Raw genomic sequence first — 63,952 nt, 5'->3', positions numbered from 1 at the left:
AACCAGTTCTAGTAAACAAGATGAGAAGTCCAGATCCAGAGAACAGTCCCTTTTGGAGTAGGCTACAGCTTCTGAGTGATCTTAGCCTGATCACATGGACATCTACAGTACAAAGAGATAATAAAAAGAAGCGCAGCTCCATAGCATAATAGTGTATGCTAATTTATTGTAAAAGAGAGAGTTGGTCGCCAGGACATGCACTCACATGGTGAGTTAAAGACACTCATTGGAGAGAAAGCTGTAAACAAATGTCACCAGCTGGAGAACGGGTCTGATGGTAGTATACAGAGGATGAATGCCAATTCCGCCTGAAATAGCCTCAAGGTGAACTCATCTGGGATGGCGAAGGTCCACCGGCATCGCATATGCGCCGCGGCTTGCTTCGGGGATAGATACACCTTGCTCCGTTCATCCATGCTGAGTGTCATGACGTGACAACGTGTTTCGTCACGTGAGTGACTTCCTCAGGGGATGATTGGCTCACAGTATGAATGGGTTTAAATAGTCTTTGTTGCCATGCAAGTGGAAACAACAATTGCAAAAATTAGCTGTGGACAATCTGTGGGATTGAGAAACTCAGGGAGTCTCATGTATTGCAAATCTCACAGGGATCATACCCTAGGTCAGTGGTTCCCAACCTTTTTTTGGTTAAAGAACCACATGTGAAATTCTGAGGAACCCCAAACACTCTCTAATAGCGAGTCTGAGATCAGATGCATTGTAAGGAACCCCAACCCTATAATAGCACGTCTGAGATCAGATGCATTGTAAGGAACCCCAACCCTCTAATAGCGTGTCTGAGATCAGATGCATTGTAAGGAACCCCAACCCTCTAATAGCACGTCTGAGACCAGATGCATTGTAAGGAACCTCAACCCTATCCAATAGTGTGTCTGAGATTAGATGCTTTTTAAATTCTTCTTTATTTGGAAAAAAATTCAAATTACCTGAAAATTGCACGGAACCCTTTGGGGATGTAGAGAATGCAAAGGAGTAGGGAAGCTAAGAAAGAAAAGGCTCAAGAAATGAAATTTGTTAAGGCACAAACTGTGTTCTTTTCTCAAAATAAACCAGTTAACAAAAGTAGAGGATATGACAGGACCCAAGAGGGGTCACAAGATAGTAATAAATGAAGGGACAGAAAGTGTTATATACTGTATGTAGAAAGTAAGGACATTTTGCCAGAAATGGCAGAGCCCCTAAGAGAGATAACCACAGAAACCAATGTCACAGTCCATCGGTTCCCCCATTATTCTCAACAGATTATTTTTGTCTAAACCAAGACTGGTCTTCCCCACCGGGATTGAGAATCTCAGGTTTTCTCAGGTATTGCAAATCTCTGTGGGGAACACGCCTTATGCATAAGTTCAAGGTAGGGAAATTCGTTTTTTTCCCAAAAATGTTTTATTAGATTGTCAGATACAGATATAAATATCTTAAAAGGGTTGATTGTTTGAGTAATCTCTGTGTGTCTGTGGTAATAACCTTATCCTTTCCCCACATCAATAAGTGGCTATGAGTCAGGTTCTGATACAGAAGTAGTCTAGGTGCCGTCAATTAATTGCTGTGCCCTTGACAAGAGCAGTAAAAACGAACCTGAACACCCTAAATAAATCCTACCTGTGTGCATGTCTTGTGTGAGAATTGAATAATGGGAACGTCGACTTATTATATAGCCTGCATTGGACAGTGGGAAAAGCTCAATTTTAATCTCTGAGCTACTCAATATTTCAATTTTTTTTCTGCTCTGAACAAAGGATCCAATTTAAATGTTGATGATAGAGGCATTGTATGTTGTGGAGTGAAATGTATGACATGTCACTCTATGGTATAAAATATTTATATGTATACTAGCTGATATACCCGGTGTTGCCCAGGATTGAATGGTCCCGCTCCCCCTCTCTGTCCACTCACCCTCTATCTCCGCTCCCCATTGCCCTCTCTATGTAGGTGGGTGGGTTAGTGACTTTAAGTTAGTGAGTGGGTGGGTGAGTTAGTGACTGAGTGAGTTAGTGACTGGGTGAGTTAGTGACTGGGCGGGTGAGTTAGTGAGTTAGTGACTGAGCGGGTGAGTTAGTGAGCGGGCGGGTGCGTTAGTGAGCAGGCGGGTGAGTTAGTGAGCGGCCGGAATTGAGCGGGCAAGTTAGTGACTGGGCGGGTGAGTGACTGGGCGGGTGAGTGACTGGGCGGGTGGGTGAGTGACTGGGCGGGTGGGAGACTGGGTGGGTGGGTGAGTGACTGGGTGGGTGGGTGAGTGACTGGGTGGGTGGTGGGTGAGTGACTGGGCGGGTGAGTGACTGGGCGGGTGAGTGACTGGGTGGGTGAGTGACTGGGTGGGTGAGTGACTGGGTGGGTGGGTGAGTGACTGGGCAGGTGGGTGAGTGACTGGGCGGGTGAGTGACTGGGTGAGTTAGTGACTGGGTGAGTTAGTGACTGGGCGGGTGAGTTAGTGAGTTAGCAACTGGATGGGTGAGTTAGTGAGCGGGCGGGTGAGTTAGTGAGGAGGCGGGTGAGTTAGTGAGCGGCCAGAATTGAGCGGGCGAGTTAGTGACAGGGCGGGTGAGTGACTGGGCAGGTGGGTGAGTGACTGGGCGGGTGGATGAGTGACTGGGTGGGTGGGTGAGTGACTGGGCAGGTGGGTGAGTGACTGGGCAGGTGGGTGAGTGACTGGGTGGGTGAGTGACTGGGCGGGTGAGTGAGTGACTTGGTGGGTGAGTGACTGGGCAGGTGAGTGACTGGGCAGCTGAGTGACTGGGTGGGTGAGTGACTGGGCAGGTGAGTGACTGGGCGGGTGAGTGACTGGGCGGGTGAATGACTGGGCGGGTGGGAGACTGGGTGGGTGGGTGACTGGGTGGGTGGGTGAGTGACCTTTGAGTGACTGGGCGGGTGAGTGACTGGGTGGGTGAGTGACTGGGCGGGTGAGTGACTGGGTGGGTGAGTGACTGGGTGGGTGAGTGACTGGGCGGGTGGGTGAGTGACTGGGCAGGTGGGTGAGTGACTGGGTGAGTTAGTGACTGGGCGGGTGAGTTAGTGAGTTAGTGACTGGACGGGTGAGTTAGTGAGCAGGTGGGTGAGATAGTGAGCAGGCGGGTGAGTTAGTGAGCGGCCGGAATTGAGCGGGCGAGTTAGTGACTGGGCGGGTGGGTGAGTGACTGGGCAGGTGGGTGAGTGACTGGGTGGGTGAGTGACTGGTCGGGTGAGTGAGCGACTGGGTGGGTGAGTGACTGGGCAGGTGAGTGACTGGGCAGGTGAGTGACTGGGTGGGTGAGTGACTGGGCGGGTGAGTGACTGGGTGGGTGAGTGACTGGGCGGGTGAGTGACTGGGCAGGTGGGTGAGTGACTGGGCAGGTGAGTGAGTGACTGGGCAGGTGAGTGAGTGACTGGGTGGGTGAGTGAGTGACTGGGTGAGTGACTGGGTAGGTGGGTGAGTGAGTGACTGGGTGGGTGAGTGACTGGGTGTGTGAGTGTGTGACTGGGTGGGCGAGTGAGTGACTGGGTGAGTGAGTAGTGAGTGACTGGGTGGGTGAGGAGTGAGTGACTGGGTGGGTGAGGAGTGAGTGACTGGGTGGAAGAGGAGTGAGTGACTGGGTGGGTGAGAAGTGAGTGACTGGGTGGGTGAGGAGTGAGTGACTGGGTGAAATTTCTCCCTCCCCCACCATAGCAGAGGCGGCGGCCTGAAGATAGCGGGCGGGCCGGCATTCCCCCCGCACCCGCCATACCTCACGTGGCAGCGGCATGCAAATAGTTAGCGTCCCGGCATCCCCCACACCTCAGGTGGAGAGGAACCTTTGGGGAGGCGGCAGGGTGTGTGGGAGGCACTGGGGGAAATGACGACAGTCAGCCCCGCTGCGGCCGCCACTGCTCTGCTCCCCCGCCGGCATGTTAAGGGCGCGGCGAGGGTGAAGTGCGCGCCGAGGTGTGTACCTCACATGGAGAGGAACCTTTGGGGAGGCGGCAGGGTGTGTGGGAGGCACCGGGGGGGGAGTGACGACAGTCAGCCCCGCTGCGGCCGCCACTGCTCTGCTCCCCCCCGCCGGCATGTTAAGGGCGCGGCGAGGGTGAAGTGCACGCGTTTCAGGCGGGCCTGAGGGCGTTAAGGAGACGGGAGAGGGTGGTGCGGCTGTGGCGTCCCTGAGGTCTGTGAGGTGAAGGGAGCAGTGGCGGCGCCCAGTGGATGGGAATGTTGCAGGCTGTGAGGAGGGAGGGAAGGAGGCGGGAGAGGGTGGTGCGGCTGCGGCGTCGCCACTGAGGGTTGTGAGGTGATGGGAGCAGCAGCTCAGGGAGGTGAGCTGGGGGGGTGATGGGTGGGGGGGCTTAGGGTGGGGTGGTGAGCTGGGTGAAGAGGACAGTGGCCGGGTGCTTGTGCATGTGTGTGTGTGTGTGTGTGTGTGTGTGTGTGTGTGTGTGTGTGTGTGTGTGGCAGTTGGGTGAGGAGGAGAAGATAGTGGCAGTTGGGTGACGTCAGAGCCATAGAGCCAAGCAGGCCAATGAGAGTCGCGGGTGGGCGGGCAGACCCACGGACGAATCTGATTGGCCACATCTACAATCCCACAAACTTCAGATTTATATATTAAGATAATGTGTAGGATTGCATTGTAGTATAAGAGCTTAACACACAAATGTCAGGATATATAATATTAAAACATACTGGACACCTAACAAGCTCCTATTGAACCCCCAAAATAACCACAACATATATATAAGCATATGAGTGTCACAGAGGAGTGCTACTGAGCATGGCAATATATATTTAAAATCAGAGACAGAACATAAAACACAGACAGAGCTCAGTTTTTAGCACATCCAGTGAAACTCATACACGGTACAGTGCCTAAATATATACGTATAAATATCAAGTAAAATGGTCTTTTAGTTTAACATTTTTGGCCAAAATTGTTGTAAGCCCCTGAGCCAACTGCACGGCAGACCACAATTCAGTGGTCCCTAACGCTAATATAAATTCTTAATAACCTGTGTAGTAACAGGAAGAATGATTTATAGTGAATCTGTCAATATTAGTTGCAAAGTTGTAAGTCTGATTGAAGCTTTTAATAACCTGTACATTACCAAGAAAAGCACTCTGTATTAGAGTTGTCACAACCATACTGCAAGCCAGCAAGTTCCCCTGAGTGGAAGATGCTATGGAGTGAGCCCTTAACCATTTAAATGTGGGAGGGGGTGAGCTACAATAAGGTAGGAGGTTGCCACCCTCCAATCAGCCAAGAATAGCTGAACAACAATTGTAAAACATACTGGACACCTAACAAGCTCCTATTGAACCCCCAAAATAACCACAACATATATATAAGCGTACTAATATTGACAGATTTACTATAAATCATTCTTCCTGTTACTACACAGGTTATTAAGAATTTATATTAGCGTTAGGGACCCCTGAATTGTGGTCTGCCGTGCAGTTGGCTCAGGGGCTTACAACAATTTTGGCCAAAAATGTTAAACTAAAATACCATTTTACTTGATATTTATACATATATATTTAGGCACTGTACCGTGTATGAGTTTCACTGGATGTGCTAAAAACTGAGCTCTGTCTGTGTTTATGTTCTGTCTCTGATTTTAAATATATAATATTAAATCAAGTATTTGTTTTTGCTGTTATAAACCAGCAATTAATATTTGGAATACTGAAAAGTCTTTATGTGTCTTGCCCATGTACATTTGGCGGAACGCCCAGAACTGTCACAGGTTCCGATACTATTTTAGTAATTAAAAATAAGTAATACTGAGTATGTATGTCTTTATTTGTATAGCGCCAGGAGTGTGCTCAGTGCTTCACAAAGAATACTGTATACGGAATTAGTGTGGAGTCCAATACGGATCATTTTTCTACTGTAAAGTTAATTAAATATGTGATATATTTTATAACTTTTGACCATTTATCTCTCCAAAGGTGTCCCACCTTGAATCCCACGTCCATAACCTCTCATCTTAAAGAATGTATCTCTAAGCAATCCAGATTTTATTTTGTATTTTGATGGTTGCTGTCGGAGAGATGCTGTACAACGGATAATTTGGCATCAGATTATATTTGTGCCTAGCATTAGATTTTAATGCAAATCTCCTGCCCAAGGTTTCAGGGTTTTTTTTTACATCTGCAGGTGCCTGATTGCCAATTCCCAATATGTTAAAGCCCTACTACAGGCCTTAATTTTACCACAAGTGGTTGTTATTGTTATGGTTGCTGCACATACAAATCTCAAAGACCCTATTTCCCAGTGTAATTTTGCTGCAGATCAAGCAGCCAAGTGTGCATCTTAGCTGCTAATGTTTTAAATGCCATCATCCTTTGTCATACATTGTTCGCATGGAACATGGTGAACAAAAGAGGGGATAACTGATATTGTTTCCCGTGATTGGTGGGCCCCGGACTTCCTAAAGCAGCATTGGACTTATGTTCTGTAGTTTTTATGTGCATCCGTAGCACACCTATTCGCAAACGCATGCAACTAACAAACATTTTACAGTCTCCCCATGCACAGGTCAAAGCTGTACAGCCTACATTATAGAACCTGAAAGTGCACCTACTCAAGTCTGGAGACTGGGTGATGGTAAATCGTTTAAATGAAAACATGCATTGCAGCCCAGGTGGAAGGGCCCGTACCAAGTATTGCTTACAACAAATACAGCTGTCAAGGTTGCGGAGCTCACCTGGTGGTTCCATGTGACTCATTGTAAAGTGGTCTCCCACATAAAAGACATTTGCACAAGTTTTTGAAGAAACAAAAGAATAAGAACTTTAAATCTTCATACTATTGCTGAATTATTGTATATTACCCTTACATTTTTCCCCCTATTTTTAACATTTCAGATACTAACACCTGGCTCAGGACTCTGACCAGAAACTACCAAACAGATCAGTGGATCCTGGTTGGGTTACTATTAGGGGTTATTTGTGTTGTTATTTTTCTTTATCTGATAACTAAACTAAAGTGTAAAGAAAATGAAAGGGGTCCATATTCTGATATAGCTATGTGTGTTAGGACATTTTGGGATAGCAGAAGAAAGCATTTTGTTGCTAGATATAGCACATAGGGTGGTCCTCAGTATTAATGTTACATTTTGCTATGTCTGTGTACACATGCCTTTAAGTGAGTTATATACGCATACCTATAAACATTTAAGGCTATGTCAAGATTGAATGTGCTTACTACTATTTACATAGAAAAATTGACCAGGTAGAAAGGTTTTTCAATAGATTTTCACAAAATAGTCTCCTCTTAAGTTTATTGAGAAGATGTGTACACATATTCAAATCAAACAAAAGATCAGAGAGATAGAGGGCCTCATGCAGAGAGCATAGAATTTTAAAAATGGCGAATTTCATAAAAAGTAGCTTTTTTGGAGAGTTTTATTCTCCATATGCAGAAAAGTGCGAATTCTGCTATGTTTAACATGGATGCGTGTGGCGAGTTTAAATTGGCGAGATGCGCGCTTCAGAAACGTGTAAAAACAAATTCGCGCCTTTTTTTCCCCTTTACTATAGGCGGCGAGCGCCATCTTGCCATATTTTCGTGGCGCGGCAAAAATGCGAGAATCGCGCCTTTTTTTGGCGCGAACAGCCGCTACTTGCCGTTCGCACCTCTCTGCATTCGGAGAGTTTTAAAAATGGCGCGATGGAGGTTCTCGCCAGCCGCGAGGCGAGTTTTAAACATAGAAATAAAAAAATGGCGCGTTTTTCGCAACTCGCCATTTTATGCCGTTTTCTGAGGGAAATTGAACAAAAAATGGCGAGTTTTGAAATAACGATGCTCTCTGCATGAGGCCCAGAGTGTGTTATGATTACATTTTTCTGTTGAAGATTTCCGTGCATTTAGTAATGAAGAAGCATAGAAATATTATTATTGGACAATTACAGAATCTTTACAATAACTCAGGAGATTTTATTCCCAGTTCGGGAAAGGCGGGTTCCGTTACAGTAAAAACTAATATAACTATAGGAGCAGAAATGTTTGTGCTGTGGTGGTGTTGTACCTACTGTATGTACCTGACAATACGGCTAATATTACCCATGATGTACACTTAGGATAAAAGAAGAAATTACAAAGTTTGTAGACTCTTTGAAAATATCCTCTAGCTGGGACTTGGGACTAGGCACGTGGTTTGGGTCACTGGGAGCGAAACTGATTCTAGGTGTAACTGGTGCAAGGACTGATTCTAATTGTTGTTTATCTCTTCCCAATGTATGTCATTTTTGTGTCTTGTAAACTACTACTTGCCAAGTACCTCAGACCCAGCCCACAAGTAATGGCCCATCCAAGAAGAAGGAACAGAAGAAACCCCCTTGTATTAATCCTTGGATGGTATAGCCCTTGCGAACTATCACAATATCAACTGGAATAATAATGGATATCGGAATGAATATGATATATCCATGGCTAAGGATCTGGAGAAGTGTATACGAAAAGAAAAATCACTGATCCTCCATGGCTGATCTGGAATTTCAGAGACTAATCAATGTTACCAACTAATTTTGGGTTATACCTGTGAACTCTTGTTTCAAGTATAAACAGGGGAGACTGTGAAAGAATTATGGACAGGAGGGCTATACAAAAGAAAGAGAGTCTGGGGTTACTGGTCATCCATTTTGTCACTTCTGTTTATGTGGACGTGTAATACGGGTTTGTGGGTAAGGATGAGTTTCGCTGACAGTAGCGTTTCAAGGCTGTGCCTGCGGCTCAACGCCCAGAATTATAGCAATATAATTAATCAGTACCCTGACGTACTTTGTTATTGTACCATTTCTGTGTGAAAGAATGTATGAGTGGGCAAGGTTGGCTCTGAGACAATTACAGGACATCATGTGCTTCCTAAAGAAATTGAAACTTAACTTTTGGAAAAACAACTATTATGGGATGTAGGTATTTCATGCTAACCAAGCTCATATAAAGCTTATGTAGAGCTTTTTAGATTGTAATAGGGCAGTGCCACCTTATCTTCTGTAACCTATACCTAGGGACTGCCCCACCCCAGATCCCACTGAAGCTGCTTGCTGATGTGTCATCTCCTTGGGCACTCACAATAAAGATTCCTTGATTTGTTGATACTCACCGATACTCATTTAATACTCACCGACCCCGTCTGCAGTTCTTGGTGCCCCGGGGGTAACCCAGAAAAGGCTGCATTCACATAAGGAACCACAAACCTCTAATAGTGTGTCTAAAATCAGATGCATTGTAAGGAACCCCAACCTTCTCTAATAGCGCGTTTGAGATCAGATGCATTGTAAGGAACCCCAACCCTCTCTAATAGCGTGTCTGAGATCAGATGCATTGTAAGGAACACTGGCCTTCTCTAATAGCGCAATAGAAGAAAAAAATGTGTGATGCTCTCAAGACAATTGTGTAGTTTGAAAATTGTTATAATGAATTGGAAGACAACCTGTTGATATGTATATGTCCTATTGGATCAGGTAAACAGCTATCCCACAAGGCAATGAGGTAAGGATAGTTACCAGTTGATGATCCCTGGAAATTTGATTGAGGCAAAGCTGGAACGGACTCACTTGGGAAAACCGATTCCACGATGAAAAGAAAGTCCTTGTAGATGTCCAGCACCTCCAGGTTGAATGTGCCTCCGTTGTAGAAATCTTCACAGACAAGGAGAGGGAAAAAACGGAGCACTATCTCCAATGCTGTAAAAAACAGCCAATAAACCACAGGGTATGCGTTCCCAAAATAAAGCTATTTAATGGCTCAAAAATCAGTTACAAAACACACCAACGCGTTTCAGACCTTAGTGGTCCTTTATCAAGGTGAATTCACCTTTATTCACCTTGATAAAGGACCACTAAGGTCTGAAACGCGTTGGTGTGTTTTGTAACTGATTTTTGAGCCATTAAATAGCTTTATTTTGGGAACGCATACCCTGTGGTTTATTGGCTGTTTTTTACAGCATTGGAGATAGTGCTCCGTTTTTTCCCTCTCCTTCTCTAATAGCGCGTCTGAGATCAGATGCATTGTAAGGAACACTGACCCTCTCTAATAGCGCGTCTGAGATCAGATGCATTGTAAATTATTCTTTATTTGGTACAATTATCAAATTACCTGAAAATTGCATGGAACCCTTTGGGGATGCCAGGAAACCCCGTTGAAAAACACTGATCTATATTGTGCTCACAAGTGGTCATTTTGGGGGGTAGTATTTCACAAAGGAAAGGGTCCGATTCAGCATAAGATGGAAGCTTTACAGATTTTACCCCGACCCACTTCAATCACAGGATTGAGAAAATTTGTGGGGTTTAGTTAATTTTTCAAAGGAATTTATAGAAGGCTCTGCAGAAAAAACTAGACCTCTATAATCTTTTAAATGGAGATTCCCAGATTATATAGAAAGCATCTGATGGCTCTAGTAAGGTATGAAGCTGCTTTAATGTAATTTTTATTAATAGTGTGCGGGAGCAGGGGGTTTCCTCAGCTGAGCTGCTTTGATTTCAGCCTCGGGGACCCCCTGCTTCCCGGGACACAGGCGCCGTTATGGGGTGTCGGTTACTCCTATGCATGTAAATGTCCCGTGACAGTGGGATTTAAATGCATAAGAGATACCATGTCATAACGGGGCCTGTATCTCGGGAAGCAGGGGGTCCCCGGACCTCAAATCAATGCGGTTCTGCTCCGGAGACCCCCTGCTCATCAACACTATTAATGAAGTTTAAATTTAACAACTTTAATTTTCGGTGAGATTTGCGCAGAGAGAGATGGCACTCTCTCTCTGCAGCAGAAACAACTCACCGGGTGAGCCCTTTTCGGAGGGCCGATCATCTCGGCGCTGGCAACTCGCCATTTGTTGAAATGTTGCTATCACTGGTATTTGGGGGTTTCTGTATACCGTCATAGCAACGCTGTCAAAAATGGCGATTTAAAAACCCTGGCGATTTTTTCTATCGGACATTACTGCATGAGCCCGTGTCTGGATTGGTCCTAGTACACACGCCCGCTGGTTCCAGGTGGCCAATGGGGCTGTGTTAGGGTATTTAAATATTAGCACCGTTCTTAGTTAATTTACCCCTGATGAAGTAGGTTTACTCGTACGAAACATGTTGGATGCTGTTTATCGAGCACATTAATATCTGTATTATTTGCTTACCTCCCCTCTGTGGCTTTGTCAGCTGTTGGTCTCTATCTGTGCTGATTTTTAAGGCGTTTTCCTGGAAGTTTGTTACCGTGCGCTTTTCACGGTGCTTGAGATGACGTCACTGGTGACCTTCCTCTGCTTTACAGCTGAGCTCTGCTATGCTCTAAACACAGGAGGAGTACTGTTTTATCCATGCTTATGGTATCCTCTCTATGGGACTCTTTAGTGTTATACCAGCACTACTATTGACAGTTTATCAGGCTATAGGCTAAGTGTTGATCTGCTACCGTGTAGAATCATCTGTGCGGTCACCCTGTGCCGTGCTGATTTACTGCTGGTGATATCTGTACAGGCTAAGTGTAGAGCTGCTATTTGCCTCGCGGTTCCTGCCATGTACCGGTGAATCACTTGTGCGCTCACCCGCTGCAGTACTGATTTACTGTTATATTGCTGCTGAATGTAGCGACTTTACGTGATTTCTCAGCGGTGGCTACATACCATCTTCTGGATTCCCCTGACAATGATTTTATCCCTCACTGGCTGGAACCTGGACATCATTCCCCCACGAAGTGGCTGGAGAAGGAGATCAACTTATTGCTGTTCCAGTGGCTAAGGACAATCTTTATACGTGGGAGTTTGTGTTCGCTTGTGGTACCATGCTGGTTATTGCATGACGGGCTTATATATGTTAATCATCTTGTACGTGAGATACTCACCTTCACCATTTGTATAATATATTTTATTTTACATACTACGCTATGAGTTGGGCGCTTTTCTTGTTTTTTCTATTTCAGTGCCATGAGATGCTGAGCCATCTTTTTTGATTAACAGCCAACTCCCTAAATATTAATTTCCTGCACTCAGGTCATTTATTTATTTCATTCGTTATTAGTTTTTGTGTTTTACACTGCTCACAATTTATTGTCATTATTCCCAATCCTTGGTGCGCAATTTATTCACTTTTGTACACGTTACCCTCTATCTGCCAAACTGTAACAGGGAGACGTCTGTGTAATCAGAACGCTATACGATGTTGCAGGTTAACATTGCTGCGGCTGTCCTTGTGCTAGAACTACAATGAGGCTATTGTTCTCTGACATCACAATGTTACAGTGCATGTTCCAGGGAGGAATCCCTCCCCCGTCCCAAATATATCACACACATAGGTGCTGAATATCACTATGCAGTTTGGATACATTCTGTCTTTTTTTTCTGATAACTGGAATTATGTCGGAATGCATAATTAACCCATTTGCTGCCAGAGTTGTCCAGAAACATTTTGCAAAGTAAAACACTTGACTTACTGTGTATGTTACATACATTTTATTGTTCAAGGAAAGAGACACAGACAACATGCTTTTATGAACAGACACGATGATATTATTAGACATAAACATGCATGTATAACTGTTTTATATTCTGTTACTCTTACACATAATGAACAAAATATGTCTCCTTTTATTGCAAGAAACATATAAAGGATGTAATGTAGGGAGCCTTCAATTCATCACCCAACCCCTTCTGGCCAACATATGAAAGTTACTTTTAGGAAGATTTGTGATGATAATACGGGGGGATTTATAAACGTTCAATATCATTAGGAAGAGGAAATTATTTTTAAAGAGACAGCAGAAGAATGCTATCATTTTCAGATAAAAATCAGGAAGTCGCCCTCATAAGAAAGGGAGACATGATTTTCTACTGTATGCCCAAACCCATGGTGTGAATTGTGACTACAGTCCCATTGCATTCTGGGTATGAGTAGGGCTTATTCTTGACTGAAGAATCGAGCCGATGAGTGCTAGAAAGACAAATGGATACCTGCTCTCCCTCTAGAGCTGGGTCTTGGTAGGGTCTCTTTTTCTAGGTTGATGATGTCTTTGTAGAAAAGTGTGTGGGACAGTTAAAAAGTTTGGGATCTTTTGCTCAATATTAGAATTTCACATGTGTCAGGTATGGGAGAATTACCCCCATAAGAAGGAGCCGCTTGTCATACTGTGGCACGGATGTTCAGGGTGGTACTCGAAACATGACATCCCATTCTCTTAATATTCATCAGTAAATGGGTACTTGGGGTGGTCCTTCCAGCTGGGGAAACAATGATAAAGTATGGATAAGTAATTGATAGGGAGATGTCCTGCAGTAGGAGAGCTGTATTAGGATATTCGCCCATATTCAACATGGTTCTACAGCTAAATGGAAGTTAGCACATGCTGCCGTCCACTGATGACTTCACATTATACAACACAAATCCCTCTTTGCTCTGTACAATACAGATGCAGCCAGCAGTATTAGAACACTTACCTTGTAAATTCTGGGACAGTCTCACAGTAAATGCCTCAACATTTCTGTGAGATTCTTAATGGCCCATTGGATTAACACAGCTGTGGTTCCCTGCAGCCCCATTCAAACCCCTGCTGTGTTAATCCAATGGGCCATTAAGAATTTTACAGAAATGTTGAGGCATTTACTGTGAGACTGCCACAGAATTTCCCAAGCAAGAGTTCTAATACTTGTGGCCGCATCTGTACTTACATAGTTACATAAAAAGACATGCGCCCATCAAGTTCAACCTATGCTAAATATAGACAACAGATGCTTTATCCTATATCTATACTTACTTATTGATCCAGAGGAAGGCAAACAAAGAAACCCAGTGACATATCATCCAATGATGTCTCATAAAAGATTAATCTCTGGATCATCATCCTTCCGATGTTTACTTTTTTGGTATATCCCTTTATACCTTTCCTTTCTAAAAATATGTCCAACCTTTTTTTGAACAAATATATCACAGTCTCCATGGGTAATGAATTCTTCATTTTAACTGCCCTTACTGCCCTTACTGTAAAGAACCCTTTCTTTTGTTGCTGGTGAAATCTCCTTTCCTCTAACCTTAAGGGATGACCCGAGTCCTTTGTACTGCCCTTGGGATGAATAGTTATTTTGTAAGCTCCTTGTACTGTCCCCGAATATATTTGTATATAGTTATCATATCTCCTCTTAGACGCCTCTTTTCTAATGTAAATAAATGTAAATTAGCTAGCCTCTCATAAATTAGATTAATTTGGTGGCTCTTCTCTGCACTCTCTCTAGGTCCATAATGTATTTTCTAAGGAGTGGTGCCCCAAATTGTACTCCATATTCAAGGTGTGGTCTTACTAATACTTTGTAAAGGGGCATACTTATGTTTACTTCTCTTCCATCCATGGCCCGTTTAATGCAAGATAAGATCTTGTTTGCCTTTTCAGCTACTGCATGACTTTGAGCATGATTGCTAAGCCTGCTGTCTACAAGCACTCCTAAATCCTTCTCCTTCACGATTCCCCCAATTTATCCCCATTTAATTTGTAAGTCGCCTCTTTAGTTTTGCTTTCCAAATGCATAACCTTACATTTATCTGTATTATACCTCATCTGCCATTTACCTGCCCAAGTTTCCAGTCTCTCCAAGTCCTTCTGGAGAGAAATTACAACCTGCTCTGATTCTACTACCTTACACAATTTAGTATCATCAGCAAAGATGGAGACTTTGCTCTCGATGCCAACCTCAAGGTCATTAATAAACAAGTTAAAAAGCAGGGGTCCCAGTACCGATCCCTGAGGTACTCCACTCATGATCTTAGCCCAACCTGAAAAAGTTTCATTTATGACAACCCTCTGTTGTCTGTCCTTCAACCAGTTTTCATTTCAGGTGCATATATTTTTATGGAGTCCAATTTGCATTATTTAGTACACCAACCTTGTGTGGAACTGTATCAAAAGCCTTTGCAAAATCTAAATAGACCACATCAACTGCATTACCCTGGTCTAAATTCCTACTTACCTCCTCAAAGAAACAAATAAGGTTAGTTTGGCAAGATCTATCCTTCATAAATCCATGCTGACTATTACTAATAATTTTGTTTTCCATTAGGTATTCCTGAATATTATCCGAATTAAACCTTCATGTAATTTCCCCACTATTGAAGTCAGGCTTACAGGTCTGTAATTCCCCGGTTGTGATCTAGCTCCATTTTTAAATATAGGCACCACATCTGCTTTATGCCAGTATTGTGGTACCGAGCCTGTGGAAATGGAGTCCTTGAATATTAAATATAATGGTTTGACTATTACTGAACTTAACTCCATGAGAACCCTTGGATGTATGCCATCAGGGCCAGGTGCCATATTTACTTAAATTTTTACAAGCCGCCTATTAACTTCTTCCTCAGTTAACCAATTGTTCATTAATATGGAGGTTGTGTCTTCCTCCTATGGTACTACTATTGAAATTGATTCTTCTCTGCTGATCACATAGGCAGATAATTGGTTTAATACCTCTGCTTTTTCCTTATCTCCAACTAGCTGAGAGACCCGGCGTTAGTTTCCTATATTTTCTTTTTAATTTTTTTTGTTATTAAGGTACTTAAAGAACTTTTTAGGGTTGATCTTACTTTCTATTGCAATCCTTTTTTTATTATCTATTTTTGCTAATTTGATTGCCCTTTTGCAATTTTTGTTACATTCCTTACATTCTGATACGATGTCTCCGTCCCTTCTGACTTAAAGAATCTAAACCCCTGCCTCTTCTTGTCCATTTCCTCCCTTCCTATTTATTTAGCCACATTGGTTTAGACTTATTTCTTTTACACTTATTACCCAAGGGTATACACTGATAAGTGTGCTTTTCTAACAATGTTTTAAAGACTGCCCATTTATCTTCTAGTTTTTCCCTGCAATAACATCACCCCAATGAATTCCTTGTAGATTAGATCTCAGTTTATTAAAATCTGCCTTTCTAAAGTCTTTCTAAGGTCTTTGTTGAACCTATACTATAATACTGAAATACTACAGCTCATTATACAAACACAATGGATATTGGGAAGCACAGAGATCCAACATTACTTGTGTTATATTATTATTATAAATAATAATATAATAATAATCAATTAAATAAATATATTATGAATGTTATTGAAAGTGGAAAGCCAATGATATTACTTACTGACTGCTTTTCATATAGCGCATGTTTTGGTTGAGGGCATCAAGAGTTTTTGTGTCTTCATCACTTAGCTGGAAGTCAAAGACCTGAAGAAAAGACAGGTTCAGTCTTGGGACAGCAAGAATTACTGAGCAGGAAACGACAGAAGAGGCGCAAGATTCAAAGAGCAGGGAGTAAGGTCAGCGCACAACACAGAGTCATTTATCTGGGATACAGTATACATTAGGCAGACATACAAAGCCACACAATAGAATGTAATATGCATCATTTTTGCACAGGTTTACATAGGAGAGTTTTATTACTTTCCATCTTGAATCATCTCGCTGGTAAACAAGAGCAACATATGCAGGGCCGCCAACAGGAGGTGTCTGCTGCTGCTGCTGGTGTCCTGGGCCAAGTGATAAAGTCCAAAAGGTATGAGGTAGTTGTAGCCAGTTGGAGGGGAAATTCAGGCTGCTCTAAATAGGATGAACCACATCCAGTAGAACATAGAGGAAAGAAAAGAGGAGAAAACGCACGCCCCAGAGCGTAAAAAGATAACATTTATTGGATGGGAAGGGGGAAGGGGATAGGAATCGCACTCACAAGATTCAATAAAATATGAGCAGTTGTGAAATTGTATATCACCGCCAAGCAGATATATCCACAGCAGTCCAATTGCGTGATCCACAAGGAACGTCTTGGTCTGTACTTGCAATGGATGAAGGGCTGCTGGATGGCAGAGAATAACCCCTCAGCGAATAGACGGCAGCTCAGCTATGTGCTTCCCAGGACCCTGGATGTCACAAGGTCTGCATAAACTTCATGCGCGATCCGACATGATCGCGCACTTCCGTGATGACGTAATGTCGTAACGTGATGACGTAATAACGTCCCTGACGCATTTCGTCACACACAGCGACTTTCTCGAAGGGAAAACTTTTGGAATGCTGTATTTAACCCCCCCCCCCATGGCCATATTGAACCCCCCAAGTCCCATATTTAACCCCCCAGGCCCATATTTAACTCCCCCCATCACCCCAGGCCCATATTCCCCCAGCCCAGGCCCATATTTCCCCCCCCCCCCCAGGCCCATACTGAATCCCCCCCGGGCCTTTTGTCACATTGGATGTAGCAATGTGTATCTTTGTCTTTTGTTGAAAATATTAAAATAAACCGATTGCATTGTAATATTTTTTCCGTATTAACAATAACAAGAAAACAGATAAGTAAAAGTTGCGCACGATTTTTTTCCCCCCATGGTTGGTGCGCTATGGGTTGGGGGTGGGGGGACCTTCTCCTTTAATTTGTCCTTGGTCCATTGATTTCTGTTGGCGGCCCAGAATATATGTCTATGCAAAAATGAAAATGTTGGGTGTTTTTTTGCCATTCCATACCTAAATAAAAGCCCTGGCGTTGCTCTGTTTTAAAACACTTAATAGGACTATTGCATGTTTCCCTAGAATTATAAACCTCTTCCCCTCTGTCCTCTTATTACCTGGAAGTTTTCTTTGATCCGGGTTGGGTTGACGCTCTTTACAAGAACAACAATGCCACGCTGAAGCAGGTAGCGCATTGCCATCTGAGCGGGTGTCCGGCTGTGCTTTATAGCAATCGTGTTCAACACGGGATTCTTAAGGAGGACGGGATTATCTTGGTGTACCCTGGAAAAGAGGAGGTGTGATGTAGTACAGTGTTTCACCAGCTGGTGGATTTGGAGGGCTCAGTGACAGGAGGGAGGAGAGAGGAAAAAGGGAAAACCGTGAGAAAAATACAAAGAGAGGGGTTAAGGAAAAAGGACTATTGCTGTACTGGCCTAGCAGGTATTTCATGGTCAGTAAACATAAAGTCCAGTTCCAAGCTGCCTCTTACCACTTCTGACCTCTGCTGGATCCCAGCACGCAGAATCCCACCAGCACGATGTCCTGGGACTTGCAGAAAGCCAGCAGTTTGCTCTGATTCAGGTAGATGTGACATTCTACCTGCGGAGGGAATGGAACTGTTTAGGATTGAATGATTTACCACTCCAGCCGTGAAACATTGTGACAACCACAGCACACAAAGGGACAAATGAGAATCAGGCCACACCAGTTTCAAGATGTATATAATATGGATAGATAAGCTAAACAAGGTGTCTACATTTTCATCTGTGGAAACAGGAGTCTGCTAGCTCAGGTTTGGGGTGTCATTTATGAAAGATGCTGTAGTACATTGAGATTCATTGCTAATTTCTCTGAATCACGCTTTATGGAAGATCCCTAATTGTTCTCTTTCTCACCCCAGAGACTAAAATGCAACATGAATGGTCGGGAGAAGTTCTCAGCAGAAGTTATAGATAGATTAGTAATGAATCTCAATGCACGGCAGCCTCACCAACACCCCTACTGTCATAAATACCACAAATCAATAATGTCAACATTCTGCCTCAAGGGAAGAAAAAATATGCATATATTTTAATTATGTTTAACGCCTGCATTTAATTATTTTTAACGCCAGTGGCTTTACAAGCCTCAAGCGACAGAGAAGCCCAATGCTACATCCAATATGACAAAAATACACAGTAAAATACCTATATATTCTCTTGAAAGAGTTGTTAACTTATTTTCAGACATATTGGATGTAGTATTGGGCTTCTCTTTCGCTTGTTGTATACATTTGCCAAGCTCAATAGCTCTCCTTTTTGACACTTATATACATACTGTATATATTTTGTGGGGGCTCAGGGTTTCCTGAAAAGAGCTTGCTGGGGTTCTGTGTGTAATTTGTTAACTTATTTTCAGCTGTCTCAGCTGTTGGAGGTTTGTGACGCCTCCTTCCCAGGTTTTAAGCCCGACCCTCCCCACTTCCCAAGCCAGCAGCTTCCTTTCATTTTACTGGATATAGATCCAATGTTGGTCTTTCTCCCTCCTAATAGAGGTCAATTTGTTTTGTTAAGTTTGTTTTGGAGCTGCCCTACTGATGGTGGAAGAATGTCCCCAGATCAACATCCGACTCCAGGATCTCTCACAGACAATAAATAATTTCACTGAAGGGCATAAAAGCCTCTGAAGTGCCAGCTCTTGTGCACATCCCTGAACACCGCAGAGCGCTCATTGGTCTGACTTACACACATACACATGTGACATTGTTCCCCTGGGTACATACAGTATGCCGTTATAACCCAGAATATCACAGAGTTTTCATAGGGTTCACAGGCAGTGTCGGGCACTTTTTTTTAAATAATAAGCTACTATAGGCACTCCTATAGATACAAATAGTGTTTATTTCTCAGATGTATCGGTTCCCATTGGAACATTTCTCAGGAGAAAATTGATTGATATAAAAACTACAATAAATCAATTTTTAAACATGAAAATGTGCTGGAAAAAAAACACAGAACTCCCTCCCTGTCAGTAACTTGCAACGTTTCTGATAAATACTATGTAGCCATGGCTGGTTCTGGCTAACCTACTGCCCCCCTGTTATGGAAGTCCTTAGAGCTGCAGGCTATAACAGGCTGTAATCATGGGTTTATCCCCTCCTGCAGCAGGCACTACCAGGGACCCTGGGCACCCATGCGAGTTAAGGAAGGGTGTCCCCTCCCTGAAGACTCACCGGGGAGGAGGCGAGTCTAGACCCATGCCAAAGTGAATATATGTTGGAGCGTACCCCAAGGGAATTATACCAGGGAAAGTGTGCCCTTCATCTTGCCCTAAGTAGGGAAGGTTTTTTCAGTTGTAGCTGGGGACCCAGTGTACCTTTGCATTAAGTAATTGTGCTAGTTTGGGGCGCACCCTGGGGGAAATTGTCCAGGGAGCGGGTACCCTTCATCAAATATCAAAACAGTGGTTGGGGCACACCCTGATGGGAAATCCAGGGAGCGTGTACTCTTCTAGCTGCCACCATGAACTATACCTTGTTGGGGCATACTCTGAGAGGCCTATGCTCAGGGAGTGTGGTGCCCTTCATTCTGCTCAATATCCATTGATCTAAGGGATTGGGATTTTGGAGGAAGGGGAGGTTGGATTGAGGATGAGGATTCAGAGGGGAGATACCTTATGCAAGCAGTATACCTGTAGTTAAGTTCCCAGTATCCTTTAAATCATTTAGAGAGTCCTCTCTGTCTCAGCAGTCAAATGCCTCTGGAGTGTCCTCTCAGGTGGACACCAGATCTAGTAGCCCAAATCTAGAACATCAGTCCGGGGAACCCCTTAAGTGGTGGGACCCTATGTTTCAGGGCTACGCCGCCAATATGAATAGGACCTGGTTCCTTCTGGTGGATGGTCCTGTAGTGGATCATTGGTGGGAGGAAGGTCCATTTACCGCAGAGGACACAGCTGAAGCCATTTGTAAGAGGGTACACAATATTAAGCTGGGTTCATAACACCCAAGGGACCCGCCATACTGTACCAAGAGGTGGAGGCTAGGGAACCTAAATTCTTGGTTCTGCCGGGCCAAGGCACTGGCCAAAAATTGTTAAAGTTTAGCCGAGCTGACCGGCCTATAATACTCAGTTATCATCAGTCTCATAATTCCCTTATGTGCCTGAGCCTGTTATGGAGGAAATTGAAAACAACAGGTATGATTGGCTCAAAGCGGCTGTAACAGAGTATCTCCGGGCCAAAACTAGCCACAAAGAATTTATAACCGACTACAAAATCTGTTCAATTATGGGAGAGTGGTTAGTGGGACGATGTATCTTTCAAGATAGGGTGGTTCACCTAAGGTGTATTTTTTGTGGACCATGATGTTTGATGGCGGGTGGTAAAGAAACCCGATCCCAAGTTCTACAATTGGGATTCTTCTTGTAGGAAGAACATCTTTAGATCATCTCTGTAAGCAGTAGGTGATTCTGTAGTAATGTCTGATGTACTGTGCCAATGGTTAATGTCTATGCCAACTGATGTGTAACCTGTTATTGTAGTCTGAGCTCCAGATTGGCGGATGGCACCCAAACTCGGTCCCAGTGTGGACATGGGAATTTCCCCTAGGGGAGAGTGTATCCATGGTGGGTTCTGGCTATTCTGCTGCCCCCCTGTTATATAAGTCCTGATAGCTGCAGGCTATAACAGGCTGTCATCATGTTTTTCCCCTCCTCCAGCAGCCTCTCTGAGTGATAAGGAGTGGAGGTGGAACTGGGTCTGTGTACAGCCAATCATGGTGCAGGCCTAGTGCCCTCCCCTTTGTGTCTTAGAGAGGAAGCACCAAAAGTTAGTCAGTCCAAGTCTCCCCTTCAAGGGGTTGAGACATATCTCCAGCCCCGTTATGGGCTGGGGAAGAGCAAAGGCACCTGGCCAGGCCTCCAGCCTACCAGTGTGACCTAGGGCCATCCCAAGACCTGTATCCTGCAAAGTAACATCATGCATCCTCTGTAACAAGAACTGCAGTGGCTGTAATAAAGGATCCTATTTTATATACCCCTGCCTGAGTCTACAGTCTATTAGGCAGGGGTCTGATTGTGAAGACTGTCACAGGAGGGACTGTCTCCAGGACCCTGGAGCCTGCTGTGACTGGAGGCACAACACCAAGAGAAGAACTACTGCCTGAAACCACCTAAAGCCTGTCCTGTTTCCCCACAACATCACGGAAGCTCGACCTCTCCTAAACCAGACAGGTAGTTAGCACCACACAGACCTGTAGTGCAATAGATTTTAAGGGTTTTGTGGCGTTTACAGAGTCCCCACTTTAGTCACCACGAGGCCTCTGTAAACCCACTTACTAGGCTTTGGTGTACGTGTCTCCATGGCGATGGGCAACGTGGCATCAAATTACTATGCGGGTGACGTCACATGACCCCATGGCGTCAATTGATGCTGTATTCAAGGCAAGGAGGGGGCGCGAACCTAGGCGCAAAGCAGGCAAAGGGGCGCAGCCAAGGAAGTTTGCGCACCCCCGACCTAGTGTACAGCATGTATACATATTGGAGAATATGAAGAATGTAGTTGTAGTTACCTGGTTACAGACGGGCTTGTGCTTCAGTCCCGGTTTGTTGAGGATCAGTTCCAGCTGCCTGCGGTTAAAGTTGGAAACTCCAATGGACTTCACCAGCCCTGCGTCTTTACACGCCTCCAGAGCCTGGAAAAGCACTCGTGTGTTTAGAGTCAATGGGGGTTATTTATTATTTATAAAATATTTTACCAGAAAACAAAATACATAAAATGTTACCTCTCGTTTCCAAGTATGCCCTGGGCACAAAATAAAGTTGACAACATTATAATTTACAGTTAAAAACGTGTTTAAAATGAGAAACATCTGAACTCTTGAAGGAACTTAGACAGGAAGCAAATTTGAAGGACTCTGGTAAATTGTTCCAGAAGTGGGGTGATTGATACATGAAGGAAGTGTGACCAGATTATTTATTGAACCATGGGACTATAAGCACGGTTCTGGAGGCAGATTTAAGGAGATAAGTGCTGTGTACAGTAGGGGTGAGGGGGTCCCCTTGCATTTGGACTCAAGGGATAGCCAACCTTGTTCAGTTAACATAATACATAATCATTACTGGGTGTTGAAGTAACATAGTACGACAAAACGGCATATTGAGTGTCAAGTTTCCTCCCCATAGTCACTAATTTACATTAGCATCTGATGTGCAATGCGCTTTCTGACCAATGTGCTTAGGCAGGATTTATTTCTATAAAGTACCCCTAGTTTCGGTTAATTTTTGGATGTCAGTTTGTCAATATGCAAATCAAATGTGCAATGGGAGTCAAGCCACATACCCAAATATTTAAAGCTTGTAACTGAGGCAAGATTAAAGTCAGAGCCAGATATAATCAATAGCTTTGTCATGAGAAGCTTACGAAATGTAGCCTTAGTCCCAAACCCCATAGTTACTGTTTTGTCATTGTTTTTAAACAGTTTGTTTAGGGTGATCCAGTTTTCAGCCTTTGAAAAATCAGATTGCAAAACATATGCAAGGTCAAAGAGGCTGGGACTGGGTCCATATAGGATGGTATCATCAGCGCATACATGTGCAGAGAAGTTGTCTTACAAACTGTGGGCAGGTCAGCTATAAAGACAGACAAAAGTAAGGGACCCCAGAACAGAGCCTCGGGGACCCCCACAGGTAATTTCACAGCGGCTAGGGTTGGAGCCTGAGATAGACATATACTGGGATCTTCCTGATAAATTAGAGTTAAACCAGTTTAGAGCATGTGGTCCAATACCAGAGCACTTGAACTTGTTTATCATAACAGCGTGTTCAACAGTATCAAAAGACTTTGCAAAGTCTAGGATATTGCACCAGTCAACTGTCAATGTTCCATACCAGATTGGATCTCATTGCAAATTTTTAAGTGGGGCGTTACTGTGAAGTGATTTGGGTGGAAGCCAGATTAGAATTGACTAAGGAGATTCGACTTCTTATAAAAGTTGCTTAGTTTGGAATTAACTTTTTTTCCCATGACTTTGGACGACAGAGGTTAGAATAGAAATATGTCTGTAGTTTGAAACAATGTATTTGTCACCATTTTTGAAGACAGGGATAACTCTGGCGGTTTTCCGGGCCTTAGGGATTTGTCCAGAAGACAAAACTGAGTTGATTATGGAGGCAATTGGTTTAGCAATGACGGAGGCACCAAGACTTAGAAACTTAGATTGCAATTGGTCAGGCCCACATTGATTGTACGGGAGCTCCTAAAGCTAAACAATCTGTTTTTCAGATACTGGGCTACATTGAAATTCATGAGTACAGGGCAATAAACTGCAATAATGCCGATCTGTGCACTAATGGACGAAACTCATATTGACTTCAAATGGGCATTGTCATGCCATAGTGCTCCAATTGGCACTATGACAATTTAATTAAAAACACCCAAAGTCTACTAGTGATTCCCCCCCTTATCCCATACAAGGGTGAGTGTATACTCTATATACCAGAAGGGCAGGATAAGACTAACCAGCAGCCCACCTTTATCCTAACGTCTATGTAAACATCCACTCATATATAAATCACAGACAGAGCTTGTAGACTAAGTGTATTTAGTAGTACAGTATATCCCCAGGAGAACTACAACTCCCAGCATTCCTTCTCAGGGCTGCTGAGAGGGGGGACAGCTGGGGCTGGTGTCCCGGACCCGCTGGCTGGAGGGGGGGGGTGGCCCAGATGGCTGGCGCTGCAAATTTCCCCCGACCTCTGGCCAGACCCTGCGGCCGGTCGCGGTTCTCAGCTGCCTGCAGGACCTTTCCTCTCTCTGTCCCACACCGCCAAGCTTCCACTACCGGCATGCGATGGGGCTCTGATGTCAGCGCGCCGAAAGTAAGCTTGGCCCAGCTTCCTCAGCACCGCGCGCTGATGTCAGAGCCCTGGCACGCACCAGCCCTGGAAGCATGGTGGCATGGGACAGAGAGAGGAAAGGTCCAGCAGGCAGCTGAGCGTCAGGTTCCGGCCACGACCAGCAGCAGGGCCTTGCGAGAGGTCAGGCGAAATTTGCAGCGCCGGCCAGTCGGCCCTCCCTCCCTGCCAGCATACCCCACAGACACCGGACTGAAGGTAAGTCCGTATTTTTATATGTATTTGGGGGGCTTAAGGATATTTTTATATGTATTGGGGGGCTTGGGGGTATTCATGTGTATATATATATATATATAATGTATGTATGTATGTGAGGTTATATGTACAGTTTTTTTTTAATATGTATTCTTTTTTTTTATATGTATTGGGCAGGGGGGCTTTTTGTATGTATTTGTGGGGGAGGTTGAGATTTTTTTTGTATGTATTTGGTGGTTGGACGTTTTTTGCATTGGGGAGTGGGAAGTTTTTTTTTGGGTGGGGGGGCATCAAAACTGTAGTCCTGGACCCCAGGAAATCTATCTGCGGCCCTGTCCCTGCTGGTAAAAGAATATGAGATTGGTGCTACTGTTTGTGTCAATGAACTGGAACCACTGATCCAATAGACACATGGTCCGTGTTACTGGCTCCTGTGTGTACACTCCGTACCTCCCAGGTATCTCGAATATCTGTGTTGTGATAAATACTGCAGCCGTTTTCATCCACAGGAAAGAGGTCATCTCCAGGCTTAAAAAGAAATAATAATAATATATATTATAACATTTAGGGATTTATTCAGGCTATTTTTTTTTTATTTAAACTTAATTTTTATTAAAAAATTTTAGGGAGAGAGGAGGAATGAAGAAAATAAAAAATGGGGGGGAGGGAAGGTTACAGAAAATAGAGATGGGAGAAAGTTCACATTCATTTACAATTTTACCTAACAAGATTTCTTAAAATATTCTATCACACAGTTAATATAAATATCCTTTTTTTTTTTTTTTTTGTTACAACAAAATTAAGTGGGTATTAATTTCTGGTTGATTTTCACTCAGAATTCAAGGTAACCACACCTTCTGAAAATCTGTGTTGGTGTCGTTATTAAGACTACCCATTTTTTCCATGTAGCAAATCTGCCAGACTTTATTTTTAACTTTGGAAATTGAGGGAATAATTGTTTGTTTCCATACTGCCGCTAATTCGCGTCTTGCGGCTGAAGATATGTGGCACAGTAATTTATTTTCATGTCTCGTGAGGGGGTAATATGGTTTGTTTAAAAGAAATAACCAGGGATCCATTGGTAGGTCCAAACCGAAAAACCTTTGGGACCACATTTTGATTTCCAGCCAATAAGCTGCTATGAATGGGCACCCCCACCACATATGTATAAATGTGGCTTGTACTCCACATCCTTTCGGACATGTAGATAAGTACTCTGGGATGAATTTAGCTAGTCTCATGGGGGTTAAGTACCACCTCATCATAACTTTATAGGCATTTTCTCTGATTGTGATACACATTGATGATGTGGCAACTTTTTGAAAAATATCATTCCAGTCTTCCATGTCTAATACCTCCCCCAGGTCATCCTCCCATTGTAGCATATATTTCAGTTTTTGATTCATTTGTGGAGGGGGGCTAACAAAGTATCAATACAATTTAGATATCAGTCCAGGTGTGTTACTATCTGCTAGACAAAGTGACTCAAATCTAGTTAGCAATTCGGGGGGGTCGGATTTTGTTATAAAAGGCTTTTAATTTAAGGTATTGGAGGAACTGATTGTTTGGGATAGCCTTATCTTTGTGGAAATATTCAAATGTTCTGGGAAATCCTTCTGAACCTACATCTTTTAATCTTGTGATACCTGCTATTTTCCAGTCAATAAACCTATTACGGCCTATTCCTGGACCAAATTCTGGGTTATCATATAGTGGAGTCATAAGTGTATTCCGTGTTGTAAGGAAGTGTCGATTTGCAACTGAGTTCCATAATTTGAGTGAATGGGCTATAATTTGGCTGGATTTCAGTATTTCGGGACTCTTTCTCACTGGGGACCATAGAAGATTACTTAATTCGACTGGGGCAACTAAATCCATTTCCAATGATACCCAGCGTCTGTGGACTGGATTAGAGTGCCATAGTATTAGTTGGCTTGTTTAGGCTGCTTTGTAATAGGACATTAGGCATGGTAGTCCCAGCCCTCCTGTCTTGTTTGGTATATTTAAGATTTTCTTACCAATTCTTGGTGTTTTATTTTTCCATATAAATTTGTTTATTATAGACTGTAGAGTTTTAATTTCCTCCAATACCAATGGAAAGGGTAGAGTTTGGAAAAGATACAGAAGACGGGCAATATGTTCATTTTTAAACTGTGTATTCTGCCTATCCATGATATAGCGTGGCCGGACCACTTCCTAATATCAGACTTAAGAGCTCTTAGGACCTTTGGATAATTCTCCCTATACAGAGAACTATATTTTTTTGTGATAAATATCCCTAGGTATTTGATCCTATTCGGTTGCCATTTAAAGTCAAAGTTTAAAGCAATCAATTTAATTTGATCTTTAGGCAGATTTATATTTAGTGCCTCAGATTTGTTACTATTGATTTTGAAACCTGAGATATCCTTAAAAGACGACAGAGTGGAGTATAAATTTGGAAGTGAAGTTTGAGGTTTGATTATTGTAAGGATCACATCATCTGCATGAAGTGCGATTTTGTATATCTGACTCTTCACCTGAACTCCTGTTATATTTGGGTTGTTTCTTATGTTTGCAGCTAGTGGCTCCATACAGAGGGCGAATAGCAGTGGAGATAAGGGACATCCCTGTCTGGTTCCATTTTTTATAGGAAAGGTCTCAGAGAAGAAACCTTGGGAGTATATTTTTGCCGATGGAGTAGTGTATAAAGACTCGATGGCTCTAAGGAAAGGGCCTTCCACTCCAAATGCCTGCAATGTTTTTGACATGTATTTCCAATCGATTCGGTCAAACGCCTTTTCGGCGTCAAGGCTCAGGAACATCGATGGTATTTTATTTTTGGTAGCTAATGACACCAACTCAATAATGCATCTGGTATTGTCCGCAGCTTGTCTTCCAGGGATAAATCCCACCTGGTCCGGATGAACCAGAGATGGGAGAACTTTATTTAATCTAATAGCTAATATTTTGGAGAATATTTTTAAGTCTGAGTTTATTAAAGAAATTGGTCTGTAGTTCTTACAGTCTGTAGGGTCTTTTCCATCTTTATGGATTAGTGTTATGGTTGCCTGGAGCATACTGTTGGGAAATTGGGAGTCTATTAGTATAGAGTTGAACATATTTAAAAGTACTGGGGCGAGGATATTAGAGAATTTTTTTATAGTATAAGTTCGAGAAGCCATCGGGCCCCGGAGCCTTAGCCGGTTTGAGATCTTTAATAACCCTGAGAACTTCTTCGAGTGTGAAAATTTGGGCTAATTTGTCTTTATCGTCTGGAGTAATTATGGGGAGATTAGCTGAATCTAGGAAGTTTTCCATTTTGGTTGTTAATTGTTTGCTTTGTTTAGTCTTATTACCATCATATAATTTGGAATAGAAGGCCTGGAATTCCTTAATTATAAGTGTCGGATTTGTTGAGAGAATACCTGATTTTTGTCTGATTGCGTGGATATTACAGTTTGTTGGAACTGATCTAAGTCCAGCGGCCAGCATTTTATCAGGTTTATTTGATTTCTCAAAAAATGTAGCTTTAGTAAAGGTGAGGGATTGTTCTGCCTTAGCCATGAGAAGGAGATTCAGTTTAGTTTTGGCCTCCTTTACCTTTTCTAGATCTACATGTTGATTCCCTCTTTGGTGTAATTTTGTTAATTCTTCCACTTTTGTTAGGGCCCTCTTTATATTGGCTTCCCTTTCTTTCTTTCTTTCTTTCTTTCTTTCTTTCTTTCTATTTCCTGCAATACTGATTAGCTTTCCTCTAAGGGTGACCATATGGGCCTCCCAGAGAACAAAGGGGGATGATACAGAGCCTGTATTGGTTTTGAAAAAGAACTCTAGTTCTTCATCCAGTATTTTTTTAATCTCAGGTATTTTGAGTAAGGACTCATTTATTTTCCATTGGACTGAATGTGGGGGCATATTAAGATGTGAGATTCTCATCTCCACCTGGGCATGATCCGACCAGGCCACAGCACGTATTTTTGAATATGCACAGTATGGTATTGCTCTAGAGGAAATAAAAATATAGTCTATACGGGAATGTGAACCATGAGGAGGAGAGTAGAAAGTAAATTCCCTGTTTGTTGGGTTTAGTTCTCTCCATCCATCTGCCAAATTGAGTTCCTCCAAACCTTTGATCAGGGCCCTACGATCTACCTTTCTTCGAATGGTTACAGGCCCAGTCCTATCAGTGTTTGGGTCCATGGTTAAGTTAAAATCCCCTCCAATTACAATCCTACCTCTAGCTACTTTTTTTAGGGTACAGAAGAATTTAGTGAAGAATTTAGCGCTGGTTTCATTAGGGGCATAAACATTGGCGAAGGTCAGGTCTTGACCGTATAGAGATCCTGCTAGGATTAGATATCTTCCATCTCCATCTGATTTAGATTGGGTAACTTTAAAAGGAATTTTGTAATTAAATAGAATCGTAGCTCCTCTTTTTTTTGCTGGTGCATTCGAATTAAAAACCTGTTTGTATTGTTCATCAATGAATGAAGGGATATTGTTCTTCTTAAAGTGCGTCTCTTGTAGGAGGATTACATCGCTCTTATATCTCTTATATTCTGTCATGGCCATTTTCCTCTTACAGGGTTCGTTAAGACCCTTGACATTATGTGATATAATTACTATTGCCATTTATACGGAAAGAGCAAATCTAACTTATTTCTCAGTGTGGTTATTAGTAAATTGGATGATTAGTGAAGAGGAATTCACTCTGTTTTGAATGTTCTGAATGTGATAGGGTAGTACCCTATTATATAGAAAAAAGGGGGGGTGGGGAGGAGAAAGAAAAAAAAAAAGAGGGGGGGGGGGGAAATGCAGAGCTTTTAGGGACAATTATGTCCTGTAGCTCGATTGCCCTTGGATAAAACGGATGAATGGAATACCAAGGATTGAATAGAGGAGCTTGCACTTAGGTGCATCAACCTCTCGGGGGAACACGGCCGGATATCTGGGAGGGTCGGAACAACCCGGCCGTGGCAGAAGACTACAGAATTAATGCACAACAAGTAATTTAACAGCTTATAACCAAATATTTTAACAATAACTTATCTTATATATATATAAAAAAAAAAAAATTTGATCCATCTTTTCTTTTAACACCTTTTCCTTATTTAAAACCACTATGAATAACAACAATACAACAATACGATACTCTCAAAAGCGTCTGGTCCTTAGACCCCCCAATGAGGCCCCCTCATGTCACGACCTTGAACCAACGATTAAATCCTTCAGATGTATCTGCCTCAACAGGAGACTTCAGTCAGGGGATTTTTATGTGGCCTATTTCTCTTTTGGGACGATGGAGGGAAACATTGAGTGGGATTCTAGACCAGAGGATTAACTTCTAAGGCACCACCGATCTCTGGCGGACTCCAGAAAGGCCTATTTTGCTCCTTCTCTGTTCTTGGCTATTTCGATTTAGTTGAGCCTCCTCGGGTGGTTTGTGCATAAAACCCAGGGCCCTCATGAATGCTGGTCCGCCTTCCGGACTTCTCAGGCAGTGCGTTGTGCCCTCCTTCACCACCATCAATCGGAACGGGAACCCCCATCGGTATTGAATTCCCCTTCTCCTCAGGGCTGAAGTGATATGTTGCAAGCCTCTGCGTCTAGCGAGGGTGGTGGGAGAAAGGTCCTGGAAGACTTGTAGGTTGATATTCTCAAACGAAAGGTTATTTGTACCCTGATTGCCGCAAAAGAAGCCTCTTTCACCTTGAAGTAATGGAATCTGGCAATCACATCTCTTGGGGGGTCCTCAGGGCGGGATCCTGGACGGAGGGCTCTGTGGCATCTGTCCAGCAGAAGAGATTCGGCATGGTCAGGGAGTATTTCAGAAAGCCACTTTAGTATGAATGTATCAGGCTCCAAGATTGATTCTGGTATTCCTCTGAATCTTAAATTCTTCCTCCTCTCCCTGTTTTTGGAGTCTTCTTGTCGATCCTCTAATTCAACCATCCTAGACTGTAAATGTTCTGTGTTTTTGGTGAGAGAGTGTTGATGGCGAATAGTCTCATCTAATTTTGTTTCTAGAGTGACCGTCCTTTCTCCTAAGGAGTTTATGTCCCTTTTTACCACGCAAATTTCTACTTGGAGCAGTGCTTTAAAGCTCTCATATAGGTCAATTATGTCCTGTTGTGTTGATTGCCCGCTCGTGCCCTCCTCCACCGAGTCTCGACCTTCCGTTTCTTCTTGTGTATTGGAGGACAGAGGTCTAGGGGATCCTCTATCTTTAGCTAGATATGATACTAGGTCACTTGATTTTATCTTTTTGAGTTTTGGGGCCATGTTTGGGTAGTCTCGTAGAAACGAGAGTCAAAAAGATTTTTTTTTGTTGGATTTTATCTTTGGTTTTATCTTTGGTTAGAGCTGTTATGTGTTATGTGTCCCTGCCACGGCTGAGTCCATCTTTTACACACTAGTCATTGTTGGTTCCTTTTACTTTTTCCTTATGTGTAACCCTGTTTCCCCCCCCCCCCCCCCAGTCTCTACGGGAGTGTGAGGGGTGCATGGGGGCTGGTTACATGCGGTGTGGTGCGTACCTGTGAGGAACAGGAGGGCCTGAGCTTCCCGCAATGTTGTGGGGGAGCCAGGACCGGGCTTCTGTGGTGATAGCCTCCATGATATCTTAGTGGTGCAGCGCCTCCATCTTCTATACTCCCAGGGTAATGGGACAGGACCGGTATAGAAGAACCCCTCAGGTCCCAGGGTTATACTCTCCAAATCACACACAGTCTTTACGGGTGCAGAACAGTCTCTTTATTTGACAGAGCAACGATATCCCAACGATAATTCTTCCAGCAGCCACAATACAATTGCCAGTGCCAGGTACAACCCGCTCAACTCCCACGACCTCCTCCTCTCCTTCCCTCCAAGTCACTCGGCCGACAGGATGGTCTGAGCTAGGGCTGCGATACCCCGGGGCCCACCCCCGAGGTTAGCCTCGAGGTGGGTCTTGAATTCTCTCCCCATCTCCCCTGGCAGCGGGGTGAGGGCATTGGTCCACCAGTCTATGATTCTATCAGCTCTACTTATAGACGCTGATTGGTTTGGTTCCTCTCGCTCTCAACCGGCATGCTGCGCCGGGGAGCCCGTAGCCTCCTGATACTCCTCGGACCGTTCCGCAGGATTCGTGGCTCACGGCCTAATACTCAGCAGCTCTAGACTCTTGGTATCACTGCTCACTCTAACTCTTCTTAAGCTACTCTCTCTATTGAAGAACCATACAATAAGAGAGGAACACGGCACACAGCAAGGACGAAGAACAACTCCTCACTCACCGGAGTGGGCTGCTAAATATAGAGCTAGCCCCTCCCCTCCTGGTATCAGCAGAACCTCCCCTCTTGCTCACGCCTGCAGCAGAGTCCAGGCCTGTGTCTACCACAGGTTAGGGCTACGAAGGGGGAAAACCCATAATGATTACTGGCGCCTGATCTTAACAGGACTTACCACAGTAGAAGGAAGATAGGTATAGCCTGAGCTGTTTACAGGGGGCTACACTCTCCCTATGGTGGAATCCAATGGTCCCCACTTGGACTTATCTTTAGCAGTACCATCCTGCGGCGAACCACCTGGGAAACAGCACACATAACAATCATAATACATGCATAATGAGGTAGACATTGTAAGTACAATCCGGGTACTCCCAACATGGAGAACCCTACAGATAGTGCCTTGGATCAGGCTTCCTTACCCGTCGTCCATTATGGTCAGTGACAGTCACCGCGAACGACTGAACCGGCCCATGCTCATGCATGTAAACACACCTGCCGATGCTCCATATACACACTAGCTCACTAATCTTATCTTCATTGTGATACCCCGCCCGACCGTACTTGGTCCGCAGGTATTCTTGAACTGCCTCCCTAAGCCAACTGTCTCGGTTATCCTCAACCTCTCTCATGATGGGCTCCGGCACGTAGGGATATTCATAACCGTGTGACTGACGGTATCTAGCTACTATGGCCCGGTCAGCTCGACTTAGCTTGGTAAGCGTACGATGCCCTGCCCTGCTTGGCAGTACCCAAAACAATGGCTCCTCGGGGGCTACTTCGTCGTACAATATACTGGGGCCTTGAGGTACAATACGTTTCTGTTCTATCTCCCTCAACCGGTGATCCAACTCATCCCCCATCTCCTGCGGAGTGAAAGAACCAGCCGCCCACCAATGGTCTACTACATCGTTCTTAATCAATAAGAATCGCGTACGATCCATCCCTTCGTGGTACCCGGTGAACAAAGGCGCCCACCATTTATCGTGGTGTTCATACTTAGCGGCCTGACTAGTACGCTCTGCATCAGAATCTACCTGTGATGATACCCCGGACGTACCCGCATCAGTAGATCGCGAGCAGTCTCTCCGTCCCTTGGCATTATAATACCTAGTGGGGTTCATCTTGGACAACACTGGGCTAGTAGACCCAGCCTCTGCTGGAGTGCGAGAATCTTGGTCTCTCCCTTTAGCTGCAGGAGAAAACGGCACAGGGTTAGGTACAGTATAACACTAGAATACGGTATCTCCCCTTCAGACCCATCCTCACTCAACTCCCAATCCCGCAAGTCCTTGGAGTATCTGTGGTTTTTACATAATTTATCCCTGGTAGGTCCCGGTGGCACCACTCGTGACGGGGCAGGGGCAGTGGCCGGGGCAGGGGGGCTAAGGGCCGGGGTAGGTGAAACGTCCAGAACATTGTCCAGCAAATGGGTAACACCCCGCCCAACGAACTTTTTTTTAGCGGCACTCCCCCTCAGTCTTTGGGTCTCTCGGGAGGGGCCTCGACTTGGTTGCCTAGCCCTGGCCATGGCAAAGGCTATCTGTTGTGAGGAGAACATTCCCCCAAGACTGGTCTTTCTTTCAGTGAAACCTGAACTGATGTTATCCGAATCGCCTGCAGAGCTCCCATCCGCCCCGAGGTCACGCACCGGCCGTGCATCGAGAACCGGCGGGGGCGGCGGTGGCACCTCCGGTACACGATCGAACAAGTAGGCCTCAAGCCTCTCTTTCCCGTTCACCGTGAGTGCGGTCTGTGCCTGGCGGGAGTAAGGGGGTGGTGGGGTCTCCTTACCACTCCGCTGCTTTTTGATGACATCTGGCTCCACTAGGATTGTCTCGGTCTCCGTCTCCGTTGCACTGGGAGTCACCACGGAGGTGGCACTCGTACGGGCCTCCGGCCGCACCAGTGTTCGCCGTCGGATGGTCCCCGGACTTGTCTGTTCTCTTTTGATGCCTTTGGGGTAGTTCGCCGGTAGGCGCATCGCCACCGATGTTACACCCATCTCCTCATCTGAAGAAGAAATCACGATCGGTTCCTCCGCTGGGGAATCACCTGGTTCTTCGGCGATACAACCCGTGGATATGGGTACAAAATTTCCTCGTTTGTGTACCTCCACTGCGGTCGCGCTTGTCTGGGTGGCCAGCTTGCTTATTTCAATAACTAGCTGAGCCTTGGTTCCTCCTGATATGGTATAACGGGGACCCAGGGCTGTCTTTTCTTTGTCGTCCGCCACCTCCGTCAAAGTTCCTGGAGAGGCACCCCGTGGCATGCCGAACAAATCCCGCGGCTCGGGTAGTCTGCAGTGCACACACAAGCACCGAACATATTCGTGCTCCGCTACGGCCACGACGAGTAGGCTTCCAGGTACTTGGTGAATGGAGGTACTTATCTCCGACATGATTCGTTCAGAGGGAAGACAACACAGTTTTCCAGCTCCTTGCTCCTTGAATGCCAGACAAAAGTCCCGCTCCTCACTCAGGTCTCCGGTCCCTCCCTTCACGGGGGAGGACCTTCCTGATTGGCTCTGGGTGGACCCCCTCCCTCTGGTGGAATCCAGAGGCGGGGTCGTCTCCTTGTCAGCATGACGTGGCCTGTCGCCTTTCGCGCCACTCAGCTCCTCCTGCAAGGAATCTGGGTTTGGCGCCAGACTCCTGCACATTTCCCGCCACAACTGTCTCACAGTCCTTTTGCAAATCACACGTGCTTGCTCCAGACTTGGTGGAAACCGCCATTTTAGCTTGCCTCTCCACGGAGCACATGTAGGGATGGCCGCCATCTTGGATACTCCCTCCAAATGTGCCTGTGCCCTACTCTCCATGTCTAACGGGTATCTCGTACCTAGACCATGTTTTCCTCTAAAAGTGGACTCTGCATCTTCATACTGGATGTGACCCACTAAATTGAGGTGGCCGGTACCCCAGGCTCAACGGATCTCCTCTCCTCCTATCTACGTGCAAGTGCTCTGTGGTGCGGGTGATAGCTAAGATACCTCTTGTCTAGGTACGGGCGTCTCCTACTTTTGGCCGCTATAGCGGGGCCCTGGGCTATGGTCCCTGGTCTGGTTAACAGGCTGACCCCCCCAGTGACTCACGCTACCCGCCTCAAGGGACTTGATCAGCTCCAACTATCCACCCCAGCGTAATGCGGCCCTTGGCCATGGTCCCCGGATTGGTTACCACTATGACCCTCCCAGTTGCCTCACGCTACCTGCTTAAAATCACTTGCCGGGAGAGTGCATCTTAGTCTGTCTGTTCCGCCTCGCTATAAGCCGGTCCTGTTCTGATAGATATCCATATCTCAGCAGCGCCTCAACATGTAACCCTGTTTCCCCCGCCCCCCCACAGTCTCTACGGGAGTATGAGGGGTGCATGGGGGCTGGTTACACGCGGTGTGGTGCGTACCTGTGAGGAACAGGAGGGCCTGAGCTTCCAGCGATGTTGTGGGGGAGCCAGGACCGGGCTTCTGGGGTGATAGCCTCCATGATATCTTAGTGGTGCAGCGCCTCCATCTTCTATACTCCCAGGGTAATGGGATAGGACCGGTATAGAAGAACCCCTCAGGTCCCAGGGTTATACTCTCCAAATCACACACAGTCTTTACGGGTGCAGAACAGTCTCTTTATTTGACAGAGCAACGATATCCCAACGATACGGCTTTCAGCAGCCACAAAACAATCGCCAGGGCCAAGTACAACCTGCTCAGCTCCCCACGACCTCCTCCTCTCCTTCCCTCCAAGTCACTCGGCCGACAAGATGGTCTGAGCTAGGACGGCAATACCCCGTGGCCCACCCCCGAGGTTATTCTCGAGGTGGGTCTTGAATTCTCTCCGTTGACACTGCTGTGCTGTGATTGGAGGTTTTCAGCCGACAGCGCGCTGAAAAACAGCTTGGCGCTCGGCTGAAAACTCCAACTCGTCAGCACGCCTGCGGACGCTCGCGTGAGCCCCCTCTCAAGGCATCCTCATTGAGGATGCAGGGGCTCAGCGCTGAGCGTCCGCACGCCTCAGCACGGCCTGTCCGTCTATGGACTCGGCCTTAGCAGGAGAAGTCCCTCAGCTTCGCCCGGCCGCCATCTTGGGAGCCCAACTGACACAGTTCATTCATTCATTCACAATGTAGTGCTTCCCCTTGAAGATCACTTGTGTGAGAGAAAAATGTCTTAACTCTGTTGCCTGATCCTGGTCCAGATCACTCACCTCTGGTAAGCCGGTATGCCTAGCTCTCGTCCAGGCCACTGGGTAGCCGGAGGTCAGGGAGATTTCACAGGACCAACGGCCAGATTGTGTTTTCCTGTAGGACGATTTTGAATGATATATTTATATGTTATCTAATCTTCTCGAGGTTCCGGATAAGACCATTTACTAGTTTGTTTATTTGTATATTGTATTTTGTTTTTGGGGGGTATTTAGGGTATTTTTCTCCCTTTCCTCACGGAGCTCAACTGACCCGTGACTACACCGCTCTCAGTCCCGGCGCGTGCCCCTCAGGCTATTTTTTTTTAATGTTCAGCCCCACTGAAAAGGTGCTTTCCCAAGTTTACAAAAACAAAATTTTGCAAAAAGAATTTAACAATGTAATTGTCTTCCTTAAACAAATGTAACCATGCTTAAAGCAAATATTTGGCCTTTTGTGTTTCTTTAGAAAGTAATTACAAATCCCTTTTCATCCGAGTCTCTAACTGGGAGAGAGTTTGTCAATGGCGTGTTTCCTCTGCTGACCCACCCTGTGCTTATCAGAGAGGTAAAAAGATAGGAGGTGAGAGAGGGGCTTTGCCTGTGCAAACTCTTGTTGATCACACACTGACATCACACAAAAGGGACAGCCGGGAAATCAAACCCCTCCCATGTCTTAGCTCACCGTCTTTACAAATAGATTTTAAAATACTTATTGGTATCAGAGTTTAGTAAAATAAAGGCATTAATCAGACAGATGTGGCCCCTTAAACAGGTCACTGGCCGGAGGGCACTATAGTTCTAGGGACCTAAAAGAAACATCTATTGGACTGCACCAAGTCCTGGAACACTTGTATTGGTTATTTCAGGGGTGCGCAACTCTGGTCTTCAACCCCCCCCCCCCCCAGCCTCCCCAACAGATCAGTTTTTCATGATATCCCAGCTTCAGCACAGGTGGCTCAATCACAGGCTGCCTAACGTAAGCCATCATATTCACTTTATCACCATTTAATTTGTTTAGTTTGTGTCCTCCGGACAGGGAGGGTTACATTTAATATATGTGTAACGGGTATTCCCCCCCACCCAATAGCAGATATAGTGTGGAGAACCTACAGTTACCAGGTGTGATGCTTTACCTGTTAGGCTCACAGGAGGGCTGAGCTTCCGCCACGGGGAACCTGGGGCAATTATATTAGGAGTAACCCTGTACTCGGTGCAGCGCCTCCACCTGCGATGGTTCCCAGCAGAGCAGGAATTGTTCCTCGCAGGACACATACAAATACTCAGCACACCGTATGTGTAATCAATAATGCTTTTACTAGCGTGACCGTACTCAAGCATAACACTCAATAATCAACAGGTGTCCCTCCCTAGAGGAGACATAAACTAACGCGTCTCGCAGGACGCTACCTTCCCCTACCCCCCCACCGGATGATCCCACCCAGTGTCCAGTAACCCCACACAGTATTACCCCACCCTTCAAGTGAGATGTGTATGTGTGACTGCGCAGCCACTATGTCCCGTGTGAATGTGAGAGGACTCGTTGGTGCACTTGTGGATTACCTGCCGGACACTCCGGTACCCGGACCTGCCAAGGGACTTCACAAAGGATCCGAAGGCTGATGTCGGCTGAATGCAGGAGCTACCGTCCGGGGCGATCCCACCCGGATGGCTACTGCAACGACAGCGAAGGTCTAAGCCCAAACCTTGGGGTAGACGCGCGGCGTCCGTTGTGTCCCTAACTTGCTCTGAATAGTAAGTGACAGGGTCCCTAACCTGGGGCCTGTCCCTACAACACTCAATATTACTGGGTGATCAGGGCTATCTCGGGCCTTGGGGGCTGCTGGCCTAGTGCAGGGAGTCACTGACTCCTGCACCCTACCTCCTTCCCCTGGCTGCTCCTGGCGCTGACTGACTAGCGTGCTGCAAGCCCGCGAAATGTATCTAATCTCCCCTGCAGGGAGATGCTGCAGCCCTATTGGCTCCCTGGCGTCACGTGGGGCGCTCCTGAGGCTCATGGGAGATGTAGTCCCCTCTGTGAGCCCTCTACCATTTGGCTGCCTCTCGCGCGCGTCCCCTGCGCATGCGCGAACTTCCCTGCTGGCCACCGCATGTGGGGACTCACTGCGCATACGCGAAGTGCAAGAAGATGGCGACGCCCTTGCCGCCCTGCTTCGGGAGCGCCGGGAGCCCTGCAACGCCATCGCGGCCCTGGCAACTGGCCGCACGCGTCCCCGGTAACCCCCGAGCAGGATCCTGACCGCCCTCACTCTTGCGATCGGCTGGCGGGGCCGCCATTGGACTCGGCGGCACCCGCGATCGCCAGCAAGGTGAGGGGGGGGTGCTGACAGGCAGGGGGGACCTGGCTACATATGAAACAGTTGAAGTCTTAAAAAACCTTAAACTGGAGGCTGTTTTAAGAGACTGAAAATTGTTCCAGAAGTTAGGTGTTTGGGAAGAAGGAAGAGCTTCTTTATTGAACCATGGAACCTAATCAGGGTTTTGGAGACAGATCTAAGATAAGTGCTGCATTCAGTAGGGGGTGGAAGTCAGCTCAGATAATTGGGTAACTTTGTCCAGTATTTGAAGGCAACACAGGAAAAATGTACAGGTGCATTACTCAAAAAGGATAGCGAAACGATGTAAAGCGAAACACATTTTCCCATAGGAACACTGTTTAAATGAAAGGTTCCATTCCTGAAGGCATTTTTAACACTAAAATACACCAAATATTTTATGCAGGCAATAAGATATGCAGCACACACATACATTATATAATGTATATACTGTATTATATATAATATAACATAATAAATAATATATTATATAGTATAATATAATATTATATAGTATACAGTAATATTATATATATACGCTCTTACGACGCTTTGCAACGTTGTTTATGTGTATGCGTATATATATATATATATATACACATACACAACGTTGAAAGCGTTGTAAGAGCATTGGATAAGCCGTTTTGGCGTTGTAAAAATGAACATAGGTATGCATTGCACAGCGTTGTATAAGCCATTCGTTGAAAAGCGAAGCGTTGTAAAACGAGGACTGCCTGTACGTTGTTTCTGGACACAAGGGAAAGCAAACATAGTACCATACACTATTTCCCTATAATCAGTAATTGGCATTAGCATCTGCATTCCAGTTTTAGGCTTTTAAATAACCCAATTATTGGATAAACTGACCTTAAGCTCCATGGGTGACTGGATGAGGAACAGATCCATGTATTCCAGCTGAAGATCCTTCAGGGATTTTTCCAGGGCTGGACGAACCTGGTCGGGTACATGGAAAGTATTCCAAAGCTGAAAAGGCAAATGGAGAAGGAGTCAATTCATTTTAGCACTGGAAAGGGGAAGCGTTGATTACCGGAAGGATCCATAAAACCTACGGATCTATAGAAGACCTGAGAAGTATATGTGGTCCGTTTAATGTTGCCCAAAGGTGTAATGCACATACAGTATAGTTCATCAAGTTCTGAGAACGAGCAGAACCATGTATCAATGTTTCTTGGCTAAAAACAGCACCACATTTATCAAAAATCAAACAATGGCATTTGTTTAGATACCTTCCCAGTGTAGAACAGGTCTTCTCTCTTCACTGTCCCATCTGCAATCTTCGCCTTTATGGCCCGGCCAACCTCTGGCTCGTTGCCGTATATGAAGGCACAATCAATGTGGCGATATCCAACTTCAATGGCCACCTTGGTGGCCTCCTCTGCCAGACTCTTGGGAGACTAAGAGTAATGAAACATCATAATAAATTATAGTTGGGCAATTTGTCTGAGTTAAATAGAAAGACTCACAACATACACAGTATTAATAAAAACACCTTAATGAAAGTATGGGCTTCCAAATTAGTTTTATTTTTATTATCCTTGCTGGAAACATGGTACAGGTACAGGTACCTCTTGGGACTTTTGGGTTACTGGCTGGTAAGAGGTCTTATCCCAGGGTTGCCACCTTCTACTGAAGGCCAACCCGGAGAACAATGTAAAACAAAATCTGTTACTTGGTGCGGCATGGTGCAGAATTGTTGTGGCAGCGTCTCCCAGCATCCTCCTGCAATTTCCCCTCCAACTGCAGTGAACATGGCTGCGTGGCATTGGCTATGGCAGTGGGACGCGGCGCAACGTCATGACGCTACACAGCATCATGTTGCCATGACATAGGGGCTGTGGGATACTGGACATTCTGGCGCTCAAAGTGTTAATAAGTTAAGCGGCACTGATTGACGTGTTTAAAAAAAAAAAGTATAAAATATACTTTTTATTTACTTGGTAAACAAATGTTTTTGTCAGTTTTCAAATTTACAGGTAAATTGCTCGTTTTGCTTTCTCCATTACTTATACAGTAGTTATGAAGCCATAATTAGTCAAACAGATAAACATAAGTAGCTGATATGCTTGAATTTAATAGACCTGGAGACAAGGAGCACTGCCCCTTTAAAGATATATTTAAAACATGGGTGGAATGTATCAAACATGGTGCAATTTGCGAGCAGCGGCAAATGAATGAATAATTGTAATGCTGCTGCTTACATTTGGCACAGATCTCTGTGGAGCAGAGGCTAACACCCCCTAAACCTGGCACAGAGAGGGCGGAAAACTGCACCAGTTACAGGTGCAACTTTTGATACATCTAATTATAATATGACTAAGGACTATACCAGTCCGAAACGCGTCAGAGTGTGTGTCCCCTGTACCATGCTGTTTCAATAAAGTATATTTTTAAACTACACCTTGCTGGTCCTCTACCCTATTAGGCTGTGCACCGCAGGAATCTTTGGATTTCAACCTCTATGTAATTATAATAAATTATACATTTTGGGGAGCGGTTATAACAGGACTAACTGGCCGACCCTAACTCCTCTTATAACAGACACCCCAAAACGCTCACAGTGCAAGTTGTGGCAAAGCAAAGAAAGAAAGCGCCTTGATACATTGAAAATGATACAGTTGTGGAATGTTGTGGAGCAGTGCTTCGTTTGTGATACTTCATACATATCCCCCACAAGCATGCACGGTGTCCGCATGTCATCTATCAACCCTCTCTTGCACAGAGCCCCTGAAACAATTTCCTGTTCTAACTAAACAGAGCATGAAAAGAACACGCTTGGAACAGCGTGTTACACACTAACCTTTTGTAGGGCGTATGTTCCAACACCAATGACTGGGATTTTATGCCCATCATTCATCACAATGCAGGAATCTTCCTTGAGTTCCATGGTTGGTCTGACCCGTCAGATCACTCCCGGAGTCATAAACGTCTCTGCTCTCCCAGATCTCAGCTTGGACTTTAATAAGTAGAATTCTAGCCCCATCTCCCTGACCCTCACTGCTGAGCTCAGACTGAGCCAATCAGAAGTAGAACAATTAAGGGTCTGAAATTAGGAGATTTGAAAGGCTTTTTAAATTTTTTATCTAAACCGTTCCAGTCTCTGCAAATGTAAATATACAAATGGGAAAGGACAGATCCCTTAATGATGCACTCTAATTAGCTAAACCAAAATAATACATTTTTTTTATATAAGATAAACATAGTAAACACTTGAAAAATAATTAAAACCTATAGGGATGCGCAATGAGAAACCAAATATATAGGTATCCCTATTTGTCAGATGGCAGAGGTATTAGCCTCTATTCTGCCAAATATGCTGGATGTGTCCTGCAATCAGTGCAAGATATTATACACCCAAACGTTTAGTGCAGTGTTGTGATGTAACAAATACAAACCCCTGTGGGGCTGAGGTATGACATGTAGGGTATTCTTGCCACATACATAAATTAGTGCTCCAACATGCTATGTCATAGTGTACACTGTAAATCATAATTAACCACACTAATAATGATGTAGATGTTAAGGTGAAAAACAGGGTGCAAAAAATGACACCCTAGCAGTAATATATAGGTAACCTGAGCCAGCCACACTGGATCCCACACCAAATGTTTGCTGTTCCTATTTGAGAATGTATCATCTGGGGTCTACTCACGGTACCAGTTTGTATCTGCCAGTCTGTAATCACTCGTAATCGCTGACATCCATGGCAAGATAAAGTGAAACCCTCACATACCTAATTCTAGCTAGTGGGATCCACAATGGTGGCCCACATCTTTGTTAAACTACACTTTTACTGCACTCCGGCAGACAAAGACAAAACACCTGTGTGTTTGTCGCGCAACCGACGTCACTGTGATCTTTAGCTGAGCAGAAAGTCCCCTCCCCCTTTCCTATAGTATCTTTAGCTGAGCAGAAAGTCCCCTCCCCCTTTCCTATAGTATCTTTAGCTGAGCAGGAAGTCCCCTCCCCCTTTCCTATAGTATCTTTAGCTGAGCAGGAAGTCCCCTCCCCCTTTCCTATAGTATCTTTAGCTGAGCAGGAAGTCCCCTCCCCCTTTCCTATAGTATCTTTAGCTGAGCAGGAAGTCCCCTCCCCCTTTCCCCTAGTATCTTTAGCTGAGCAGGAAGTCCCCTCCCCCTTTTCTGCACTGATTTTTGTGCAGTCTCATTAAGCATGTTTTTTTTTTTTCTTTACAATTTAGTCTGTAAAGATTTAAAGCCACACTTTCCCATTTGTATTTTATTTACTTACCTAAAAAAAGTGGTGTGCTCCAGAGCTGTTCTGTTGACCCCAAACTTTCAGGGACCCCCAGGTTACCGACATATTTGAGTTTATTTGTGTTGGTATTTGACACAAGACTCCGCACAACCCCACGGCCATTTTGTATTCTTGGCTGATGCAGGTATTTCCTGAACCAGGGGTCCCTGGAGGTCAGGGAACCATTGACCAGACACCCTGGTAAGTAGAAATATATAGTAATAAAGTAGCACTAAGCCTGGTGTGCTTATGTATTGATTGGGAAAGATGTGTATCTAATAGTGATCTTAGCCTGATCACATGGATACCTACAAAGAGAAAAGAAAAAGAAGCACCAGTTCCATAGCATAATACTGTATGCTAATTTATTGTAAAAGGGAGACTTATTCGCCAGGACATGCGCTCACATGGTGGGTTAAAAGACACTCATTGGAGAAAAACCTGGAGAACTAGTGTGATGGTAGTATACAGGGGATGTACACAGGAACAAGTTCCAATCTTCTGTGCTCAGTAAACAAAAGAAACATATATCCAAATGAAATCCTGAGTAATAAGTTTAGTCAATTGATGGATAAACTGTAATCAAGCCTTGTGAGTCTCATAGTGGTATAGGTGTAGGTCATCAGGAAGTGCAAAAAATATGTGAAAACAGAACAGAAAAATGATGGTGCAATATAGTAAGACAACAGTGACAGTAAATATAGTGTCAGGTCTATCTAAAAAGTACTCACAAACGTGAGAAAATGTAGAGCACGTAAAGGTATCTTTGGGTGTGTATAGCCACAGAGCGGTCAGGAAATCAATCTTCACCATATGGATGCAGACTTCAAAGGACCTTGATGTAAATAAAACTGGACATAGTGCAGACTGTATACAAATTTATAAAAGGTAAGTGAAATACAATGCACTCACATGATTCAAGGTTTAAAAAAGCATTCAGATCACACACAGTGGATCTCAGCAGCCGGATGAGTGATGTCTCTGGTATCCCTCTGGTGTAGCGTGCGTGTCACGGATGCGTCTCACCGAAGAGCGGAAGTGACGTCATCTGCTCCCAGGGGTTCCGGCCAGTGTAGTAAACGTCACTCCGAGTGATCAATACATATATTAATCAATCAATTAATCAAATCAAATATTAATTAATCAAATACATATATTAATGCTAGATGATAACTAATAACTTATAATGATATAACGGAATATATATATAACGGTGTATAATATGTGTATACCAATATATAAACAAAAAATATATAATATAAAATTAAAATAAATTATATAAATAAATAAATAAATACATAAATCATATAGTGATTGATCAACATAATTAGTGAAGTCTTCAAATATAGATAAACAATTTAAACAAAATAGATTAAAAGAAAAATAATAAAAAACCCTATTACAAAAAGGTACATATGATATATAATATAGTCACCTGTGTGTAACTAGAAAATGAATACAGGCATACCCCGCATTAACGTACGCAATGGGACCGGAGCATGTATGTAAAGTGAAAATGTACTTAAAGTGAAGCACTACCTTTTTCCCACTTATCGATGCATGTACTGTACTGCAATCGTCATATACGTGCATAACTGATGTAAATAACGCATGTGTAACAGGCTATATAGTCTCCCCGCATGCGCACAGCTTCGGTACAGGTAGGGAGCCGGTATTGCTGTTCAGGACGTGATGACAGGCGCATGCGTGAGCTGCCGTTTGCCTATTAGGCGATATGTACTTACTCGCGAGTGTACTTAAAGTGAATGTCCTTAAAGCGGGGTATGCCTGTAATAATTCTATTAAATAATATAGGCTAGATAAATAATGTAGCCCAGGTGGAAGGGCCCGTACCAAGTATTGCTTACAACAAATACAGCTGTCAAGGTTGCGGAGCTCACCTGGTGGGTCCATGTGACTCATTGTAAAGTGGTCTCCCCATAAAAGACATTTTCACACGTTTTTGAAGAACCAAAAGAATAAGAACTTTAAATTTTCATACTATTGCTAAATTATTCTATAAAAACCTTACAGTTTTTACATGTTTTCTATGTTTAACATTTCAGATACTAACACCTGGCTCAGGACTTTGATTGGAAACTACTAAACAGATCAGTGGATCCTGGTTAGGTTAATATTAGGGGTTATTTGTTTAAACGAAAGGGTTAAGAAAAGGAAAGGGTTCCATATTCTGATATAGCTATGTGTGTTAGGACATTTTGGGATATTACAAAAAGCATTTTGTTGCTAGATATACTGTAGCACATAGGGTGGCTTTTAGTATTAATGTTACATTTTGCTATGTCTGTGTACACATGCCTTTAAGTGCCGCAGGAAGTGAGTTATATACGCATACCTATAAACATTTAAGGCTATGTCAAGATTCAATGTGCTTACTACTACTATTTATATAGAAAAATTGACTAGGTAGAAATGTTTTTCAATAGGTTTTCACAAAATAGTCTCCTCTTTAATTTATTGAGAAGATGTGTACACATATTCAAATCAAACAAAAGATCAGAGAGATAGAAAGTGTTATGATTACATTTTTCTATTGAAGATTTCCGTGCATTTTGTAATGAAGAAGCATAGAAATATTACTATTGGATAATTACAGAATCTTTACAATAACTCAGGAGATTTTATTCCCAGTCCGGGAAAGGCTGGTTCCGTTACAGTAAAAACTAATATAACTATAGGAGCAGAAATGTTTGCGCTGTGGTGGGAGAATTGTTGCACCTATGTACCTGGCAATACTGCTAATATTACACATGATGTACACTTAGGATAAAAGAAGTAATGTCAAAGTTGGTAGACTCTTTGAAAGTATCCTATAGCTTTGACTTTGACCAAGGCACGTGGTTTGGGTCACTGGGAGCGAAACTGGTGCAAGGACTGATTTTAATTGTTGTTTGTCTCTTCGCAGTGTATCTCATCTTTGTGTCTTGTAAACTACGACTTGCCAAGTACCTCAGACCCTCCCCACAAGTAATGGCCCATCCAAGAAGAAGGAACAGAAGAAAACCCCTTGCACAAATCCTTGGATGGTATAGCCCTTGCGAACTATCACAATATCAACTCGAATAATTATGGATATCGGAATGAATATGATATATCGCTGGCTAAGGATCTGGAGAAGTGTATACGGAAAAAGATCCACCATGGCTGAACTGGAATTTCAGACTAAGAAATATTACCAGCTAATTTTGGGTTATACCTGTGAACTCTTGTTTCAAGTATAAAAAGGGGAGACTGTGAAAGAAATATGGACAGGAGGGTTTTAGAGAAGAAAGAGTGTCTGGGGTTACTGGTCATCCATTTTGTCTCTTCTGTTTTATATGAACATGTGATACGTGTTTGTGGGTAAGGATGAGTTTCGCTGACAGTACAGTTCTAAGGCTGTGCCTGTGGCTCAACGCCCAGAATTATAGCGATACAATTAATCAGCAGCCTGACGTACTTTGTTATTGTACCATTTCTGTGTGAAAGAATGTATGAGTGGGCAAGGTTTGCTCTGAGACTATTTCAGGACATCATGTATTTCCCAAAGAAATTGAAACTTAACTTTGGGAAAAACAACTATCATGGGATTTAGGTATTTTATGCTTATCAAGCTGAAATAAAGCATATGTACAGTAGAGATTTTTAGATTGTAATAGGGCAGTGCTTGTCTTGCTTAGATATTACATAGTTACATAGTTACATAGTAGATGAGGTTGAAAAAAGACGTACGTCCATCAAGTTCAACCTATGCTAAATTTAGACAACAGATACTTTATTCTATATCTATACTTACTTATTGATCCAGAGGAAGGCAAACAAAAAGCCCCATTAAGGGGAAAAATTAATTCCTTCCTGACTCCAAGAATTGGCAATCGGATTAATCCCTGGATCAATATCCTTCCCATGTATACTTATTTGGTATATCCCTGTATACCTTTCCCATCTAAAAAGATGTCCAACCTTTTTTTGAACAAATCTATTGTATCTGCCATCACAGTCTCCATGGGTAATGAATTCCACATTTTAACTGCCCTTACTGTAAAGAACCCTTTCCTTTGTTGCTGGTGAAATTTCCTTTCCTCCAACCTTAAGGGATGGCCCGAGTCCTTTGTACTGCCCGTGGGATGAATAGTTCTTTTGAAAGCTCCTTGTATTGTCCCTGAATATATTTGTATATAGTTATCATATCCCCTCTTAGAAGCCTCTTTTCTAATGTAAATAAATCTAATTTAGCTAGCCTCTCCTCATAAGTTAGAATGTCCATCCCCTTTATTAATTTGGTGGCTCTTCTCTGCACTCTCTCTAGTTCCATAATGTCTTTTCTTAGGATTGGTGCCCAAAATTGTACTCCATATTCAAGGTGTGGTCTTACTAATGCTTTGTAAAGGTGCATAATTATGTTTACTTCCCTTCCATCCATTGCCCGTTTGATGCAAGATAAGAGATTGTTTGCCTTTGCAGCTACTGCATGACATTGGGCACTATTGCTAAGCCTGCTGTCTACAAGCACTCCTAAATCCTTCTCCATCAAGGATTCCCCCAATACATCTCCATTTAATTTGTAAGTCGCCTTTTTATTCTTGCATCCCAAATGCATAACCTTACATTTATCTGTATTAAACCTCATTTGCCATTTACCTGCCCACGTTTCCAGTCTCTCCAAGTCCTTCTGAAGAGAAATTACATCCTGCTCTGATTCTATTACCTTACACAATTTAGTATCATCAGCAAAGATGGAGACTTTGCTCTCGATCCCAACCTCAAGGTCATTAATAAACAAGTTAAAAAGCAGGTGTCCCAGTACCGATCCTTGAGGTACTCCACTCACGACTTTAGCCCAACCTGAAAAAGTTCCATTTATGACAACCCTCTGTTGTCTGTCCTTTAACCAGTTTTCAATCCAGGTGCATATATTATTACTGAGTCCAATTTTCTTTATTTTGTACACCAACCTCTTATGTGAAACCGTATCAAAAGCCTTTGCAAAATCTAAGTAGACCACATCAACTGCATTACCCTTGTCTAAATTCCTACTTACCTCCTCAAAGAAACAAATAAGGTTAGTTTGGCAAGATCTATCCTTCATAAATCCATGCTGACTATTACTAATAATTTTGTTTTCCATTAGGTATTCCTGAATATTATCCCGTATTAAACCTTCAAGTAGTTTCCCTACTATTGAAGTCAGGCTTACAGGTCTGTAATTCCCCGGGTGTGATCTAGCTCCCTTTTTAAATATAGGCACCACATCTGCTTTATGCCAATCTTGTGGTACTGAGCATGTGGAAATGGAGTCCTTGAATATTAAATATAATGGTTTTGCTATTACTGAGCTTAACTCCTTGAGAACTCTTGGATGTATGCCATCGGGGCCAGGTGCCTTATTTACTTTAATTTTTTCAAGTCGCTTATGAACTTCTTCCTCAGTTAACCAATTGGTCATTAATATGGAGGTTGTAGCTTCCTCCTGTAGCGCTACTATTGAACTTGATTCTTCCCTGGTAAACACAGAGGCAAAGAATTTGTTTAATACCTCTGCTTTTTCCTTATCTCCAATAATCTGCCTACCCATCTCACACTGAAAGGGTCCTATATTTTCTTTTCTCATTTTTTTGTTATTAAGGTACTTAAAGAACTTTTTAGGGTTGACCTTACTTTCTATTGCAATCCTTTTTTCATTATCCTACCTACCAGAGACTCTCACATCCACCACCAGTTTATATTCTTTCAAATCTAAGGCTGTCTCACATTTTAACCTGGTCTGTAACTGTTTCATATGCTCATAATATATATTTTCTTTAACTGTGCATGCAATGTATTGTATATAATGTATACCCTGTTCATTTATGTAACTGTACTTGTAACCATGTATTATTTGTTTTACTCTGTGCCCAGGACATACTTGAAAACGAGAGGTAACTCTCAATGTATTACTTCCTGGTAAAATATTTTATAAATAAAATAAATAAAATAAATTATCCATTTTTGCTAATTTAATTGCCCTTTTGCAATTTTTGTTACATTCCTTATAATTCTGATATGATGTCTCTGTCCCTTCTGATTTAAAGAATCTAAACGCCTTCCTCTTCTTGTCCATTTCCTCCCCTACCTGTTTATTTAGCCACATTGGTTTTGACTTATTTCTTTTATACTTATTACCCAAGGGTATACACTGATAAGTGTGCTTTTCTAACAATGTTTTAAAGACTGCCCATTTATCTTCTACATTTTTCCCTGCAAAAACATAATCCCCATTGTATTACTACTAGATTAGACCTCAGTTTATTAAAATCTGCCTTTCTAAAGTTTAAAGTCTTTGTTTAACCCAAGTAATCTGTTTTTTGATAATGTATTTCAAATGAGACCATGTTATGATCACTGTTACCCAAATGTTCCAGGACTTGAATATTTGTTATTACTTCTACATTGTTTGATATGACCAAATCCAGAACTGCCCCTCTCCTGGTCGGTTCTTCAATAATTTGGGTCATATAATTATCTTTAACCACCCCCAAAACCTGTTTCCTTTTGTTGTAACGCTAGTCTCATTGCCCCAGTCTATGTCTGGATAATAAAAATCCCCCATTATGCAAACATGACCCAGTTTTGATGCCTTCTCCATTTGCAAATGTATTTTAGCTTCCTCAATCTCACAGATATTTGGTGGTTTATAGCATATTCCCACAAACATTTTCTTTATATTTTTACCTCCACTGCTAATTTCTATCCACAAGGTCTCTACATTTTCATCATTCCCTTCATAGACATCATCCCTTATAATAGGTTTTAGATCCGGTTTAACATATAGACATACTCCACCTCCCCTTCTATTTGTTCGATCCTTCCGAAAAAGAGAACAACCCTCTAAATTAACTGTCCAGTCATGAGTTTCATCCCACCATGTTTCAGTAATGCCTATGATATAATACTGCTCCCTTGTAGCTATTAATTCAAGCTCCCCCATTTTATCTGTCAGGCTTCTTGCATTAGCAAGCATGCATTTAAGTTTTTTTTCAGCCAGGATCTTATCTGCTCCTTCCTTTCTGCTCCCACTTGGTTTAGTCTTTAGAAGTTTTCTAGTATTATCTCTATTTACTATGGGTATCTCACTGCTTGTCAAACTTGCACTTGCCCCCACTCTACCTCCATACCACCTTGTATCCTCATCTATTCCATTTAGTTCATTATCTGTTTCATTCCCCTCCCCCTCCATGCTAGTTTAAAATCTCCTCCAACCTTTTTAGCATTCTATCCCCTAGCACAGAAGATCCCTCTTCATTGAGGTGCAATCCGTCCCTAGAATATAGATGGCACCTCTCAGAAAAGGAGTCCCAGTGCTCTAAAAACCCAAACCCCTCCTTCCTACACCACTTTCTTAGCCATGCATTAACCTCCCTGATCTCTGACTGTCTCCCTGCGGTAGCGCATGGCACTGGTAGTATTTCAGAAAATACTACCTTGGCGGTCCTTGCCTTAAGCTTTTGGCCTAGATCCCTGTAATCATTTTTTAGGACCCTCCATCTTTCTCTAACTTTGTCATTGGTGCCAACATGTACCAAAGTTAAAAGTTGACTGTTACTTAGTTACATTCTTGGAACATTTAAATATGAGGTTATGTTATTATAATGAGCGGCATCTTTATGCCTCTATTTTTGGTCAACTGTTAAAGTTCAACAAGATCTTTTTCCATACTAGATGACTGACCTTTATAACTTATACTATTCATATAGAGTTTTAAACATGCCTCTATTGTGTTCCATTCTACTATCTATGTTGGTTAACATAGGAGATAACTATAGTAATTAATATCTACAGTCAATGCTTTTTGATCAAATTAATTCATCATCTCTTTTTTCTGTTATTTGACATTAATTAACATCATTTAGTTATCTATTGTTAGTGGTCGCATGTTGGCTCAGTTTATATAAATCAATATTTTTGAGTACAAGTTACACATGTTCACAGTTGCTATAGCTAAGATTTCTAGGATTGGCAACTATCCCAATTATTTTTTATTTTCTAAATGAACACATAATGTAAATCTGTGTCTTTAAAAAATGTAAATCTGTGTCTTTAAAAAATAACAATCAATGGAATCTATGATATCTGATTCCAAAACATCCTTTGACTTATGTGAGATATTAAAGTCAATCTAATACAACTAGACCCTTATGTGGGTATATTTAGCTGTTTTCAATAATAAACCAATTAAGTGGCATTGACACAGAATTTATGGTTTGTTCATTAAACATATTCCATATAACTATATATATATATATATATATATATAACTATATATATATATATATATATATATATATATATATATATATATATATATATATACAAATATAGCTGTATGCTCATCTGCATGTCTTAGGCAGGTCTGCAACCCCGCCTTTCCCCATTATCACCCAGCATACAGCACTTCCACTGCAGCAAGGGATTCTGGGAAATGACATGCAAATGAGCACACAGTGTCACTTTTTGCCTCAATAACCGTTTTTAACATGGTTCCCTATAGGCTTAAGCTTGCTGCATGTTCACAGCTTTGAGCACAGCCAGGGTTAAGGTGCATACCCAGAAACCCATGCACCTTAACCCTGGCTGTGCTCAAAGCTGTGACCATGCAGCAAGCTTCAGCCTATAGGGAACCATGTTAAAAATGGTTATTGAGGCAAAAAGTGACACTGTGTGCTCATTTGCATGTCATTTCCCAGAATCCCTTGCTGCAGTGGAAGTGCTGTATGCTGGGTGATAATGGGGAAAGGCGGGGTTGCAGACCTGCCTAAGACATGCAGATGAGCATACAGCTATATTTGCATATTTGCTTTCCTGTGGTGGGTTTTTGTCACCTTTTTTTACACATACATACATATATATATATATATATATATATATATATATATATATATATATATATATATATATATATATATATATATATATGAACAACAAGAAAAGAAAGCGCCCGATCCTAGTGCAGCATGAAAAAATACAATTTAATAAAAATGAATAAAACCAACAAATGCGAACTCACAAACACAGGATAAATAAAAGCATATAATGAGTATACTCATTCGCCAACCGCCCACGATGTGCCTTGGATGGCGCGCCCTCTCTCTGTCTAGGTTTTCTCAGCTCTTCTGAACCGACATCCAGCAGGGGATACAGGAAACAGCTCACCACAATGTGACCCGGAAGTCCTCCACAATGTTAGTGTATTCCGGATGTGAGGTCTGCAGTCCGTGACCCCGCGATGCAGGGGCTGATCAGAGAAGTCTCTCTGCACTCCCAAAGGCAGTCCGTAATGAGGTGGGCAGTGAGGATAGAGTAGAATTGTGTATCACAGTGTGACAGCAGCTGAAAAACGCTCTTCCCTACGCGTTTCTTCACATAAAGTGATTTCATCAGGGGATATCTGACCAGTCTACGTCAGAACATATTTATAGTGATGAGTCAATCAACCACTTGGTAGCTAATTGGTATAAACACATGTGTGATGACAATTAAAGGAACAAACATTAATTGAAGACAATGAGTGTCCTGTTCGTAGTGCACAACACCTTGCAATATCAATTAGTTATATAATTAAAAATTGGCAGATCAATAATGTTATCAAATGCCTAAAACAAGTGTAAATATGTAGTATATATAAACAATATTGCATGAATATACTATTATGATAAAATTCATACAGGACTGCATTCAGTATATTTATGGGTGTGTGAGTACTAAGAAATAATCACCAAGTTATATATACACCCAATAATGATTAATGATAACTCAATTGGATATCCCTATTAGTGGGAATACTTGCAGCCCTGAATGTTCTCATCTATGTCAGATTGTTGAATGCACAAATAAAACAATGATGTGTTCTTGTTTAGAATCCTAATTGTCTGGGCTCCCTAACTAACCTGTGTCGGTATATATGGGACCTCAGACATGGGCTAATAGGATCTATAGCATGATAATTAATGAATATTTGTTTAGAAGAAATGAATGACCTGGAGGAAATGATTGGGGATGTGGATGTAAATCAATTATTGGATAGTTGAAGGATTATATAAATGTATATATGAGTGAACTGAGGCGATAAACTTTGACCTCTGTATGTGAGTCTAATATATTGTTATATTGGAGAACTCATGGATGAATTAGTTATATAGGATTGGCAAAGAACCAGGAGAACTGCAGACTGGAACCTTGTATCCCACAGTCACCTGTATATCAAAATAGGAAGCAAATGCATCACAGCACCTGTGTCTCCACTGGCCAAGGAAAATAAAGAAGTGAATAAATAATAAAGGGTTATGTGAATATTGAATAAAATGAGTGTGTTATAAGTGATACTTAAACGTGATTAAATCTTCATTATGCTTGTTTGTGACTACTTAAATGGAATAAACCTATACGAATATATGAGTGTATTTCTAATGTGCGTGCTTAATAGTCAATGTCTAGTGTATATATTAAAAATCTAATTAATCTAACTATTTATGATAGGAATCATTAACCAATATGATTGTGAATGACTAATACTTAATTTGTCTATAATGTTTAAATCATGAAGAACTGAATGACCAAAAGGACACTCCCTGAGACAGATATGGAGGGAACATGACAAGCATGTTCAGACCCAGACCTCCACTTCAAGATCTTATAGGAATATACCCTCAGATTACTGTACTTATATCAATGCAGTCATTTAACCCAGATGGACTAAGTGTATTTAAAACATAAATCCAATATGTTTCACGAAGGTTTAGGCTTTTGTGTCTGTCACCACTTAATAAAGTGGATTTTATATGTTCTATCCCCAGTATTCTGAGTGTTGCTGGGTCTTTGTTGTGTTTTAATGAGTAGTGACGTGACAGACTATGAGTTTGTAGCCCATGGATTATGTTTCTACGATGTTTTAAGAACCTAGTACTCAGGGCTCTTGCTGTACGGCCAATGTATTGTAGCCCACATGGGCATATGATGGCATAAACCACAAAACTGGTTAGACAATTGATATGACCCAGAATCGAATGGGTAGATCCATTGGAAGCAGAAATGATGGAATTGGATGTTTTTAGATGTTTGCATGTAATACACCTACTTCGTTTGCACTGAAAATTACCATTCTTTTGATTTTTACTTTCACAGATGACTGATGTACTTTTTAGTCTAGTAGGTGCTAGAATGGATTTTATGTTCCTAGCTTTTTTAAAAACCACTGGTGGCCTATTAGGTAATTTGTTTCCAATTATTGGATCGTTCTGCAGTATGTTCCAATGGGAATTTAATATGGATTTTATTTTGGAAAATGAGTTGTTATATTGGGTTATAAATGAAGGTATCTCAAATGTTCCTAATTTACTATCCACTATTTGACCCCTATCAAATTTGGATTTACTCTTTTGTAATAAATCCAATCTATTTAGTGTCCCTACCTGTTGATATGTGTCCATGATTATACTCTTGTCATATCCTTTGTTAATAAATTTATTGGCTAGAATATCCCCCTGGGTCAGGTAATCCGAGTCTAGAGAACAATTTCTCCGGACCCTTAGAAACTGACCACGGGGGATATTCTCAAGCCATTTGCCATAATGATTGCTGTTATTATGAATATATCCATTGGCGGATACCTTTTTGAAAAATGTTTTCGTGAGGATATTATTCATATGATCTATACTGAATTCCAAATCTAAAAAGGTGATAAGGGACCTATTCATTTCAAAGGTGAATGTCAACCCCATGGTGTTATTATTGAATTTAGAAAGAATATCCATTAGATCCTGTTCTTGACCATCCCATATGAATATTAGGTCGTCAATGAAACGCCCATAGAACACGAGTCCCGCCCCCAGCCTGGCATTATCCCACACATGGATACCCTCCCACAGACCCATGTATAGGTTTGCGTAGCTGGGGGCAAATCTCGTGCCCATGGCCGTTCCACAGACTTGGAGATAATATTGGTCTTCGAACAGGAAATAATTGTGTTCTAGAATGAATCGTATCACCCTTACAATGAATTCCCTTTGTAGAAGTTCCAGTTTAGTATCAGTCTCTAAGAATGTGTGAATGGCCTGTATACCTTTCTCATGGTCAATACACGTGTAAAGAGATGATACATCACACGTGGCCCATATATATGTCGACTTCCAGGGGATGTTGGAAATGAGGTCAATGACGTGCAGCGAGTCCCTGATGTGTGACCTCAATTCTGCCACAATTGGTTGTAAATAATAATCCACATATTGGGACACGCTGGACGTCATTGACTCCACACCCGATACTATGGGCCTTCCTGGGGGTGCTTTGAGATTCTTATGAATTTTAGGTATGTGGTAAAAAACCGGAGTCCGTGGATGACGTTTGAATAGGAAATCAAATTCTGATCTACTAATTACATTTTGTGCCTGGGCATCTAACAATAGTGCCTTTAGCAGTGTTTGGAATTCAATTAAAGGATCCTCTTTTAACTTAATATAGAAAGTTTCATTGTCTAGTTGACGTTTGGCTTCAAATATGTATGTATCCCTATTTTGCAAGACTATTCCACCCCCTTTGTCTGCCTGTCTGATAACTACATTTTTATTTTTACTTAATTCGTCCAAAGCTTGTTGTTCGTTTGGATGTAGATTTTTACGTTTTAATGTAGGTGTATCTTCACAGAGTGTTTCAGTCACGTAAGACTAGAGTGTAAAATGTGTCTATGAATCCTCCTTTAGACAAGTAAGGAAAAAAGGTGGATCTTGCGACAAAGGGGGAATGTAAGATCTGAGGAACAGTTTCTACCATGAACTCTTCAATTGCCGAGACCGACAATGTATCTGGAATATGTGCGGAATGTTGAGTAAATAGATTGAAATCTAACTCAGTTTGTGTGTCCGTGACTTCTGGGTTTATATTGGTTGATGTTTGTTCCACCAGATGTTGTGACTGTATGGATATCTGAGATGCCATGGCTCTTATGCAATTTAATTCCTGTGTGTTAAATACCACTTCTTTTTCTTTGCTTTTAATAGCAAAATGTCTCATGAGAGTGACCTTTCTAATATATCTATTCAGGTCAACAAATAAATCAAACTTATTTGGTGTGCTACTAGGTGCAAATGATAATCCCTTGGCCAGTAGAGACACATGATGTGCTGATAATACAAAACTGGACAGATTGAAAATACCGTGACTCTCTGGCGTCAAAAGTCTCAGTCTGCTTGTCTCCTTTCTTTGTTTCCCTCCTCTTCTTCCTCGATATCTCGTTTTCTGCGTGGTGTTGTCGATGGCGGTGTTTGGCTCCAAAGAGGATATGTTTTTTCTTTTTTCTCTAATGCCTCTTGTTGACTCACCATCTCTAAAAAAGAAGCTGTATGAGAACCAGATTTTTTGTCTTTGCTACATGATGGTTTAGCTATATCCTTATTTTGTGTCTTTGGTATAGTACCACATGTGGCCTTTTTATTATCAACTTCTAAAAGCCTTGGTTCCTGTTTATCTTCCAATATTTCAAATCTATTAATTACAGGTATGGGTTGGGGAGATTTTGTATTAGACCCACTACGTCCTCTTCTCTCTTTATGATTAGATTTGGAAAAATGTTTAAACACTTTAGGTTTCTCTCTGTGTGTATGAGTGGGTTCTTTGTTATCTTCCCTTTTTCTACTAGATTTACGCCCATTTTTGTGTGGAGTGTGATGGTAAGAACTTTCTCTTTTATTCTTTTTCCAGTTTCTTACCCTATCTGTAGCATAATCTACAACATCCCTCTCAAATTTGTTGTCTTTCCTTTCCAGGACATCCTCCTCATATTTAAGAACCCTCATTGAGACCAAATCGTCTAGTTCTTTGAATTCATCACTATCAATGAAGGGAGTAATTGATTCTTGTAATTCCTCAATCTCTTTTTCTAAACTTATAAGTTTATCTTCACGATAGGAAATGAGGAGCCTAATTAATGCAAATGAACAATTCTCTAAGGTTTGGTTCCAATTGGCTGAGAATTCCTTACTGGTTTCAAAGGTAGGTTTCTTCAAGATTCTCAAGCCTCTTGGAACCAATTTTTTGTCCAAATACTTTTGTAAAGCTAATAAATCAAGCCAATGCTTCATTTCTTCTTTAGCCAATTTCTCTAGCCCATAGAATTTGGCTTTTAAATCTACTTTAATGACATCATTGTTATCATCTTCCATGTCTTCTATGAGATTAATCTCAGTGGTAACCATATATTGTTGCCTTCTTGCCAATCTTTCCTTACTGCTTATGCTTTTATTTATCCTGTGTTTGTGAGTTCGCATTTGTTGGTTTTATTCATTTTTATTAAATTGTATTTTTTCATGCTGCACTAGGATCGGGCGCTTTCTTTTCTTGTTGTTCACAGATTTCTGGGAATTCGTTGGTCCTTGATGAGAGCAGCCAGATCCTAGCATGGACCCTTGGTTTGGTTGATATATTTTTATATTTTTCATATTTTTTCATTTTTATTTTTATTTTTATTTTTGACACACTTAGTGTCATTTTTTTCGTATTTTTCCATTCATCATTATTTAGTATCATCCAGGAGGGATTCATTAGTGCAGTAGTCATAACCACCAACACATGCTATTTTTTATATTTGTATTGTTCACTGGCATATATTTGTGTTCACAGCAGCTTTTTTAACATTGGCACTCAGCATTTTATTATAACATATTGCATGTATTTTTATTAGTGTGAGTCAATCATCCATATTATTGTTGCATTCACCCTTGCCATTCACCTTTGCTATATCCACTTAATACAATCAATTGGTAATCAGTCTGAGTTTACACCTGAGGAGCGCAGTCTATTCTTTGTTTGTTATATATATATATATATATATATATATATATATATATATATATATATATATATATATAGTTATATGGAATATGTTTAATGAACAAATCATAAATTCTGTGTCAATGCCACTATATATATATACATGTAGAGGTATCAGTACCGAGCTTCAATAATCAAAAAATAAATAGATGATACCGTTCTGTGGCTAACGAAATGCTTTTATTTGTGCGAGCTTTCGAGATACACTGATCTCTTCTTCCGGCGATGTTACAATGAATGAAGCAAGCAAAAGGTTGAGAATGTTGTGAATAAAAAACACAAGTCTGAGGATATATTTTGCAGAATGTCAAATAAGTTTATTGCAGTGTACGGTGCACACGCAGAGGAGAGTTTCAAAATAAAACTCTCCCAACGACATGGTGGCATACAGGCCTTATTTATACACAAAATACTAAACCCAAGCCCCCAATACGAGGTTGCATGTCGTCACTACGTAAACAAAATATGAATATGAACACATTGAGTTAAAGCATTATTATGGGATGCCTAAATGAAATGATTCAGCAATATTCCTTATACAAGCCGTTGACCTTTTCTCTACATACAGAACTTCACGGCCCCCCCCCCCCCTCGGAATGCGAGAAAGTGCCTATCTGTCTCATATTTTCATAACATTGGCACTTTCCTCTTCTGCTCAAGGTCTTGTGGCTTAAGTGAACCGCTCAATATCAATTGGAACTTCCGCAGAAAAAAATGTATTTTAAACTAACATCCATACCAACTTTCATACAGACAATACCTAAAATGGATGCTGACTTAAAATGGTTGCTTAGATCCCAGTGCTGTTATGTCAGACCTCCCCCTTAAGTATACCTTCACAAAGTGAGAATATGACTTAACAACAGTGTCTATTGGAATGTTATCTGTGCTGGTCCTTTGTGTGTGTGTGTGTGTGTGTGTGTGTGTGTGTGTGTGTGTGTGTGTGTGTGTGTGTATATACTTTCTTATTATATCAAATTAATTGACAGTAGTGCCAACATGGAGATACAAGCAATATTAATTGATACCACAAAATGTTCTATTCACCTAAGTGTTTTTAGGTGTGTTTCAGTTCAAAGGAGGGGCTATTTAAACCATCCACAACCTTGCCCCAATTATACTCCTTGAGAAAGGGCTGCATAGCCTGAAACACACGGGAGAAGTTTTCCTGACCTGTCTTTAGTGTTTAGTGTTTTTTGGTTTTTATCATGTAGTTCAATAAACATTTTTTATTTTTGTACTCACCTGGTGAGTTGATTGGTGCTTTTCGCACTGTAAGGTTTGCTCTGAGACTATTTCAGGACATCATGCACTTCCTAAAGAAATTGAAACTTAACTTTGGGGACAACAACTATCATGGGATGTAGGTATTTCATGCAAATCAAGCTGAAATAAAGCATATGTAGAGCTTTTTAGATTGTTATCTTCTGTAACTATAAATAGGGACTTCCCCACCCCCCACATCACGATGATGGTTCATCTCCTTGTGCACTCGCAATAAAGATTCCTTGATACTCACCAAACCCGTCTGCAGTTCTTGGTGCCCCGAGGATACACAGGAGTGACGTCACAGTGGAGCAGAAGGACACAGGCTACTACTGCGTGTATCAGAAAGTCACGGCCTGCATACCTGTGTCCTGGGAGTTTTTGGGTTCTCCGTAACCCTTTCTTTAGAGTGTGCAACGTCTCTGCATTATATTTGCATACAAGTCATTGCCAAGGTCTGAGTGACTGTAGATATTGCCTAATTAGTGTGTATACTATCGGGTCATTGCAGTCTTGGGATTACACCTTATCCCTGCTTGTGTGTATTAATAGCTGCAGCATACACAAGATTGCGTATTTACTTTCACTTTGCAGTCTGCCGGGATGTAGACACTTTGATAATTTGCATGTATAATTAACCAGCTGGCATAGGCTCATAGAATTGCAAGCTGCTTTTTCTTTGGTTCTCTACAGGACATGCATTTGGTAAATACTTGTATCAAACTTACCAGCACTCCCTAGGCATTTACCTATACACAGTATCAATCTTGATACAATATATGTGCAGTATTTATACACGAGTTGCAAACCCTAGAGTTGCTTTAATGGTGGTTTCAAAACGAATACTATGTAAGCAGCTATATGAACTGCGTCTATTGATGTAATATGTGCAACGATTTGGTTAAACATCAACTAGTAACACTTACACCATCAGCCGTTGTGCACAGAGGAGGGAATCTAGAGTCTCTGACTACTGACTATCAGTAGCAAATTAAACAGATATTGACTCCTTCCCTCGCTCCCAAATGGGGATTTTTAAAATTTTTAGTATTAATTTTAACCATTGAGTGTGATAATCAATTTATGTATGTAAGGGGGTCACCCCCGGTTCCCCTGATCTTCCTTTGCCCCCTGCCTTACCCCTGTGGCAGTGGGGGAAGGGGACGGCGACTTCTCCCGGCGGGCACCGCCATCTTGGTTGTGGCGCGAGGTTCGCGCAATGCGCAGAGGTTGGCCAGGGTAGCGGTGGCCATCGCCAGTGTGCCGGAGCTCTGGGAGGTTGCGCAGGCGCAGTTAAGCGTAGCGGCGGCCATTACAGCGTCGCACATGCGCAGTAAAGATCGTGCACGCGGTCCCCATAGGAAAGAGCTGTGCCAAGGACTACAATTCCCAGCAGCCTCTGGGGACTGCACTTTCACCCTGGTCACAGGCAGCATTGAAGCCAATAGAGCTGGCAGATTCTCATGCTGCAGAGTTGCAACAATGTTGTGTGCAGACAGGGTTTTTGTCAGTTGCAGCACGTTGGTCAGTCAGAGACCGACCGGAGCAGCCCAGGGAAGGAGGTAGGGTACAGGAGTCGGGGACTCACTGTACTAGGCCAGCACCCCCAGGGCTCAAGATAGCTCAGCTCCCCAGTAAGGTGAGTGTTGCCAGGGGCAGCCCTCAGGTTAGGGACCCTGCCACTTACATTAGTGGGAGCTGGGAAAGAAAGGTTAAAGAGAGTTGGAGTCAGGGAGCTGTGAGGGAAGGAAGGGTGCGGGGAGCGAGTGCAGCTCCTGCCCCACATAGGTACCCACACCCCAGGTAGGCCCCAACTCCCCACTAGTTTAGTGGGTAAGTGCTGAGGGAGGCCCAAGATAGGGACGCTGCCCTTAGTGTAGAGTGCTGCCTTGTCAGAGTCACGGCTGTTAGTGCTGTGAGGTCTGACAGGCAGGCACCTTGTTGCGCAGCACGTTGGCTGCAAGCATTTAGTGAGGCTGAAGGGACTTGGGTAGTAAGGGGAGTGGGACAGGCCATAACCCCTGCAGGCCCATAGGAGTTCCCCAAGCCACTACAGGTTGCTGTACTACAGGGACAGGCCCTAGGTTAGGGTTCCTGTCACGTTAGTACCAAGTGTTAGTTAGGGACTCAGCGGACGCTGCGGTTCCTGTGAAGCGGTTCGGACCCACGTTGGGGTCCGCAGAGACTATTCCGGAGTGAGACCGCCCTGGTGGTCTGCGTACAAAGGAGTTCGGTTGGAGGATCAGACGGATTCATCACACGTCTGACCCTTTGCGAAGCCAGTTGCTGATCCGAGTACCGGAGTGCTCGGCAGGTACCATACAGTCATAAGTGCACCAACGGGCCCCTTAGTGTAACTGTGACTGCGCAGTCACCCACGTTCTCTCCAAGAGTGCGGGACATTGGGTGGGATTCTCGGGACACTGGGTGGGATCACCTGGTGTTGGGGAAGCGTCCTGCGCGACGCCGTAGGTGTCTCCTCTAGAGAGGGACACAGGTTATATTATTGTATTGTAGTGATATATGTTGTTTGCATGTTAGTAAAGTCCTTAGTTATTATACCTCACCGTGTATGTTATTATTGATTGTCCTGCGAGGAACCACTCCCCCTCTGGTGGGAGCCATCGCAGGTGGAGGCGCTGAATTGAGTAAGTGGTTACCCCTAGTATAATTGCCCCAGGTTCCCCGTGGCGGAAGCTCAGCCCTCCTGCGAGCCAACAGGTAATGCACCACACCTATGGTAACACCGTATGTTCCTTGCACCCACATCAGATCTGCGATTGGGGGGGGGGGAATACCCGTTACATGTATTAAACAATTTGTTATTTTTTCGTCGTTTTTCTCAATTCTGAGAAGGGTCCTTTGTGTTAGCCTATGGTTTATATGTAAGACTACTGTTGCTAAGTATTTGAGTGCAATTCTATGGGGTCTTTTCTCTATATCTTTTAGAGATCTCGTAGCCATGCCCCGAGGATACCCCAGAAAAGGCTGTGTTCACATAAGGAACCATAACCCTCTCTAATAGCGTGTCTGAGATCAGATGCATTGTAAGGAACCCCAACCCTCTCTAATAGCGCGTCTGAGATCAGATGCATTGTAAGGAACCCCAACCCTTGGCTGGTTTAATGATAATATCTTCAGCGCATGAGGACGGAGTGATCTCTAAAAAGCAAAAGAATTTCCTTATTAAAAAGGACCCCCTAATGCCAGCTCTATATACGCTAACAAAAATCCATAAGAATTTTATGGCACCTCCCGGTAGACCCAGAGTGGTGGTACAGAATCTATTTTTCAGCCATGTGCTATTTTCTAGATAAATTGCTTCGTCCTCTTGTAACCAGATCTAAATCATACATACAAGATACATCGCATTTTCTTAAGAATATTGAATCTAAGCTCATATTGACAAATGAGATTAAATTGGTTACGCTAGACGTACATAGCCTGTACACATCCATTCCGCATATGGAGGGAATTGTTGCAGTTAAAGAGACTCTGGCGTCAGGAGAATTATAGTTTACAGTTTCATATATAGTATGCTTACAGTGTTTTATTTTAAGTTGTATGATGTCATTAACCACTATTTGTGTTCATCTTTTTTACTACGTAGGACTCGTGGAGCTATCCTGCTGTCTCTGGCTGCTTGCTATTCGATCCAGCTTACACACGGTGCTGCTGTGTTTATCTGCTTCGTGATCGTCACCATGACTATGGAGGGTGCACTAAGAACTCGGTGGAGGCCATGCGCATGGGCATTCATGCTCGCGAACTTGCGCGAAGTTGACTGACACAGTCGCTGCTTGAATTGAGCCTTCACCAGCCTCAGCTGTTTGAATCAGTGGCTGAGCATTAATCTCTTTAACCTGGACTGGGACGTACCTGTCTGGTCATGTGATCACAGTGTGTGCCTATGGGGAAGGCCGCTCCTCCTCACGCCTACGGATGACATCATCTGTTTCTGCCTACATTAACTGGGGTTAGCAGCCCTTGTGGAGCAGCAGGAGAGAGTGAGAGTTGGCGATTCACATACTGAGGACATGGACGGTTGGATCTACATCCTCTTTGTTGCATCAGGACTTTGATTATTTAACTTGTGCTTATCAGTACCAATTTTCATTTTTGGGTTTTGCTTAGTTTATTGGGGACGCAGGGTTAGGGAAGTACCTTTGGTCCAACTGGACCTGAGGGAACGGGCCTGAGGAAGGGGTCTTAACTCCGAAACGTTGCCCCCCTATATCCCTCAAACCACCCAAGCCCTTACGTTCCCCTTGTGGGTTTTCCCTGTCTTTCCCCAGTGTTATTCCCCTTATTCCTTTATTTAGGGTCGTTTTTGTGCTTTGTGTTACTCACATGTATTATTCCATTTTTTATAGCTTGTGCATCTATTATTACATTTCTCATTTGGCATATTCTAAACATTTTATAGTATTCTATAAGCCAGTAAGTGCTGGAACACACTATTGCATTTTTGGTTATTATTTTGGAGGTATTAGCGTCCTCTTTGTTCCTTTTGCACCCTGCATCAATTTTTTGGAACCCTCCCCCATCCCAAATATATCACCCATAGGAGGTGCTGAGTATCACTATGCAGTTTGGGTATATTCTGTCTTTCTTTCCCATAAGTGGAATTATGTTGGAATGCATAATTAACCCCTTTGCTGCCAGAGTTGGCCAGAATCATATTGCAAAGTAAAATACTGGACTTACGGTGTATGTTACATAAATGTTATAGTACATGGAAAGAGACACAGGCAACACGCTTTTAGGAACAGGCACCATGATATTATTAGACAGAAACATGCATGTATAACTGTTTTCCATTCTGTTACTCTTACACATAATGAACAAAAGATGTCTCCTTTTATTGCAAGAAACATAAATGATGTAATGTAGGGAGCCTTGAATACATGGTCCAAAGATACATCACCCAAACCCATACTGACCAACATATGAATGTTACTTTTAGGAACATATGTGATTAAAATATAGGGGGATATACTAACTTTCAATGGCATTAGGAAGATGGAATTATTTGTAGGGAGACAGCAGAAGAATTATATCATTTTCAGATTTTAAAAAAACCAGGAAGTCGCCCCCATAAAAAAAGGAGACATGGTTGGTACTGTATCCTCAAACCAACGGCGTGAATTGTGACTACAGTCCTATTGCATTCTGGGAATGAGTAGGGCTAATTCTTTACTGAAGAATCGAGTCGATGAGTGCTATAAGGACAAATGGATATCTGCTCTCTCTCTAGAGCTGGATCTCGGTAGTG

General features: G+C 42.8%; 2 protein-coding genes across 4 annotated transcripts in view; both read right to left on the bottom strand.

The window, feature by feature from the left end:
- Positions 1–12,529: 12,529 nt before the first annotated feature.
- On the bottom strand, positions 12,530–42,153 carry LOC142496120 (estradiol 17 beta-dehydrogenase 5-like). Of its 3 annotated transcripts, XR_012801900.1 has the most exons (11): positions 41,951–42,153; positions 41,099–41,341; positions 39,528–39,695; positions 39,148–39,264; positions 24,974–25,051; positions 21,985–22,107; positions 17,926–18,035; positions 17,552–17,717; positions 16,377–16,527; positions 16,078–16,160; positions 13,162–13,179 (listed from the first exon to the last, which is right to left on the bottom strand). XR_012801900.1 is itself a non-coding variant. In XM_075602546.1 (10 exons), the coding sequence occupies exons 2-10, from the start codon at positions 41,183–41,185 to the stop codon at positions 13,137–13,139; spliced, it is 975 nt and encodes a 324-aa protein (XP_075458661.1). In that variant the 5' UTR covers positions 41,186–41,341; positions 41,951–42,152; the 3' UTR covers positions 12,530–13,136. The 3 variants fall into 3 exon arrangements, 2 of the variants coding, with proteins under 2 accessions (XP_075458661.1, XP_075458662.1); XM_075602546.1 differs by lacking the exon at positions 16,377–16,527 and having other exon boundaries at positions 12,530–13,179; positions 41,951–42,152; XM_075602547.1 differs by lacking the exons at positions 13,162–13,179; positions 16,078–16,160; positions 16,377–16,527 and adding an exon at positions 17,225–17,405 and having other exon boundaries at positions 41,951–42,152.
- A 21,365-nt stretch (positions 42,154–63,518) lies between these two features.
- The window catches only part of LOC142496121 (aldo-keto reductase family 1 member C3-like), a 39,721-nt gene continuing 39,287 nt past the window's right edge, over positions 63,519–63,952 (bottom strand). Inside the window, exon 9 of the mRNA XM_075602548.1 lies at positions 63,519–63,952. This exon is cut by the window's right edge and continues 234 nt beyond it. The gene's annotated coding sequence lies outside the window, so the exon portion shown is untranslated.

The sequence above is a fragment of the Ascaphus truei genome, chromosome 5, assembly GCF_040206685.1.
Source record: "Ascaphus truei isolate aAscTru1 chromosome 5, aAscTru1.hap1, whole genome shotgun sequence".
Classification (NCBI taxonomy): domain Eukaryota; kingdom Metazoa; phylum Chordata; class Amphibia; order Anura; family Ascaphidae; genus Ascaphus; species Ascaphus truei.
This window is presented reverse-complemented; position numbering and strand designations above follow the sequence as displayed.

What these genes read in the sequence shown, in the direction of transcription:
- LOC142496120 (XM_075602546.1), bottom strand. Translation starts at nt 41,185, where the DNA reads ATGGAACTCAAGGAAGATTCCTGCATTGTGATGAATGATGGGCATAAA. An exon ending in ACCTGTTCTACACTGGGAAG is followed by an intron (nt 39,265 to 39,527) that starts GTATCTAAACAA and finishes TTGCCTTTTCAG; the next exon opens with CTTTGGAATACTTTCCATGT. An exon ending in CGCTATATGAAAAGCAGTCA is followed by an intron (nt 13,180 to 16,077) that starts GTAAGTAATATC and finishes TTGTTTCCCCAG; the next exon opens with CTGGAAGGACCACCCCAAGT.